The sequence below is a fragment of the Podarcis tiliguerta genome (assembly GCF_965153285.1).
Source record: "Podarcis tiliguerta genome assembly, chromosome: Z".
Classification (NCBI taxonomy): domain Eukaryota; kingdom Metazoa; phylum Chordata; class Lepidosauria; order Squamata; family Lacertidae; genus Podarcis; species Podarcis tiliguerta.
In genome coordinates this window covers 37,529,455-37,601,543 of record NC_139553.1, presented here as the reverse complement: position 1 = coordinate 37,601,543, position 72,089 = coordinate 37,529,455, and the positions used below count along the sequence as shown (strand labels likewise).

At 41.6% G+C, this 72,089-nt stretch overlaps 1 long non-coding RNA gene across 1 annotated transcript; it reads right to left on the bottom strand.

The window, feature by feature from the left end:
* Positions 1-48,920: 48,920 nt before the first annotated feature.
* Positions 48,921-62,347, bottom strand: LOC310668954. Its single transcript, XR_014506933.1, has 3 exons — positions 62,251-62,347; positions 49,957-50,050; positions 48,921-49,337 (listed from the first exon to the last, which is right to left on the bottom strand). It is a non-coding gene; the product is annotated as an uncharacterized lncRNA (long non-coding RNA).
* Between the last annotated feature and the right edge of the window lie 9,742 nt (positions 62,348-72,089).

Sequence of the window (72,089 nt, the reverse complement as noted above, 5' to 3'; positions counted from 1 at the left end):
AGGTTTCCTGGCTGATTGCTGGGATTAAAAGTACTTTAATAAATAAATCATGCATACATCTTCTGCACTGAAGAAGCCATGATTTTTCCATCACTGGATGGCGCATAGCCAAGCTTGTGAAATGACCCCATTGAAGAGCTTTGCATCTGAGATTGATGCAAGGGAAATGGAATCTTCTCATTGCAAAGTTTGATCTGCAAATGGTTCCTTCCTGCACGTAAATCCCATTCAACACTGCAGGTGTCATCAAATGATAAAGCATCCTCTAGGCTACATAGATGAAAATGGCAAAAAGAGATAGGAGATAATGAAGAATTAAGCACATAAACTTAAATAAATATTTTTGGTTTTTTGGTTTTTTTTAAATACCCCATCCTCAAATCATACAGAATCTGGCTTGAAAGCAAACAAGGCTCAGGTTTATGTTTTTCAGATGCAAAACTATTCCCGTGTTACACAATTTACGGAGGTTTTTCAGCGACAACAAAATTAGCACTAATTTATGAAAGCTGTGTTGGTGCCTGCAAACCATTGTCATAAATTATGCATGTAAGCATGAAAATGCTAATGAAAAGAGGGCTTCATTTGAAAATGATTACTGCAAATTCAGCAGTCACTACAGTTGCACTAAGCAAATTTATCTGTGGGGCTGAGGATGTTGCTTGCCAACCTTCGGCCATTTATTATGATGTCAGTGAATGCCAGGTTCTAGAGGTCCATAAGTGATAATAATACAGGTGTGGAGGTTTTCTGTTTTTGTTGCTTTTGTTCATTTTAAAAGAAAAAGAGCATTTTCCTTTGGACAGCGGAGGTTTCCAGCTGAATCAGGGTTTGTTTACTCCCAGATGGGTGCAGGGGGCTGCTGTGGGTGAATATGTCCTAAGCTGAATCAGAAGAGGGAGGTCTCTTCACCTTGTTTTGGGGACACCTGATATGTGTGCATGCATTTGAATATTGTATTTTTATAATAATTGTTGTCTCTCATTTTTGTTTTAACCTGTGTGAGCTGCTTTGTTAAAAGGGATAATAGTAGCAGTGAGTTTCCTCACTAGAGAAGTGATACTTTGAGAAAAGATGTGTAGAGGTACAGTGGTACCTCTGGTTCCATACACTTCAGGTTATGTACGCTTCAGGTTACAGACTCTGCTAACCCAGAAATAGTACCTCGGGTTAAGAACTTTGCTTCTGGATGAGAACAGAAATCGTGCCGCGGCAGCGGCATCAGGAGGCCCCAGTAGCTAAAGTGGTGCTTCAGGTTAAGAACAGTTTCAGGTTAAGAACAGACCTCCGGAACGAATTAAGTACTTAACCCAAGGTACCACTGTAATAATAATACTTTAAAAACATTTTTTTTTAAAAAAAAAAAATAATTACTTAGTGATATTAATAAGCATACAAGCCTGAATCATCATCATCATTACCATCATCATCTCTATCTGTTCCAATCATGTGGGTGGTCCAAGCAGTGACAGGCCTTGTATGAAGGGTTGCTTTTAAAGATGGTCCAGAAACTTCAGCTGCTGCAGACTGCAATGACCCCACTACCTAAACATTACCTAAGGAACAATTGCTGAACTGACACTGATTTGGTGGCTTAAGACTAGGTGGCTGAATAGAGTCCAATTGCTCAATCACCAAGGTGGAGCAGGAGAGGTGGGAAGTGATGATATGCAAACATATAAATATAGCATAATGACGTTGGCTCAGGGAAGAAGGCCAGAGAGGAAGCAAGAACCCACATTCCTGCTCCAGAATAATGTTGCTTGCCAACCTTCGGCCGTTTATTATGATGTCAGTGAATGCCAGGTTCTAGAGGTCCATAAGTGTGGTTCTAGAGGTCCATAAGAGTGGTAGTTTTATATGGGTGCAGTAGACCAGCCATCATTTCTAAGGTCAAACCTTACTGTTCTTGTGCTAGGATCAGGAGAAGAATGTGTGTAACATTTAGCTTTGCAGCAATATTCAATATCTGGCAATATGTTGCTCTTTAGCCACCTAAGGGGACTGCCTCTTCACAGAATATGGGTAGTTAATCTCTTGCTCTCCAGAGATTGCTGGACTCCAGCCTTTATCATCCTTGGCCATTGGTCATGCCAGCTGGGACTGATGGGAATTGATTCCAACAATGTCTAAAGAGCCACAAATTAGTCGCGCCAATTTAAATCCACTTTGAAACATAGTGCATTCTAATCAAATAGGTACCCTCAGACTCGAATGCATATTTTTCTAAGGCTTTCACAAGGTTTCTTTCTTCATTGACCCATGCTGCTCAAATAGGATTCTGAAAAAGTTGCTGGCATAAATTAGAAGGAAACGTTTAGCACAGTATGTGCTCCTGTGCTTTCTTAGATATCCCTCACTTTGAATTTAAACTACTTTGCAGTTTGATACACTTTCTCTATTTATACCCCTTTGAACAAATCCTCATAACAGGATTAAAAATAATAATGTTAATAATACCCATACAGCACTTAATAATTCTTAGGTCAGGCTTTTGTGTAGCTATTTATAGTGGTGGATTAGAAAATAAAATAAAATATAACACTCTTTCGTTTGCTGTCGGCTGACAGTTTGCAAGGGAATGAATGGTGTGTACTGAACTCAATAAGGGGCATGTGGCAAGAGAGGGAGAACTCAAGATTCATTCACACAGCACCTTATTCTGTTACCCTGACATTTCCCCAACTGTTAATTTCCACATTATGTTTAAGCTTTCACATGACGTAAAAGTCACTTCCAGCAGTTTAGCAGAATATGTGTGCAATTGTAGGTTGATTGATGTGCAAATGTATTGGTAGACGTGGATAATGAGTGAGTGTAACCGTATTGAGTGAGTGGAAGTCTGATATTGCATACTGTCTTATTTATGGCTTTTCCGTACCGTATTTAATTTTTATTTCTCTCTATCATTTTTCTTTTTAAACTGCTTTGTGATCTTTTCTTTCCTGATGAAAAGCAGTTTATTAATACTTGGAATATATAAAATATGAGCTAGTTTTCCTGAAGCGAAAGGAGGTGGAGCTTGTGCCTACAGGAAAACCATGTGTGTTTCAGCCATTCACAGTGAACCTTGAACAATCTCAACATAGTCAGTTTGATCCAATTTTAATTATAACATTTTGCCAGGCAGTGGGAGAAAGGCTGACCATAGAGTTCTCTCAGGGAGCAAAAACCAGCATCGTCCATAGTTGCACAGGGATTAGATGACCCTCTTGGAAGAGGCTTTCTTCTTCATTCTGCTACAAAATTCTCATTTAGTGCAAATGAAAACCTAACTATTATTGTTTTTCAAATATCCCCTATACTAGAGGTGCTTTCTTTAGACTTAGACTTTATTTTATTTGCATAGCCAACAGGCCATAGCATCAAAGGACAAACAGCAACAGGAATACATTACAAATATAGTTAAAATCTTGTGACCTATTAAAACCCTAGGTAAATTAATAATCTCAATACTTAAAACTTGGCAGAAGTAATAAAATAATAATAATAAAACATAATGATAATACTCATAAAAGCCTAGGCGAGGAATCCGGGTGACCACACTGATATCATTCAGATACCAGCTCTCAGTCTCATTGCTCTCTCGATAAATTTGGCAACCTTCTCTGTTGTCGAGCTGTTCTGGTCGGCTAGAAGTGAGAACAATTTGGCTTCGCAAGAGCGGCCGGGGATGGCAAATAGGAGCGGCGTAATGGTCTCGTCCCTGAGATCTTTATATAGGGAGCAAGACAAGAGAACGTGTGACACCGTCTCTACATAGCCAGCTCCACAGGGGCAGAGCCGGTTCTCAAATGGAATTTTTTGATATCTACCTTCAAGAACAGCTGACGGTAACATATTTAGTCTGGCCAGTGTAAAGGCCCGCCTAAGTTTTGGAATGGTTAAGGTAGACAAATAAGGTGCCCGAAAATCAAAATGGGAGGGGGGCAGATAAGCGTACCAAGCACTAAATTTCTTAATATAGGCCAGATTATTCTGCTGCTCAATATCCTTCAAGCGCTGATCGATAATGGTTTTTGCCTTGGGGAGACCCATTTTCAGGAGATGCTGTGCTTGTAGGCCACATGTAAGTAGTTTTTGATGCACTACTTTGGACCACCGACTTCTATGAGCATCTCGTGCTACTAGAGGTAATAGTCCGGATGGGTTTAAATTTAGACGAAGCCAATAGTTGAATGTTCTTATCCAGGTCCGGGTCTCGACGGAGAGGAGGCCGGTCTCCAGCCGTAGGGCCGCATTTGGTGCGCATGATGGAACGGCTAGAATCTGTCTTAAGAATTTAGACTGGACCGTTTCAAGTGTGCGGCAATGATTTCCCGTCCAGATTTGGGCCCCGTAGAGGGTTTTGCTTGAAAGACCTCCAAAGCTGCTGGAATATGTCTGCCCCCCTTCATAAAGTAAAAGCGAGACAGTATTTTGACGCTTTGAGATGCTTTTTCCCTGGCATATTTATGGTGGGCCTCCCAGGCCCCTGTTGACTGGAAAACTACTCCGAGGTATTTGAAAATTTTGACCTGTTCTATTGGCTGATTGTCCATCTCCCATCTGTGATGTCTGTGTCTCCTAGCGAAGACCATGACTTTAGTTTTTTGGTGATTAACCACCAATTGATCTCTCCTGCAGTGAGCTGAGAATTCTCTTAGTAGCCTTTTGAGGCCTACTTTAGTTCGTGATAAGAGAACCGCGTCGTCCGCATAGAGGAGCACTGAAATTGATTTTTCGGCCAGTTTGGGGGCATGAAACTCTGGGGATGATAGGTGTTTGACCATGTCATTGATATATAAGTTAAATAAGGCTGGGGCTAGAATGCAACTAGAGGTGCTTGAGGAATTTAGTCACTGAGAAGTTTTGTGCAAAATTTTATGCGCTGAATTTCATACTTCTCTGAATATTGCAACAGCAGTTCAAGCATATCAAAATATACATTTATATAATATTTGCAAGAAGCTACATTTTTAAAAACATATCACATGCATTATTTGTGCATGCTTTCATTTTGTTTTGTTTTTAAATGCATGTTAATGCAGAAATAGAATTATGGCTTAAAATGTGATAGTATAACAGACTGGGAGCAGAGTCAGTTACCCTTAACCCATACTGACATACATCTCTACACATAAACAACCCTTGGGTTGGTAAATTGCAATAAAATAACCTGTTTTCCAATTCCTTGAAAGTCCCTGCCTTTGAAAAAGAGGCTTTCATTTCTTCCCTGCATCACCCAATTACCATTTCATAATTTCTCTAGAATTTTGGACAGTGCTGACATACCTTATTGCTTTAACATGGCCAAGCATTATGGACGAGTTTTTCTTAGACTTTGCTCTGAACCTGTTGAAAAATCCCCATTTACACTTCTAACAATGCAACACTGTTCTCTCTAAAGCTTCACTGCCAGTCATGCTTCATATGCTGACCATTTGACACATGATCTGTGTAGGCAGTGCTCTCAGCAGAAAAAGCTTTTGAAACTAGAGCTCCCGTGCCACAGCATACTTTATTGTATTTTTTTTCCTCCACAGAAAGTAGACTGCTTGCCCACCTAGCACATTCAATGTGGCTAGTGGGAAGCACAGGCTTTGCAAGCACATACAATCAGCTGATAATTGGTGCCTGCAAAGATGCATCTTTACCTGCCCTATACCTGAAATGACAAAAGGTGTAAGTCATGTGGGTGTGGTTAGGGATGCCAGATAGTTCTTATGAAAATGGAAAAAGAAGCAAAAATTACTGCAATTCAAATGCTCATCTGTGGTCAGGAGTGGAAATCAGTCAAGCAAATACAACGAGTATTACTTTACAATATCACTGTTGTTTTTAAATTAAACATGATTAATTACAGTGTGTTGACATTGTTTTGACATGACCTTTCATTGAAATGAGTTTAAGTTACTTAACAGTTATGCAAATAGTTGCATAGGTTACATGACTAAACATTAAACAGTGGACTGTGAGATGAATAGTGTAGTAATTGGTGGAAACTGAACTGCAGAGAAACAGAAACAGTGCTGAATCTGATGAATGCAGATCAGTACAGGTTTGATGGGCCAAATAGGAATGCCTGGTATGGCTAATAAGGTGCACAGCCCCAAAGTTCCCCACCACTGCTCTAGATTTGCAATGTCTGCTTGAGGAAGATGCAGTTTTTGAATGGTATGGTGCTGATTGAGAGGCAATGTGCAGCTACGAAATAGTGTGAAGAGCAGCAACCAATCTAAGTTGGTGGAGGACGGTATTGGCCCTGAAAAGAATCATATTGTGTCAAAACATGCTTGATGGTGAACATTTAGCACAGACCCAAGCAGTTCTCTGTGGCACACTACTGTGTCCCGCTGCACACTTAGGGAATTACTTCTGCAGAGTGATTTTGGAGAATTATGATCATCTTTCATTCTCAGTTTGTTGCTATATTACAAACACTGATTATTCGTGTCTGCAAACAAGCCTTCTACAAAGTGAAAATTGGAGGAGTTTTGCAAAAGAACAATAGATTCTAATCATCCCTCATCACACACCTATCCCAGGTTTTAATTAGCACATGGGCTATATCAGTACTATTCATTCTTTCACACAGTTGCTAAGATACCTGTCAGAAAGTGCTGGGAGAAGTCACTTTAGAAGTGCCAGATCACTTATGGTAATCTGTGAATTTCCTTCCAGTGATTAGATTGTGTTTACATGAGCCGCATCTTCACCTAAAGGCAGAATGCAGGCATCTGAAATCAAAGTTGAGAAGATAAATGAACACGAGAGGAGTTTAAGTCATTTTTCTTCTCTCAATTTAAAGAGACAGCCTGATGGTAGTGATTTGATACTGAATCATCTACAGAGGCTGGGTAAAGATAAAATGCATACCTTCTCTTCAAAGATGGGTCTCTTCCCCACTTGTAATTGGGGTTGTTGCTTGCTTTGCTTCTATGGTGAGAACCACACCTATTGTAAATAACCCATTGCTCTCTAATATTTGCAAGTATTAAGGTATCATAATTACACCATTGTAAATGCTATCCAGCTGCTATAAGTCTATAAGAGGTAAGCAAAAAAGAAAAGAAGTTGCTACAAGGGGGGGGGGGGGAGGAATCAACATAGTAGATTCCTCTGTATTCTAGTCCATAGCTGCATTCAGACAGCACTTCATTCCATTTTCCCTAATATTCCTTTACCTGATAATATTCATATTTTATGTGATCCTTCACCCAATGTAAAACTCACTTCTGGAAATATTGCATAGTCTAGTGAAAGTTCAGTTTGCATCTCCATGTTACCTATTCCATCAAATCAGTTTGCAACCCAATTAACAAAATAAAAAACAGAATCAAGGAAAGAAAGAAACCCTGTGGGAAGAAACTGAGGTTAGAATCCCAGCACACAGTTCTCTTACACAGTTTTCACGGGTGAATCATGAGGAAACAGAAGTGCACATGCCCCCCAAAGGGTGGGTGGTGATAGTGGTGACATGCCCCATGGTATCTGATGTTGTGTCACACCACATCTACTAGTGTAAATGGAATTTAGTGAAGCATGGTAATATGGAAATCAAAAGGTCATGGTTCCATAACACAACAGGTAAGGCAGTGCAAAAGGAACTCTAGAAATGGGTACAGAAGTACATTCTGTTATTATAACCAAGGAAACTATTGCAGTAATCCCCGTATCTGAATGCAACCCATGTTACCTTTGTGTGTTTTTATCCAGAATTCCATTCTTTTCTATATCAAAATTAATATCCAGTGTGTATCCTTTCTCAAAAGACACACTTAAAATATGTCACTCTGTCAAGAACAGCACCTCAGTGTTGGAAGAAGTGTGAATTTTTGTCAACAGCAAATTCCCTGCATTGAGAACTTCAGGTAATTTCACATAATCATAGAACCATAGAATCAATGTGTTTCAAGGGACCCTGAGGGTCATCTAATACAACACCCTGCAATACAGGAATTCAACTATAGTTCTTTCTGATGTTTAATTGAATTCTCCTTTCTTGTAACTTTAACTTTGGATCCTAGCCTCTGGTGCAGGAGAAAACAAGCTTGCCCCATACTCCATGTGACAGCCCTTTATTTGAAAATGGCTTTCATATCTCTTCATAGTCGTATCTTTCTCAGGCTAAACATGCCCAACTCCCTCAATTGTTCCTCATAAGGCTTGGTTTCCAGACCCTTGATCATCTTGCTTGCCTTCCTCTGTACACATTCCAGCTTGTCAATATCCTTCTTAAACTGTGGTGCCCAGAATTGAACACAGAATTCCAGATGTGGTCTGACCAAGGCAGAATAGAATACTTCCCTTGAATTGGACACTGTACTTCTGTTGATGCAGCCTAGAATAGCATTCATCTTTTTTTGCTACTGCATCACACTGTTGATTCATACTAAGCTTGTAGTCCACCAAGACCCCTAGATCCTTTTCACATGTACTCCAAGTAAGCCAGATGCCACCAATCTTGTATTTGTGCAGCTAGTTCTTCCTGCCTAAATACAGAACCTTACATTTGTCCCCATTGAACTTCATTTTGTTAGCCTGTACCTAGCCCTCCAATCTCTTACGGTCATTTTGAATTCTGATTCTGTCTTCTGTGGCCTTAGCTACCCCTCCCAGTTTGGTGTCATCTTCTAATTTAATTAGCATCCCCTCAATTCCTTCATCCAAGCTTTTTGTAAAGACTTTGAGACCAGGACAGAACCCTATGTAGTACTGGAATTCATATAGAAATTTATACAGGAATTATAAGAAGTCAGGTTCCTGAAGCATCTATGATTCCATACAGCCTTTTGCAAGTAATGTATTCTAGCCACTTAGTTGCCTGTCTCGAAAGCTAAATTTAACAGATGCCAAATTCTGTTGTTGACAAACATGAGTGCTGCACATTGCATGATATTAACCAGAACTTCACATGCGCACACATACATATAATTTTCACTTTACAGGTGGAGCCCTTGCCATATGCTGTTCCATCAACAGTGACAGGTTCTGACACCACAGCTGGGGTGTAAATATGCACATCTTATGAATCACCTTGCACCTGTAGTCCATTTGTTAGCTTCTTAGCCCTGGATTCCACACACACGTGCCAATTCATTTCATTGTATCATTATTTTTATTTAAATATTTGTCTCTTGCCTTCATGACAAAGCATTCCAATGAGTCTCATGGTGTAAACATATGTTAAATATAACACAGCTTTTTTAAAAAAAGAACAAGACTGTAGTAAAACCCATAAAAAGGGTTTTCCTAAAGAAATAGCATATTAGCTTCAAGGGCCCTCCGAAATAAATTTGCTTGCCAGGGTGCTTCAATACAGCCATCTTTTCTGTCACACACCCCAATTGGTAGGGATGCAGCCAATTAAAGTGTTGACACCTCTGATCTCCATTTATTCAGCCCAAGGGCCACATTCCCTTCTAGAAAATCTTCCAGGGGCTACATGCAAGGGTGGATAGGGTCAGAGGCTTAAGTGGGCCAGACAACGAATAACAGCTACTTTTGTACAGTAGTCTAGTTTCTACACACACACACCTCTATCTTCCATCCATAGAATCAAGAGGCATTATCAAATTTCAAGGATGCATTACATTCAAGTAAAAAGTCTTGGCGTGCAAAGCAGAGGCAGTGGAAAAAGTGGGTTGATTCCGAAATGTTTGGAAACCAATATACAGCTTCTGATTGGTGCAGATGCTCTGGAAACAATAGCTGACAACCGCATTGGATGTTCGGCTTCCGAAAAGCCCTCAAAAACCAAAACACTTACTTCCAGGTTTTTGGCGTTTTAGAACCAAGGCGTTTGAGTACCAAGGCATTTGAAAACCAAGATACCACTGTATTTTCAGTTTTATTGTTGTATAAGATTGTAGTCTGAATCTTGAATGAATCTATTAGCAGGAGGGATTGAAATTTATTGCCTCCCCAGTCAAAAGATATCATCCACCAATTAAAATATGTGGCATCTTCTCAAACAGACCACTGCTTGAGCCCCACCTGTCCTTGATTACATGCAGGTAATGGACTATATTCAGTAGGGTTGTGCGCAAGAGTCAAGATTCATCTTTGATCTCAGACTCTCCAAGTGTCCCTTTTTCTCAGGGATAGTCCTGGATTTACAACCAGTTTCTGATTTGATCCTGCAATGTCCTGTTTTTCCTTAGGACATCCCTATTTTCATCGGAGATACGTAACTATACAACCTTTAGAAGACATCTGAAGGCCACCCTGTAGAGGGAAATTTTAAAATGTTTTATTATGTTTTTATATATGTTGGAAGCCACCTATTATTATGGAATAATATTTTCATCAGATAAATGTTGGAGGGTATGGTATCTGTGTCGGAGGCTGGCCCAAGTCATTTTGGTACTTGAGGCAAACCACAAAATGGCACCTCCCCTGTGAGTTAAGATGAGAGAGGGGAATGAAAATCAGCCTGGGAATGAAAGGGGGGAGGGAAGGTCAACCTCAGCACAAAAGTGGAAAGGGAAGATCAGCATTGAAATGAGAGGAGAAGGCAACGATGGTGGTGATGGAGGTGAGCTTTAGCAGGTAGATCTGCCAAACCTCCCAGGGGGTCTAGAATTGCTGCCTGAGGTGGCTACCTCACACTGCTTCATGGGTGGGATGGCCCTATCTGTATCTACAATTTAAAAATGAAAACTTAAAAAAACTTTGTTTCTGAGTCACTCTTTGTTCTCTTTGCTCCAGTCTATAATGTGGTTCCTTCATCACTCCATATAAAACAAAGCTCTGTTTCCCTATTCATTATATCAGGGGATCTAAACATGGCTATAACTTGTCTCTTTATTGGCCAAAGTGGGTGAAAATTCAAGGGAAAGGAGCCCCTCCAGAGCAGATTGAGGCTACCAAACTGCGTAACAATAGGTCCAGGGGTTTTAGTAAGGAAAGTAAAAGGGATACACTTTCCTCTATAATTCCTTATGGGAGGAGGAGGTTCTTTCATGCACCAACTTAATGGTAAGTGGTGTATATTCTTACTTGTACATTTTTACTGTACATTGTACCAAATAATGTAGGGTTGCTCCAAAAAGTTGTTGAGCTTTTCTGGGGCAATCAGCAGTGGCAGATGGCAGGGTGGCAAGCTGATTTCCAAAATTGCTGTCTAGGTGGAAACAAAGAACAGCAGTTCTGCTTCCAATATGGAGCAGACGAAATACCAGACATTTACAATTAAATTTAAAATTCCCCCTGTGTGCCAATTAAGCCCCCATTCCCCAGACATTACTGGAATTTTCCAGTATATATGGTGACCCTAAACTTATGGTAATTGCCAAGTGATGTGTAGTCTTGTTTGTACATTAAAAAAAATGTTTTTAGCATCACTTGCTTGGACATAGTGTCCAGTGTCCAATAAGACGTACAGGCCTTATTTTTGTTCTCTGATAGGTCACAGACCTCTGATATAGGCCTTACAACCTGAAGAGCTCTGAGGGTTTTATTTGGTTTTTCCCCAGGCTGCGGATGGGGCATAAAGCATAGCAGCTTAGGGTTGTTGTGTTTTTAAACTGAAATGGTTTTTTCAAAAGCACATTCACTGCTGTTCTGCTCAGCATCATCAACAACAAAATCCAGAGTTCTCCAGTCCTCTGCAGGTAAACATTTTGGAAAGCCTCACTTGCTAAGCCCAAAGAGCTAGAGAAAGAGAGGCTTATGAAAACATACAACTATCCTTTAGAGATAAACAGAACAGCAGTATGCTGTGGCACTGTGGGAGTCCTAATCTCCTGATCCAACTTGGTTGAGGCTTATTGACATCATGCTTTGTCTTGAGAGGGGAGAATACCCCCAATCAGTTGATGCAAGCCTCTAGTATTTAGACTAGCCATTTACATTTTGCCAAGGAAAGAAAAGAAAAGCACAGCTTGCATTAAGAAAAATGTGATCTGTTGACCGATGCGCTTGCTCAGACTGGGTGATCACATTTGATGGACAAAGTCAAGGCCCCTTGTCTCACTCCTTGTGGTTCTTTATCTTTTAACTGGACTCAGACTGGATATCCATTCAAATAGAGCCCTTCCTCAAACAGAATTCTCAATCTCTTCAAGTTAATGTCTCTGGTAATGTAGACCTCTTGGTCACGCTAGCCCTTTTCAGTCTTGCTCTGTTCTGTAGTTGTCTATTCTATCAATTCTGGTGTTCACATTCACCATTCTCAGGCAGGTCTTGGGCCCCAACAAGAACCACTCACATTATGCTGTGGTAATTCCTCTCATTCCGGGCAGCTGGATGTACTGGAGCAATGTTACATTGTGGGCGTCATAAAAATGAAATGAAATGGTGGTGTAGGTTATGGTTGGGGAGGGGGGCAATTGATGTGCTAGAGGACCCAAAAGACAATATTTTCCTGAGGGCTTCCTGGGTCCTGAAGCAAACTCTGTTCTGTGCACTGGCTGGCTGTCCACCAATATAAAAGCCAATAAGTTTCTTTGAATAAATGTGTGTGTGTGTGTGTGTGTGTGTGTGTGTGTGTGAGCACACACACACATACACACACAATCATCTGCCAATGTGTTACTTTCAATTCAAAAGACAAATTGTAAAACAGATTGGGAAGGTGCCTTCATTAACAGTATATAGGCCACTGGGCTATTTATTATTTATTATTTATATTTTTAAAAAGAACGAAAAATATGAAGGGTTTTTATTGTTCCCTGCTTTTAAAGTGTTTTGTTTTCCTTTTTCTTCAAAAAAATCTGTTCTTCCTGCCATTCATTTTACAACTGATTGACTGATTGATTTAGAATTTAATGACAGCATTTTAAAGAAATAATATTTGACTTCAGGGTTTTAGTAAGTATTGTTTTGTCACAGTTGTAGGTCACTTGGAGATGTTCGCAGAAGCCATGCAATGTTCAGATCTATAAGGGAAGGGAAGATATAACAATCACCTGCAACATCTTGCAGTTTGATAAGTAAGTGCTGAGCACAGCAGTTCCATTTCTTTTAGCTTCCAATGAGGCATCAGTGCAGCTGACACTGGGAAGAGCCAATAGTATGAGGTGTGTATCCAATGTGGAGCTGTGTGTTTTGCTGAATGTGTGAGTCACCCGTGAGGTGATGAACCTTGGCAGCCTCCAGACTGAAGAGCCCAAGAGGTAGGAACTAATAGCTTTCCTGAAAACGATGCCTGTTTTACCCCCTAAACAGTGACACACTACATTACCCAGCAGCTGGCGGTCTAACTATGTGGTTTGAAGAAGTCCATTATTTTGAGCACAGCTCTTCAGGGAATTGCTCAATCTAAAATGGAGTTAAAGAAGCCAAACTATGTGGTCCATTATTTAGAAGAAAGCCCTTCAGGGAATGGTTGTTTCTTTCTCTCTCTCTCTCTCCCCTAAATGAAATTTAAAACCATAGTGAAGAAGCTCTGACAGGAAGGGGGGCATTAGTTACTCAGAAAATCTTGTTGTCTAGGTTCCTTCTGTATGGAGAATCTTTGTCAACTCATTTACAGTCCAGACAAACACTAATATATCTCCCCTGCTATAGTTTCACACATATATCCAGTCAATGATAGACATTTGTCTTGGAAATTGGTACAGAGGAGCTGCTTATCAACAGCCGTCAACGTTGGCTTGCTTGTCCTATTTCTGTATGAATAATACAAATATTTAGCAGTGCGGATGGAGGAGGAATCCATTTTTAAATGGATGTACATATGAAATTTGATCCTTACAAACCAATTGAGCATGGCCCACGTCAGACAATTGCATTGACAGCCCACTTATGTCAGAGCTGCTCACACATCCTTTATATTCTGGATAGCTATGCTAGGTGGGCCAACCTGTTTGGAAGCATTCTCTGGCTTTGTCACTGACCAAGGCCACTTGGAGGCTGCACCCCTCGCCTTCAGGAAGATTATCATGAGGAATGGAAGGCCATCCTTGCTCCATCTTTTGGTCAGAGGATAATCATGTTCATTGGGTTACATCATGTTCTTTGGGTTGCGAGGCTGTAAGGAAGGACTTTCTTATCTGCTGATGTCCTGCTTGTGGATTTAACATAGACATCTTTTTCTTTTCCAAGTGAATTTTTATTGTTTTCCTTACATATTCTTTTCCAATAAATTGTAATAACACCATACATTCCCTTTGACTCTGCCGACCCCCCTCCCTCCCCACAACTGGTATATTTATCCTCTTTCCATCGCACACATCATTCTCATATTAGTACTATTCTACATTGGAGGTATTATGTCAATCCTGCTAGTGTCTTGACCTCTTTACAATTCAATAAATTTACTCCAGTTATTTTGGTATCTTTGATCTCCCTGGTCCCGGATCCTCCCTGACAGTTTGGCAAGTTCTGCATATTCTGTCAACTTCACCTGCCACTCCTGAATAGTTGGTATATCTTGTACTTTCCATCTTTGGGCCAGAAGGGTTCTCGCGGCAGTTGTAGCATACATGAACAAATTTTGATCTTCCATTATAATTTCTGTTCCTATGAAGCCTAATAGACACGCTTCCGGTCTTTTGGGGAAAGAATATCTCAATATTTTTTTGAGTTCATTATAAATTGATTCCCAAAATTTTTTTACCTTATCGCAGGTCCACCACATATGAAAATAGTCCCCATCTGCCTTTTTACATTTCCAGCATTTTCTTTCTTTTTTCCTATACATTTTAGCTAATTTTACTGGTGTCAAATGCCATCTATACATCATTTTTAGCAAGTTTTCCTTTAGAGCCATGCATCCTGTAAATCTCGAACCCTCCTTCCATAATCTTTTCCACGCATCCAATTCAATGTTATGCCCAATATCAATTGCCCATTTTATCATTGATTCCTTTACTTCTTCGTCTTTTGTATACCATTCTAGCAATAAACTATACATTTTTGATAAAATTTTATCTTTATCTCGATTTGGAATTTCGATTTTTTATCTTCGAACCCATTTCTCTTTTTATCTTCCTTTAATAAGTCACTGATCTGGTGGTATTGCAGCCACCCTGTTAACATCTTTTCAATTTGGTCATATGGTTTGAGCTTTATCCCTTGGTCTGTTTTCCTAGTAATATGTTACTCATATGTTACTCTTTCCCCCTCCATGTTTACTTTTTTTGTTGTCAACACCTCAATTGGTGATATCCACCATGGTGTCTTCTTTATCTTTCCTATAAAGATCTCTATAGAATCTCTGAAATACTGTTCTAATTTCTTTCGGGTCCTAAATCATTTTATCCCCATCTTTTATTTTACAAATTGTGTTCTGTTTTTGTCTTGCTTTTATTTGCCATGCCAAGAATCTTCCAACTTTGTTGGCTGACTCAAATTTTTTTTGTCTTATGGCTTTTATTTTCCATTCGATCTCCTGTCCCACCACCATGGAGAATTGAGACTGCAACATTTTCATATTTCGTTTCATTATTTCATCTTTAGGTTTTGTTATTAGCTGTTTTTCGTTCTCCATGAGCTGGGACAGGATCTCTTCTTTCTTCTTCTCTCTCCCTCTTTTCTGGAAGCTGTTTTTTTGAATCAGGAAACCCCTTATCACCGCTTTGCTCGCATCCCAGACTGTTTCAATTGGTGTTTCTTTGTTTAGATTCCATTTAAAATAGTCTGTTATTGTCTCTTTTGCAGTTTCCACTACTCTCTGATCATTAATTAAGCTCTCATTCATTCTCCATCTATGTGTAGAAGGGTCCTTTCCTTTTAATTCCATATATAGCGGATTATGATCTGACGGAGTTCTTGGGAGGATTTCAATTCTAGTTACTCTCGGTGTTAGAATCTTAGAAACCCAGATCTGATCTATTCTGCTGAAGCTTTGGTTTGGTTCAGAGTGGAATGAAAATTGTCTTACTGTTGGATTCCTTAATCTCCAGATGTCAATTACTCCCAATGTATTGGCCATATCAAAGAAGGCCTTCGGCAGTTTACCTTCATATTTGTTTCGCCTCTTTGTTAATCTGTCTAAATCCGGTACCACCACTCCATTAAAATCTCCCAGTAGTATCAATTTCTGATCTAAATACATTATTTCATTCAACTTTGTATAAAATTCAGCTTTCTTATCGTTTGGTGCATAAATCCCCACAATCAGCCAGTTTCCCCCTTGAAACCCAATTTGTACAATCAATATTCTTCCCTCATCCTCCTTAAAAATTAATTTTGGATCATGCTTCTCTTTTACATATATTACCACACCTCTCTTTTTCTTCGAGTCTGATGCAATAAACTCTTGGCCCAGTTTTTTATTACTTAAAATTCTTTTATGCTTTTTTCCTACATGTGTTTCTTACAGGCATATGATATCTAGGTTTCGTTTAATCAAAACATGGTTAACTTTTCGTCTCTTATTTAAATTGTTCATCCCATTGACATTCCAAGAAAATGCTTTCAGGTTCATTATTTCTTTTATCTAAGAGTTCTCACTCAGTTGCGCTAAGTTTACTGTTCTTTGTTGTTGTCTTCTTCTGATTCTTCTCTCTCTTCTTGTTGTTCCTCCTCTTCTTCCTGTTGTTCTTCTTCTTTCTCCTTTTCCTTTCCTTCCTCTTTCTGGTCCTGTCTTGGTTTTATTTTTCCTCTCCTCCCTAACTGTTTGTCGTATCTTCTGGAGAATTTTTCTAACTCTTGGGGGCTAGTTAGTTTGAATCTTTTATCTTTAAAGTAAAAAGAGATTCCTTCTGGGAATTCCCATCTATGCTGAATTCCATTCCTTTTCAGTAGACCCACCATTTGTTTATAAATTCCCCTTCGTTTCAGAAACCTGGCAGGGATCTCCCTAAAAATCAAGATTTTCACTCCATCTATGCATAAATTATTGTTGTAATTCAGTCTCAGTATTTCATTTCTTATGTCCAATGAGTTAAGCATGACTAGAACATCTCCAGGAAGCTTTTTTGCCCTTGCTTTCACTGATCTAACCTTTATTCTAAAGACATTCGTTATCATTGGGCCAATATCTTCTTCTCTTAGTTCCATCCACCCAGCTATGCTTTGACTTTCAAAAAGCTTTTGATAGTCCTCCACAAAAGACTCTGGAATAAATCTTGCAGTCATGGGTTAAGAGAACATACCCTCTTATATAGATCAACAATTAGTTAAAGAGCAGGGAGTCTGAATCAATGCACAGTTCTCACAATGAAGTAGTACAAAGAGTGGGGCCACCAAAAATCTCTAATGTGGTTAAACGCTTTTAGACTCATTCGTAATAGGGCTGGTGTTAGGGGTGATTTAGAACATCTGTACAGGTCTATAGGGCATGCTTGTTTGCTTGTCAATTCTTTAACTTTTTTTACAGCAAAGAAACAAGTTAATAAAACAAAGGGATAATAATGAAAAAGCAGGAACAACTCAGTCTGCAATGGAAGTGCAAAAGAATCTTTGCAAAATACAAAGTTATTCAATCCATGCCCAATGAGTACATTGTTTATTTTGGAGCTGTCTATTATATAAAAAAAAAGAAAAAAAAGATTTGTGCCTCAATAACTGGGCAAGTGTTTGCATATGAAGAGGATGGGAGAAAGCTGTAGCAGCAGTAAAAGATTTCATAGTCTGCCAAAGTCAGTCTTCCTTTTCTAAAACATTCCAGCTGAGATTCAGTGGTACTTATTACTTGTAAATAAATAGTAGAGAATTGTGCCAGGAATAATGCTTAGTTATACTACAAAAAATAAACAAAAATTAAAACAACTGTGACAATTAATTCAAAAGCCAATGTGATTAAATTCAAAAGCATTTGATTTGGCATTCAGCTTCTTTTGACAGAAGAAGCTGAATTGTGCATCATCAGGGCGGCGGGGGGGGGGGGACTTTTCAAAAGTTGAAGTCCTAGATAATGTTTGAGTTAGGATATAGGACATTAATCAGAAAAACCCACCCACATCCATATAATTAAGAACCTAAAAGAGGTACACCTTATACAGAGGGAGACATTGTACCTCTAAGTACCACAGTGCCTAGAACAAAGCCCTATGGTGATCCAGGTGACGCCCCCTCCCCCACCTGGTTGACACAGAGTCATTAATAATAATGGTACACTTGCTCAGCCACCTGTGGTTCTCAATACCACCATTTGTATACTCTTGGGCACCCTTCAAAAGCAATTGATCTTAGGGTGGTATGCATTTTTAAAATACACAAGTGATAGGTAGACCTGTGACCCATCAAACTGAAGCCTGCCAGTCAAGCATTATGGCTTGATAGGTGCTTATCACTTCCTGCATCCTCCCACAGACACAACAAAAACAGTCCCTCGTTTATTGAGTCCCTAGCAGCCCACACCCTCTGTAGCTCACAGGCTGCATTAAGCATGGAGGACAGCTGTTGTTCAGGTAGGAAAGAAAGCACTCTTCATTTTCAGCTGTTCAGCATTGCTGTGCAAATTTACTGTGGCCCTAAAAGCACATAATGCAGTGCTATTTAACTGAAATATTGTATAACGCTGCCATTTATAGAATTATGGTGATAGTTGTGAAGAAGCATAGGGCTGCAGTATGGCAATCCAACATTGCACAGAGTTATGGCTGGCTGTTAGCTTCCCAACTAATAGTGCCATTCATAAACCACAATGATGATCACGTTGCACATTGAACATCATGTTTGTAAATGTACTGGCTTAGGTTGCATTTGCTTGTCTCTGTGCTTTGAGGGTTGTTGCTCCCCCCCCCCCCTTTTAAACTAAACCAATACAGCAAAGCACAAACTTATCTATAACAAAGTGGAATTAGGTAGAAAAACATTGCTTTTGTCTCTCCAGTTCCCTGATCTTTGGACAGCCTTATACAAGGGGTCAGAATCCTTGTGTGCCAAGAACACTAGAAACTTATGACATTAAAAAAAAGCAACAACAACCCACAATGGTTTATTTTTACAATGGGCATGTTGAGCAGGCAAACAGTCTGACAGATGGTGCCAGCCTAAAGCTGCATCAGATATTAAAATGCACCATGTATATATATACTTGGAACTCCCCAAGATTCTTGCCAGCCAGCTGCTAAACTCATACTTCATTTTCTTCCTTTTCCTGGATACACTTAAATTGTTTCCTTCACTGTTATCTAAGCCAATGGGATGTGCCCCTAGCTGGTAGCCACAAGTGAACAAAGGAGCAAGCTGTGGCACAAAACAGTACAAATTTCCATTACAGTGGTACCTTGGGTTAAGTACTTAATTCGTTCCGGAGGTCCGTTCTTAACCTGAAACTGTTCTTAACCTGAAGCACCACTTTAGCTAATGGGGCCTCCTGCTGCTGCCACACAATTTCTGTTCTCATCCTGAAGCAAAGTTCTTAACCTGAAGCACTATTTCTGGGTTAGCGGAGTCTGTAACCTGAAATGTATGTAACCTGAAGCATATGTAACTCAAGGCACCACTGTACATCTATTACGTAAAGGTAAAGGGACCCCTGACCATTAGGTCCAGTCGTGGCCGACTCTGGGGTTGCGGCGCTCATCTCGATTTATTGGCCAAGGGAGGCGGCGTACAGCTTCCGGGTCATGTGGCCATCATGACTAAGCTGTTTCTGGCAAACCAGAGCAGCGCACGGAAACGCCGTTTACCTTCCCGCCGGAGCGGTACCTATTTATCTACTTGCACTTTGACGTGCTTTCAAACTGCTAGGAGTACATCTATTAGTGTTCCAGAATTAGGACACTAGAACTCGAATTTCATTGTTGTCCAGGCAGATAAACCCACCTTCCCTTAATGTACAGAGAGGATATACTTGATGAATATAACTACTCCCAAAGACCCTAATTGTTTCACAGACATGGAATGGCCAACATCAGTCTATAGCGGGGGGGGGGGGGGATTAGCATCAGTCTAAATGGTATGGTAATGATCTGTGGGCCATGTTCACTGTCTCAGTTAGTGCATTCATATTCAATGTAATGAATGACAGTCTTGCAATAAGAATATAGTCTGATGGATGGAGCAGCATCACAATAATTACTTAATTAATTGGGAAGAAAAAAATATGGCAACAAGAGGCAAGTGTATGAGCTAAAGTAATTTTTCAAGGAGCAGTCACATAAGCAAATGGACTTATCAGGAATCAACTCCCAACTGAATGAGGTATTTTGCAACGGCTGTTGTGAGTGGGAACCATTTCCCACTCGGAACTCGCAGTGCATTGCTGCCTGTCAGAGGGCGGTGGTGTAGTTGTTAATTGACTCCCCCTCTGCCTGATTCTGGTGGTAGAACGCATGGCGGGCAGCAATCTTGGACGGCTTTGGCGCATAGTGGTTGCGGAGCTTCTCTTGAATCATGTCCCATGGCACTGCCTGGACTGCTAAAGGCGCAACCAATGCTTGGGCCGTCGTGAACACCTCAGGGCCACAAGGCTGAGGAAGAAGATATATAGGTGGTGGTTGTGGTGTGTGAAAACCTCTTACGTTGGCATGCTGCAATATAGCCTGTTGTACAAAGAAAAGTGTTTCTTCTGTTGCTCAACCAACTTCTCATCCATTATTGGCATATGCCCCCCAGAAGACGTATCCAATCTCTTTATTTTATGCCAAAACTGGATACAGATTACAGGCTTGATTGCCCTGCCTGAAGGAATGAAGCCTGCCAAATTTCAGAAATATAGGTGCCACCGTTGTCCCACAAAGGTGGATGTTTTCAGTTGGTGGTTATAAAAGATAAGTTGTGTTCTATTCACTAGTTGTTTGTTTGTTGGATATCAGTTTGCAAACTGGGGGCATGAGGGGGTTTTCCCCAGGTAAGAATCCTGCCAAAGTTCATTCAAAGAGTTCTAGAGGGGTCATTGTGCTGGGAGATTTTTACCTTCGTTATAACGAAACCTGAAAACCTTGATTTTTCTCTCACGCACCCCTTCCTAGAAGTAGGAGGGAGGGGGGGAGCTCTATAGGTTATTAATTGATAGAAAAAAGAAAGACTGGGAAAGAAAGAGGCCATCAGAGGAGAATGATGGATTACATACTATAGAATCATAGAATCTCAAGAGTTGGAAGGGACCTAAGGGTCATCTAATCCAACCTCCTGCAATGCATGTGGGTTTACTTTCACATCCCTCCCCCAAATGACTTGGACTTAATAATTCACTACAATTAAAAGCTGGATTTTTCCATCAAAACAAAAAATATCTCCACACTTCCTCATGTCTCAAGCTCCAGTTATTTCCCTACCCAGCTCAGTTTCCTCTTTCAGAAAGGGTGGGTGTGGTGTTTGCCCACCTAGGTGGATCATAAGGAAAGGGTTAAATGAGTGTGAAGCGATTGGCCAGTGGGAACCCAAGGGGAGGAGTTAGAGTTGGAGTTGTTGGGAAGTCAGTTGGGAGTTGGAGAAGGAAGAGGGAGGAGAAGTCTGTGGGTTGGTCAAGTTTTGATGTGAGAGAGTGAGAGGAACTGTTAGGAGGAGTCAGATAGACAGTTGGGGTAATCAGTTAGGGGTTATTAGGAAGGTAGAGGCTGGTGTAGAAACTAAGGATAAGAAACTGACAAGAAAAATTATCTGAAACCATAAACTTGTTTATGCTTATGAAATAAACTTGATTATTTGTTTTAATGTTAACTCAGTGTGTACCCGAGAGAAACGGGTTGGTGGCAGCGAGGAAGCAATCATAGTGGTGGCACAGGAATCAATAGACCATCAAACGTCCGGGGACCCTGGGTGATCGCCACAGTGGGAGTCAGTCATGCACCTTTTTTTTCTTTTCTTTGAAAGCCAAAGTCAAAGACCTACAGTGGTACCCCACAAGATGAATGCCTCGGAAGATGAAAAACTCGCTAGACGAAAGGGTTTTTCGTTTTCTGAGGTGCTTCGCAAGACGGATTTTCCTAAGGGCATGCTTCGCTAGACGAAACGGCCCTGCCTCTCCTGTCATGGCGACGGTCACTGCACGCACGCACGCTCACTTCCCCGCTCCTCCGGCTCCCTCCCACCTTCTGGCTGACGGCTCCTCCGGCTCCCTCCCACCTTCCGGCTGATGGCCGACCTTCCGGCTGCCTCGCACCGCTGCCCACCCCCCTCGCACGCTCCCCTCAGAGAGCTGCTGCCGCCAGCAGCCAGCGTTGCAGCCAGAGTCACGCTCCTGAGCCCCGCCGCCCTCCAGCAGCCGCGTCGCGCGGTGGCCACAAGGTGCGGGTGAGTCTGAGGTACCGGCTGCGGCAGGACACTGCTTCTCCCCGCCCCTCCCCGCCGTTGTCAGTGTTTAACTGCAGTGATGCTTCGCAAGACGAAAAAACTCGCACAACGAAAAAACTCGTGGAATGAATTAATTTCGTCTTGCGAGGCACCACTGTACCTGAAAGCTGATGGATCCATATGGAAATGCCTTTTTAATGGCATAATCTGACTTTTTTAAAAGAAAGAAAGAAAGAAAGAAAGAAAGAAAGATCCTTTCACAAATCACCCTGATTCATCTTATATTTTGGAGTACACACAGAAACAGAAGAGAGCGAGGGGGGGGGGGGGAGCCATGCATACAGAAGATCCCAGGTTCAGTCCCTTGCATCTCCGGACAGGACAGGGAGAGGCTCCTGCCTGAAATCTTAGGGAGCCAATGTTTGTCAGGATACAGAATGCTGAGTTTGCTGCACTGGGAATAATGCATCTTCCAATCTTCCCGTGTTCCTATTTCACTGTTTTATTTATTTGATGCTGCACAGCATGCAGACTAAAACTGCTACTTTCATTTCCCAAACTAATAATTACCAAATAGATTTGTTGAAGCTTGCATTCGCAGAGAAGAAAAGGAAAGTTAAATAATTGATCACACACACACGCACACAAACACACACACACACAACCCCTCTTGCTAAGTATGTAAGATCAAGTTTCATTTAGGTGTTCTGAGTGTTCTTGGCAGTTCAATAATATGTTCTTTTGAGGGAAATTTTTAAAAACTGTGATGTATTCATTTCAGAGGCTAGATCAACATCCGTCCTCATGCAACATCTATGAATAACATAGAAAGGTTATTATTGAAAGAGCTCTTTAGTACAGGAAAGGTCATCCAAATGAACATAGTGCAAAACAAATACAATTCCAAAGATTATTTAAAACAGAGGGTCCTATCTTACGTTTATTGAAAGCAAAGGGTAAAGGGACCCCTAACCATTAGGTCCAGTCGTGACCGACTCTGGGGTTGCAGCACTCATCTCGCTTTATTGGCCGACGGAGCCGGCATACAGCTTCCGGGTCATGTGGCCAGCATGACTAAGCCGCTTCTGCTGAACCAGAGCAGCGCACAGAAATGCCGTTTACCTTCCCGCCGGAGAGGTACCTGTTTATCTACTTGCACTTTGTGCTTTCGAACTGCTAGGTTGGCAGGAGCAGGGACCGATCAACGGGAGCTCACCCCGTCGCAGGGATTCGAACTGCTGACCTTCTGATCGGCAAGCCCTAGGGTCTGTGGTTTAACCCACAGCGCCACCCGCGTCCCTTATTGAAAGTATTATGTGACTATTTGGGCAATAAAATGCCCAAATGATCATATCTTTGTGTTTGCTTCCCACTGGTTCTCTTTCTCCTCACATTTCAGCTCACTTCAATCTCAGCCCATCCCATACCTTTGTTCTCATCAGTCAATAACTATGACACATCCCAGATGAGCAGTCTGAAGTTCTCCTGCCATCTTCAGTTGGGAAGGGATGAGAATTTTGTTTTGCCCTAATTTTAAAGCAACCTAATTTCCACATCTTAGATTCATATATGGTTGGGCTTCTGAAAAGTTAAATAGTTAGCTTGTTGGAAATCATGGTGCAAACAGAAGTGTAGATGAGCCCAAAGGCTCAATAAAGGCTGTATACAATGTAAACTCCACATAAGCATTGTGCAAGCAATGGGGTCCCAGGGGAACAGAGTTGCTTCTTACAAGACTGACAGATGCTCCAGCAGGTAAAGGGGGAACATTAGGAAAATGCATACAGAAACATGCATTTTAGAACAAACATCCCTATATATAACACAAAAATGCATGCAGGTTTTTTTTGGGGGGGGAGGAGGGAGATTGTGCATATAAAATGCATATGAAATGTATAGATATGTGCTTATGAAAACAGGTACAATTTAAATGCCTTGCTGTGTGTGTATGTGTGAAGGACTAGACATGACTGAATGCTAGGGCTATGTACAACTCACCTATCCACCCCATCCAGTCTGGGCCAATCCAGGGAACATTTGAACCAAGCAGCACATGGGCAGCCAGTGCTGTTTTAGCAGAGGTGGAACATTCTGTCAGCTATCTACCCCCAATAACCGTCTAGGATAGAACATGTCTATCTACGTATACTACTTTCTCAAACTCGTTCCATATGCATCTCTACCAGAATTCCTGCCTTCCTTGCCAAACTGCAATTTATTCAGATTCCTTGGCATAAGACAAGATTCTCAAACTGATACAAAACCAATGCACATTTGTAATGTGGATACGGCTTAAGCGTTCAGAAGCTTACTTTCTGAATTTGTGAGTGGCGACATTTTAAGCTGAAACCAGAGGGGACTTAGTTACTTTCTGCATTCTTCCCCCCCCCTCCGCCCCTTTCTGGGAATGCAACCCGCCCCCCCCCTCTATATATGATGATGCATTAGATGTGTCTCAATAGAACAGTATGAATGATTATGTGAGCATGTGGAGAATAAACAGCATATCATAATAGAAAGTGCTATCTTTATTCCCAACAGCCACAGGAAGGGATCAGCTTCACAAGCCCCAGTAATTGAGAAAACTGAAAGCAGGAAGAATTTGCAGTGATGTATGACCAGCCAGTGCTCCTTTAAAGAAGATTCATTTTCCGTCAAGTTTAAAAGTCTAACACAGGGACATGAGACTCGAAATGTTCCCTCAGCCTTTAAGCAGATACAAGATTTTAGCTCAATGAAAACACGGCTTATCTCTGCCCTCTTTTTCCTTTCAAAATCTTGAGTTGCTTTTGGGGATCACCATAGCAGAAAGACCAATTCTAGATAACCAGGACTGTACTTACGGAATATTCTGGATGAGTAAGCATTACCAGTGTCCTTTCTACCACAGGCTTATTCAACCCCGTCTTTCATCTCACTCTAGAAAAGAAGCTTGGGAAACCATGGAATATCTCTTGACAAAGGGCTCATCCAGATTGGGGCTTCACAGTGCTTATGTTGAGTTTAGATTGTATACAGCCTTTATTGAGCCTTTGGGTTCACCTACACTACTGTTTGCCTCATGATTTCAAGTGATTTCAAGTTACAAATACAAGAGAGTTTCTTCCCTGCCCATTATCTTCCCTGTGAAAACCCACTGTTTACTGCTGAATCAGAACAAACACCAAGCAGGTTTTATGGTGACTGATGGTCCGATTCAGCAGTAAACAGCAAGTTTTCACAAGGGAAGCAGCAGGAGAAAAAATACCTTCTCATATCTCTGACTTGAAATCATTTGAAATCATGGGACAAACCATGTGCGCCATCTTGCCCCCACATTTGAGGGGGGCAGGGCCACACAATGTCAGCATTCTGTGCCCACAGGCCCATGGCCTGCACACATGACATCAGAATGTCCCACTGCATGTGCAGATGATGTCAGCATGCTCTGTGGTGTGCTCGCACCATGCATGCATGGTCTGCAGTATGCTGACATTGCTTGCGCATGCTGCAGGGTGTGCTGAGGTGTCATGCAAATGCCCCAGGGCTTGTGTGCATGATGTGAGCATGCCCTGTGGCATGTGCACACAGCTGCCAGGGAATTTTGAGTGGGCCTGGACTTCTCCTTGAATTTTTTTTGGGGGGTGGCCTGCCTGCCCCACCCTAGATGGCGTGCCTGGGACAAGTGTGGGTGGGTCCTTTGTTCTGATTTGCTAGCATAAAGCTTACATAAAGATTTGACCATGTCCAGTTTTGATTGAGCATCCATTCTAGTTTGTTTGTAGGGAGACTATCTGGCAATAAATATTCCTCTTGATTTGCTTGATGGAATGGTCCTTCCATTCCTAATCCACACACTATTTTCAACACAATTTTCCTATTACATGTATTTTTTTGTAGGTAAAAGTCACCTGGCACTTTATTGTCAGTAGTGTATGCATTTTGTCTTGCTCTTTCCCCAATATATAAATTTTTCTATGCTCCCCCTGCCCCTGCAGGAGAAATGCATTGTACAGTGGTACCTTGGGTTACATACGCTTCAGGGTACATACGCTTCAGGTTACAGACTCCGCTAACCCAGAAATAGTACCTCGGGTTCAGAACTTTGCTTCAGGGATGAAAATAGAAATCGTGCTACAGTGGCATAGCGGCAGCAGGAGGCCCCATTAGCTAAAGTGGTGCTTCAGGTTCAGAACAGTTTCAGGTTAAGAACAGACCTCTGGAACGAATTAAGTTCTTAACCCGAGGTACCACTGTAAGTGCCATTTGGTGCAGTTTCCAGTTCTTTCATTTTATTTACACTTTCCAAAACATTATGTAAACCCAAACACAGCCATTCTTCAAAATTTGCACCTCTCCAGTTTTTACAATGCAGTTATTTGGCCTGCAGTTGTTGTTGTTTGGGGTAAGTGTGCAGGTTAAGTACTCAACCTAAGGTACCACTGTATTGCAAAATTCCAAGCAGTGTGATTTTTTACACCACTAGGGACCAGTGTGCTGTAGTAGTTAGACTAGGATCTGGGAGGCCAGAGCTAAAATCCCCAGCTCATCCATGAAGCTCACTGGGTGACCTTGGGCCAATCACCATATCTCAGCCTGATGTACCTTGCAGGGTTCTTGTGAATGTGAAATGCAGAGTGGGAGAATCATGTATGCCACCTTGAGTTCCTTGGAGAAAATGTGATATTTAAGTGTAATATAAATAAATTAATTTGCAGGATGACTTTGCATTAAAATACAAACTGAGTGATTTTTGCCACCATCCTTAGGATGGGATAGAGCGCTCCCTATTATAGATAGCCCTGCTTTTGGAGGAGCAAGTTGCAACAGAGGCTGAAAATGCATTTAATTTTACACAACTGCAGCAGGTAGATCTGGCCATTATCAGTCATGGGTTGATGTCGTCCAAACTGACCATTGCAGCACATTTTGTGTAAGGCTGTCTTTGAAGACAGCTGGAAAATAAGATGCAGTCATCAGACTGTTGATACATTATTATTCCAATAAATATGTTTTACTTGTGGCCCCATGCATTAGTCAAAATGTCTTGTCTCAAAAGTTCCCAGGCCCAATCTGTGCTGTTGCCAGGTAAGGTCTACTGGGGTTGGGAGATGTCTTCACCTCAGAGAGCTTCAGATAGTCATAATACGTGGCATGGGGTTAAGCAGACTTTGTTCAGTATGAGACTTCTGATTCTGTATATGACTGCTCTCTGTATCTATTTTGCATTTATGCCTACTCCCCTGTATGTGGGCAGTCTACCCTCTGCCAAAGCCTCATGTCTTGCCAACATTTCCTCCTCCATTGGCTAATTTGTGTTTGCTGGACAAGTCTCTCCCTCTCCCTCCCCCCTCCTCTTTCTCTTTCACCCACAGTTTCCAATCTGTAAAATAGGAATGACAATGTCTTTCTTTACAGGAAGCTTTTGATGAAGAGAACATACACTTTATAACTGAACTGAAAGCAATAGTAGCTACAGTAATTATGAATCTTTTCTTTTTTCTTTTTTGCAACCCACATTCTGCAGGATGGAAAACTCAGTTCTGCGATCTGTGTAAATTAAGCAAATCTGCATGATTTATTTTACACTGCTTTTTTAAAAAAAGCAATCTTCCAGAATTTATTCTGAAAGGCCATCAGTCTCATGCATGCCAGCTGCCAGAAACACAGTCTGGCAATTCCTCTGATTTTACCCTGTAATATCCACATAATTCCAAAATACTTTTTCAATATAAGGACTAGATTTATTTTTTTAAGCAGGGATCCAGCACTCCATACAAGATCCTGCAGGGTGGGGTTTTTTTTTTTTTTTTTTTGTCATTTCCAATTTTGGCATATGCATATAGCCATTGCAGGATATATTCACCTTGCTGCTGAGAAAGAAATTAAACTGGATACTAAAATCTTCTGCTGGCAGATGTAAAGAACTCTTGCAACCCTTCCATGGTGATAAAATATTGCTATATGCAAGACTGTCCTAAGATGTCATTTCAGAATACAGGCAGATTTGAGGAAGGGAGAAAGTGGTTAGGTAGCCGTCACATTTTGCACAGAACTCTCTATCATCTGCACAAAGGCGTCGGTACAGTTTATCAATTCATTTCCTGAATCAGAGAAGAAATTCATTCCCATCTCCTCTTTCTCTTTGCTGCGAGCCCTCTAGTCATAAATAAAAATGAACCCGACCTATATGAATAATTTAGCTTGACACTACTGTCCTAGCCCATTACATTGACATCAGGGTTTTTTCGGGGCAAGCAGGATTCTTGTTCGGAGAGTGCCTGACCTCAGCAGACCTCCACACACTGCCAATATGAAATAAACTTTGCCTCATTCATGCACTTTGTACAGTACATTCAGAATACTTGCTTCTTTACTGCCCACCATAGAGCAGACAGATTATTTGGTTCCCAGCTGTGATATATATATATATATGAATGAATGAACCATGTTTTGTTGTAAGAATTCCTGATGTTGGTATGTGAAGCAATTCTGACTGATCTATATCTCATTGTTCTTTTATAACAGCTGTCATTAGCTCAGCACCATGAATGCCAGCTTGTGTTCTAATACATTATTTGGATCTTGTTTGTCTGTTGGATGATGCATAGATGTGTTTTGAATGGCAGAAAAAGAGAGGGGAAAAGTGAGTTTTCACTAGGTAGGTTTGTAGCAAGGGGCGGATATTGGGGCCTTAAAGCAGGGGCAATTGGTGGCCCTCTAGTGGAGGAGTTTCCAGATAGCTATCATGGCCATTGGCCATCTATACAGTCATACCTCAGGTTACGAAAGCTGCAGGTTGCACGTTTTCAGGTTGCAGACCACGCTGTACCTGGAAGTACCGGAACGGTTTACATCCGGGTTTCCGCGTTCGCGCATGCACAGAAATGCAAACTGACATCATGCACATGCACAGAAACGCCAAATCACATCACACAAGTGCGCAGACGTGGGGCTTCAGGCTGCGAACACTGCAGGTTATGAGTGTGCCTCCCACACAGATCACATTCGCAACCAAAGGTATGACTGTATGCCTATCCATTATGCATGTGAGAAGCTGCTTTATATACTAGGTCACAATCTTGCTTTATTTAGCACAATAGACTGACCAGCAGTGTTACCCTCCGTTTCATGCAGGGGTTTATCCCAGTCCTACCTGGAGCTGCTGGAAATTTTCATGCAACACAGATGTATTTTCACTGAGATATGATCCTTTCCCAACACAAATTTGTATGCTTGTGCTGTTGTTGTGACCCTGATTAGGTCAAGCCAGGAGGGGCCGGGGAACATTGGCAATTGTTCAAGTACTGACTGAGGATATAAGGAGGATATACCTCAGCATTCCCTAGGAGCTGTATTTATATCTCTGAACCATATGTTTCTTTTCTACTGGATCTTGATACCTACTGTTCATTGCTCAGTGCTCCAGACTGCAATCACATCAGGCAATAGTTAGTTTCTGGCAGAGTCTCAGCTTGCTCTAGAGCTCAGATGTTGTTGGTCTACAACTTCCATAATCACCAACCATCTTAGCCAATGGTCAGGGATGACGGAGATGGCCTTAATAGGTCGACAAAATCTGGTAGCCCAGGTTGGATGAGCACTGAGATAGGAAACTTAACTCAATTATATCCCCATAGCTTGGGAGCATTCTCATAGTTATGCAAAACTAAGAAGAAGCCCACAGTTAGCTATCCTAACAAAAAAGATTTATACTAGGAATTCGTATTTAAAAATTCAGAGTTTACCCCCCACACCCAGTCTCAGCATGAAGTACGTTTGAATTGCTGCAGATAACCTTATTTTCAAGAACAACTCTACCTCGGATAACTTTTGGCACAAACATTTTAGTATTCTCTGTAGTCTCGTTGCAGTTATTCTTTTCACATCAATTTAATGTTGATTCTTTTTCCTTCCTCCTCCACTTTTCATATGCTTCATTGCTATCTGCCTAATCTGTAGCACACCCAAGCTATAGTTTGGATGAGGCAAAACTTCATTACACCAGTGCAGAAACCGGCATGCCATGATGGAAGAACAGTGTGAAACACCTTCTAATGTAACAGAGAACCCAGTAAGGATCGCTTTAGTTTCTCGCTTTCTGTTTTTCCCCAGTCTTAAATGGAGTTCTCTGTATCTCTACATCCGTTTGTGATATATATATATATATTTAAGTCCTAATGCAAATACAGTAACATCTTAACATCAAGTTGTCCTAATATACATATTTTTATTGTAATTTTCCCTCATCCACACACCTTTGCAAAGCATTTCCCCCCCTACTATAATTCATGTTATGTTATTTTCACTAATATACACATTTAGATCCACACTTTCCACAAGTTCCACTGTAGAACTGCCTTGAAAAATTTCGAGAAATGCAAAATGCAAAGGGGGTGGTTGCGCTTTAATTCACATGTTGTTTTGGAACATGCAAATTAGGTAGGTTCACTACCTAAATGTGAAGTGAATAAAATTATCTCCAATCCTTAGAATCCAGTGCAAGAACCAGAGAAGGAGATAGAGGTGTCACCATGACCTTGAGGAGAGACCTCAGATCCAGAGGCTAAATACAGATTTGTGCTGCCTGTATTTTCACTGTTGGGTTGCAGAAGAAACATCTTGGGTGTCTGCTTCTGCTTTTCTTCCTGTACATTTGTCATCACTGTCCCCAAATAGATCAAATCACAGTGAAAGTCAATCTTCTAAAATAAAATGTGTCATCTGTTGTTCTGTCTGCCTCCTTCTCGCCCAACTGTTTTGCTGGCAGGGGTGAGAGAGGTGTGATTAGATAGCTGTGGGAGAGTAATGTAGTAGACAGTGCTTGGGGAGCTCAGAGGCTTTCTTTACCAGGGAGAGAGACCCCTACAAATGCCCCGTTCTGCTTTCTACTGTTTTAGGATGCTATCAATTCCTTTACAGCACCAGCAGCCATTATACTAGCAACTCTAGCAACAAGCAGACAACGTCAAGCGCGAGGTTGGGCAGTACCAAAAACCCTGCCATGCATAGCAGGCCTAGAAACATTGGTTGAGAATAAGTGTGGGTCTGCAGAAGTGGCAAAAACCAGCACCGTTTGGAAGGAGAGCACTTTTTCGAATACGGTGGTACCTCGGGTTAAATACTTAATTCGTTCCAGAGGTCCGTTCTTAATCTGAAACTGTTCTTAACCTGAAGCACCATTTTAGTTAATGAGGCCTCCTGCTGCCGCTGCACCACTGGAGAACGATTCTGTTCTTATCCTGAAGCAATGTTCTTAACCTGAAGCACTATTTCTGGGTTAGCAGAGTCTGTAACCTGAAGCGTATGTAACCTGAAGCGTATGTAACCCGAGGTACCATAATAATAATAATAATAATAATAATAATAATAATAATAATGTCCAGTAGTATGAAGCATTTTCACATGCACATACATTTTGGTGATCACCCCCTGCAATTGTTCACCCTTTCAGAGTGAGGACAATGCTAATCTATCTCCATACTGAATTAGCTTTGTTGGTTATTTCTGATATATTCACGTAGCCAAAACTGACTCACTCTGTGGTATAAGGATCTCATCACATCCAATAAATCCTCTCCACTTCACCATGGGGAGGAGTTGTGGTGGACTGTGTGGAGACCCACTTTCCTCTGGGGGGCGGGGATGAAGTCCCACATTGCCCGGGGAATCCTGGCCACGTCAGAGACCAGCCAGCCAATCTGCTGGCTGGTGGGGGCGTGGCCAGGACCATTTAAGCCCAGGTGGGAGCCAGAGGGCTTCCTCTTGGCTCACCTCTTTGATTTCCCTCCCTCCCTATTTTGCAGGTTTTCTTCTTAGCCTTTCTATGGACCCCGGTTGGTCGCTATTAAGGGACCTGGTAGGAATTTTTCCACTTGGCAAAACTGACATGGGGCCATTTGGTTTTCGCCTACCTCATAGCAATCACCACAACTTTGTAAGGTTTTGCGGTTAGGCATTGTTTGACCTTTTGATGGGGGGAGGGGAGGTGTGGCCATCACCTACCCCTCCAAGCTTAACGGTATTCTGTTAAAGGAATCCAGGGGTGTGGATCTTGTCCGAAGCCCAGGGTAAGGCTAGGCCCATGGCACAACCCCGACGGGAACACCTGAGGGAGTTCGAGTTGGTCTGCATCGACGGGTCTCCCTCTTGTGGTTTACCCTTACTGGACTCTCTGCGCAACAGGCAGGAGTCAGATATAGTTGGGTCCATTCAGTGCCTAAGCCAATACCACTCACATTCTGTAATCAATAAAGTTGTGGCCAAAATTTGCCCAATAACATTAACCTAATAATGGTGTCCTGTGTGTTTCATTTCAATGAGGGGGTGGTTACGGGGTCTTGACACACAAATGATCTGAAACTTGCTAGGTAGGATTGCCGATGCAATTATTGCTAGGAGGAAACACCCACCCACCCAAATAAAAGCATCAAAGCAACAGAGTAAGGAATGACTACAAAAAGAAATGGAAGAGGGAAAGTAATTTACCTTATGTAGGTGAGGGTTTGTGGGGTGGGGGTGATATGAGCTCATCAAAAATTACCAAATATAAAGGCACCTCTGCAATTTGACGTATAGTGGTTAAGAGCGGTAGTCTCGTAATCTGGGGAACTGGGTTCGCGTCTTCGCTCCTCCACATGCAGCTGCTGGGTGACCTTGGGCCAGTCACACTTCTCTGAAGTCTCTCAGCCTCACTCACCTCACAGAGTGTTTGTTATGGGGGAGGAAGGGAAAAGGAGATTGTTAGCCGCTTTGAGACTCCTTAGGGTAGTGATAAAACGGGATATCAAATCCAAACTCTTCCTCCTCCTACTTCAGTTCAAGTTGCTTCAGGTTGAGCACTTTCAGGTTGCGCTCCACGGCGACCTGGAAGTAACAGAACATGTTATTCCGGGTTTCCTGCTCACACATGCGGAGACGGTCAAAATGACATCATGTGCATGCACGGAAGCGGTGGATCACAACCCGCGCACGTGCAGACGCGGTTGTGTTCACTTCAGGGTGTGAACGGGGCTCCAGAATGGATCCCGTTCATATCCAGAGGTACCACTGTATTATACCAGTGTCCAGACACTCTTCCTTTTCTCTCGCTAACAGACTCTTCCTCTCCACTCACTAAAGATACACTGAACCCCTTCTTATATGGGGTGGGATGTAGGAAAACCTTATTAATAATGTAGAGGGGCATGGAGATAGTGGAGATTCCCCAGAAAAAAATAATTGCCATTTTGTCACTATCTAAGGGTCTTGAATGTGGTTTTACATTGCCTTGCTAAATGATATCAAAGGTCCATCCAGGGATCACCAAGGTCCAGCTCTCACACCTGTTTTGAATACCAGTTCTTTAGCAATGCTGATGGACTACCAGATTGACATTAAATGGGTGAACCTTATGAAAAGTCAGAAGTTTAACCAGATGACAGCCTGAGCCCCAGCGGCAGCTAAAGATCTGCCAAGAGCTATCTGCAGACTCTGCCAAGGAGACAGCTGCTCATGCCAACAGTGCATAGATTGGCAACACTCATCTCACATCATGAGCGATGCTGTCATAAAGTCACATGCAGAGCACCGTGTTGGACAACCAATGCTCAGTCGAGGGATGTCAGAGTCTTTTATATTTAGACCATGTTTGTTCTCGCCCTCTGCTTGCTCTCTTCCACAGTTGGGAAAAATGGCACGTGGCACGTGGCAGTACAAAAAGGATCAGACTCAGTGCTATATGATATAAGACACAGAGGCTGTGCCTGTAAGGATTTTCTATCTGAAAGCTATGCTGCAAGGTTTGCTGAATTTAATGCTTTATATTAGGAATAAGGTACCTTTTTTCAGCCCGAGAGCCACATTTTCTCATACACAACCTTTTGAGGGCTGTGCGCTTATAGTGTTCATGGCCAGAGGAAGAAAGGAAATGGAGCAATGGATGCAACTCTGATTTTGGGACAGTAGGCAACATTCAAGCCAGGCAAATTCCAGATCGTTTCTGTGTATGTGTAACTTCATCCAGAACACATTCCACTAAGGAAAAGCCCTTGAGGAGAGGGTGGGCAGGGCCAGTGTGAGGTGTGGCCTGGGAAGGATCCATTTGGGTGGCTGAGGGCAATAGAGCTGGAAGAGCAAAGAACACAGGAAAGGATGTGCTAGAAAATACAGACCAATATGGAGGCGCTAAGGCATAAAGCATTTTGGGGAAGCTTGTGCAGGGTCCAGGAGTATTGACAAAAAGCCAGCAAAGGGATTTAAGGTGGGTAGTCATATGGCCAGAGCAATGAGAAAGGTATATACTTTTGGGAGCAAGGGAGGAAAAGGAAGTTCTTTTTATGATGTGAGGCTTTCTTGTTCTTTCGTAATGCTGTAAAGTGGAAAGCTATGTAACTTAGGAATGAACTGAGATTGGAGGCAAAGGACAGCAAAGACAAAGAGAACCCAGTGCCTTGCATGTGATCAACATTGCAGATAGTGATATTGCTAATGGACATATTGGGAGGAAATATGAGAACTTCAGTCTTTGAGATACCGGGCTATGCAATATACTGTCAAAATCTCAAAACCCTATTTGGTTCATGAGACCAACTCTATTGCATACCCAACAACTAGTGAGAGGGTCACTTTACTAGACACTGGGGGCTCTCTGGAGAAGGGTGACAATTTCAAGAAACAATCCCACATCACCTTCTTTGCCACCACTACCTGTTTGTAGTCCAGGAGGCAGTGATGATCATGACCCTGGTTTGCTGGCAAGTCCCCTCCCCATCCTCCAAAAGTTCAGATTGAAAGCAAAAGGAATTGCTTTCACTCTTATTTGGCTACAGTCATACCTCATGTCACGGACGCTTCAGGTTACGGGTTTTTGGGTTGTGGACTGCAGGAAACCTGGAAGTACTGGAACGGGTTACTTCCAGGTTTCACCACTCGTGCATGCGCATAAGTGGTAAATCGCGCCGGTGCCTGCGCAGACGCGGAGCTTCAAGATGCGAACACTGGGGGTTGCAGATGTGCCTCCATCATTGATTACATCCGCAACCCGAGGTTCCACTGTACTTGACAAAGACATGTGGTACTATCATCAAGCCCAATAAGAGTGAGGGTACCTTTACCTTTAATACCTTCAGGAGAAGGGGGGCAAAGCCTGCCAGCAGTTGGGAACATCATCATAGCTGCTGATAAATTTCATAAAATCATAGAATTGTAGGGTTGGAAGGGACCCTACAGATCTATTCCAATGCCCTGCAATTCAGGAATATACAGCTGTCCCATATGGGGATCGAACCTGCAACCTATGAAAAGTGTGGCTGGGAGGGGTATTTCATCCCAGCCAGTCAATTTTTACAGCAAAATCTAGTCTCTAGGTAGTCATTTCAAGAAAACAGAAGCCTTGGAGAATTCAGGTGTTGGCTATCTACAGTTTATAGGATCACTTAGCATCAATTCAAACATTACATCTGCTATGAGCCTGGATAGCTCAGTTGGTTAGACCATGGTGCTGATAACGCCAAGGTTGCAGGTTCGATCCCTGTATGGACCAGCTGCATATTCCTGCATTGCAGGGGGTTGGACTAGATGATCCTCAGGGTCCCTTCCAACTCTACAGTGCTATGATTCTGCTAATGTGTTGCCTCTGAAACAGTGTTCCCCGGTGTCCCACACCACTGTGGGTAACATTTTTGCATCATGTAGCAAAAGGGGGAAAAAAAGAAAATAATTGTGTTGCACCTAAACAAACAGAAAAAAGAAACAAAACAAAACACCAAAAATATTATTGTGGCAAAAGTTTTCATGGACTGCAGCTCACTTCATCAGATGCATGATGTGTTATCTTCAGTTGTCAGAAAGAGAAGGGGAAGGGTGTGTGTGTAAACAGTGGGGTCAATAGGCCATGAATTGCAATAGAAACAGCCTGTGACATTTGTTACAGAAATTTCATTCTACAGGTAGGCAAGCACAATCCTATGAGTAATTCCGAAACTGGCATCCACCTTCCTACTGGATCACTGATGCTAGCATGGGAATTATTATCAACATAATTTGGGCTAGTCATGAGATGCAAGTATGATAACCATCCAAAGGAGGGCAATATTGCAGTGGAAGATGTACAGAAAAGGTAATTTGAATGTATGTGTGTATGTATTATTTAATAAAGTGTTGGTAGCATCAAGAGAGGATTACTGCAATGCACTCTACATGGGGCTTCTCTTGTGCTTGGTCCAGAACCACAGTAAAGAATGCAGCAGCACAAATGCTGACGGCTGTGAGATCCTGGCAGCTTATTACCCCCCTGCTCAGAGATCTAAACAGGCTGCCAAATTAAAGGTGTTACCAACAGTTTAGGGGCAGTTTACTTGAAGGATTGATTTTCCCAATATGTGCCTACTTGACCACTTCAGTCTCCATAACCGGCACCTTTATAAGTGCCGTGTAATTCTTGTTCTGTACTTGCAAGGAATCTATCCGTCAGTGTGGCAGCACCTATTCTCTAGAACTCCCTGCCCATTAATTTTATGCAGACATCTTCACTATATTCTTTTCCAATGCTTGTGCTCTCTCTCTCTCTCTCTCCATTGTTTAGGCAAGCATGCCAAGACATGTAATTTTAATGTGCACTTTTATATATATCTTGAAAAATATTATGAAAACTTGCTTTTAACATTTGAATAATTTAAATTATTATTATTATTATTATTATTATTATTATTATTATTATTAACCACAACAGAAAAATACAAAATGACAACACAAAATACATGATAAAACAGAAACAAACCAAGAACGCTCCCTCCCACATGCCATATAAGGTGAATAAGTCAAATGCCTGGTTGAAGAGAAACGTTTTTGCCTGGCAGCTAAAAATATGTAATGAAGATGCCAGGTGAGTCTCCCTGGGGAGAGCATTGTGTTAAGCAGTTAAGGACCCCTGACAGTTAAGTCCAGTCGCAGACGACTCTGGGGTTGTGGCGCTCATTTTGCTTTACTGGCCAAGGGAGCTGGCATTGGTCTGCAGACAGTTTTTCTGGATCATGTGGCCAGCATGACTAAGCCGCTTCTGGCGAAACCAGAGCAGCACACAGAAATGCCATTTACCTTCCTGCCGAAGCGGTACCTATTTATCTACTTGCACTTTGATGTGCTTTCGAACTGCTGGGTGGGCAGGAACCAGGACCAAACAATGGGAGCTCACCCCATTGCGGGGATTCGAACCACCGACCTTCTGATTGGCAAGCCCAAGAGGCTCAGTGGTTTAGACCACAGTGCCATCCACGTCCCAAGCAGTATGTAGGCTCTTGCTAATCAATCAATAGTTTTAGTTGTTATAGTTCAGTTTAGTTCATTTCTTGTATCATGGAATATATGGTAATTATACCCTTGCTAATTATACATACCTACAGGACTGCATTCACTGGCTTGAGGATGTGTGATCTATAAGTGTGCAGCATAAGAGCTTGTGGTCCAGCTGTCCACCAGCTTTCTGTAACTTCCACCTGAATGGACACTGTGGAATCAGAGGCGCCTGATATCCAGAGTCCATGTCCATCAAGGTATCAGATTCAAGAGAAGCTGCATACTGGTTCGGGAATCTCCAGCGCCCGTGATTCCAGCCCTTCACTTCATCAAATCTGGCCCTCTTTGAAAAAGGTTTGGACATCACTGGTCTAGACTTTTCACCTCTGGGGGCCAGCTAAGTTTATCCACACTTCCTCTTGCCCCCGCTGCTTTCCCTGGAGAAAACCACTCTTCAGCATTCAATTCAAGCAAATGGAAATTTGGGTTTACTTCTGATTGATGTTCGATTTTAAGCTAAATAGGAGGTTTTCCCTGTGAAAAGAGCAGGGCAAGGGGAGAACCACTTGGAACTGCGCTTAGAAAGAGTGGATCAAGTGGAAAAACCACTTGGACTTGTGCTTTCTAGACACATGACAAGCATAAGTGTGGATGAGCCCTCTGAGTCCTGGCTATTGCTTGTCATGGGGGTCATTACAGAATACACCAAGAAATGCCAGGTGATACTTCCAGACCATTCTGTGTTAGAGATCTCCTCTTCCTAAGCACACACAGGCTGGATCTAGACACATCAAAGAAACGTTTCAGTTAAACATGTTGTAAATTTAAACATGGGAAATTTGGTAGGGAAAAACGGGGCTCCACAGTGCTGCCATCTGTTGGCACAGTGTTATATTGCATATACAACACATATAAATCACTTTTTCTTTACCAATTTAGCTGAGGCCACAGATTTTATTCTTTGTGCACACCTTACTTCACTCTCTTGTTTCCTTGTTACCGCACAAGCGTGTTTTCTCCTGCTCTGGAAGGTAGGACTCAAAGTATTGGCTTCAGGTTATAAGAAAGGAGATTCTGACTAAATATACAGAAAAACTTTCTGACAGTAAGAGCTGTTCGACAGTGGAACAGTCTCCCTCAGGAGGGTGTGGACTCTCCTTCCTTGGAGGTTTTTTAAGCAGATGATGGATGGCCTTCTGTCATGGATGCTTTACTTGAGAGTCCTGTATTGCAGGGGTTGGACTAGATGACCATTGGGTCCCTTCCACCTCTAAGATTCTATGATTCTAACTGGGTTTGTGATTCCATTATTCTGGCAGCTGGGTCAGCAATATAACCCTCCGAATAACAAAATGAATGGGAGATTTAAGTGAATTTGAGAGCTGCTTCTCCCATGGTAGTTTTCTCATATATGAACTACACATTATTATATTTTACGTATTGGTAGGATTGCATTAATCCACAGATCCTAGTCTTTAAGTTACGTTGCTAATGGCCACCATTTTGTACATGCCTGCTTTCCCTCAGTTCATCCAGAAGCTTTCTATTCATAGGGATTTCTTATTTAAATTCTCTTTTATTTCTCATGCACACACATTCCATTGTGAAGGAAATTATTTGAACCAATATAGTTCTTATGGTTGCAAAGAAGTGTTAGAGGTGTTGGGAATGTGTTTTAAAATTGATAAGTGCTATAACACTCTATTATTCATTTGAAGGAGAAAAAAAGAATTCCACAATTCATCTTATTTATTTCATCCAATTTGCATACATTCTGTTTTCTGTGCCATCACACAAAATGTAATTGAGTGGACTTGATATTTACAGAGTTAATCGTTTCTTTTTCTCTCAACAGTGCAGTTTAATAGGATGTGACCTTCGTTACTTCTGCTGTGAGGTAATCGTAGTATTATTAGTGGGTGGGGAGTCAAATACATTAATATTTTTGCTTGTTAGCAAGACTATTCTGGCTAATCTGAGTTGTGTGCCAGTGGAATGCCAATAAACGTTCACCTCCCATGAGCCATTGCAGTAAATCAGCAGCTCTTGTCTGGCATTGATGAAGGGGGACAAAATGAAGACACTCACCAGCAGGAGATTCTAATTCCACTTCCCCCAATCCCTATTTCTTTCTCAACCCCATTGGGATATTATATCATAAACAGAAGGTGGATGAAGGACTGGTTTGTATGGGAACGTCCAGGCTTGGAAGTTATTTTTTCTTCCTAGAAGGAGCCATTTACTTATGGGAAATATCAGATGGAGGTGCAGATCTAATAATGGATAGATCCAAATTCAATATTGAGTTGCACCAGAGTCGAAAGTGGCCAGAGTCTGCTAAACTGCACGATTGAATAGCATCCTTTGGGAGGTATTCAACTACTAAAATTAGTAGATCTTAGTAATGTTCATTAATTTAAATTGGTTGACTCTGAGTAAGCACTTACACGCGCTTCCTGTTTTCCCTTTGCTTTCCACCAGGGACAGCCATTCTTTAACACTCAATTGGTTCAAATGGCAATTCAGGCTTACCCCACATTGTCATTTGTTCCAATCTATCACTAAAGACTGGGTTTTCCCTTGTGAGGGAGCACACCGATGCCTAGAAGGTGTGCTCAAGCGAAAAACCACTCGCATATGTGCTTTCTAGCCACAACACAAGCGGAATTGTGGATGGGCCCTAAAACTTAGTTGAATTCCACCCTTTCTTCATCTGTCACCCCTACTTACAGTTTGCAAAGGGCAAAAATAAATGAGGTTGATGCTCACCTAAGCCCAATTGTATACAGGGAGAGCACAGATCAGTGATAAAAGCACATGCTTTACACATACAAAATTCTTGGTCCATCTTTGGTGAAAGCATCTCAAGGCCTGGGAAATAACCTAGAGAAGCACCATCAGCCAGACAAGACAAAATGGGTTAGATGGACAAGACTCTGTATTACACAGATGGGGGACCTCTGTACCTTTAGTCAAGGCTTCACTTCCCACCATCCCTAACCATTGGACATGCTGGCTGGGACTGAAGAGAACTGAAGAACATCTGGAAGAACACCCTTAGCATATAACACAGCTTTTTAAATTTCTGATACCAGCAATGATCAATTTCTGAACAAAAACTCTCCAGTCATGGTCAGATTCCATCACCATTTTTTTAATTTTTTGCCATCTCTCAGTAAGGGCGTAGCAGTTACAAACCTATACACTCATGCATAGCCTTACATGTGAACAAGAATGACCCACTTACCTTGCCTGCCCCACAAAACCAAACCAATCAAATTGCATGTTTATCCAGCCTGCTTTTAAAAACAGCCAGTGATGGGCATATGAACTGAATCGCACTCTTGATCTATGTAGCCCTTTATTCTGTGCTCTCACTCAGTGGTTTTTCAAGGTCTTAGGCAAGGCCTTTTCCAGAGCGAACAAACTGAGCACTTGCAAACAGGGGGTGCCCATGATCAGTCTTGGGACTGTATGCATGCAAATAATGTGCTCTGTCCTTGAATTTATGGCAAATTTTGGGGGAATCAACAACAACCTCACCTCCTCCTGAAGTAGGGCTATCCAAATATATTTTGTTGCTGAGGCAAAATTGCACCTCGCTTATTACATAAGCAGAAGACAATCAGAGTGGCACTTTACTTTTACTTCAGCCTTAGTGAGGGGACAGGATCCTTCACCACACTTGAGGACAGCAAGATAATTTATGGAGCTTTGGGCAGGCTGTGTAACACAGAAAATATTGTCCTGCAACATATTGCCACTGCCCCCCATCTTTCCACCTGAGGCACCTACCTCACTCTGCCTAAGGGTAGGGCCAGATATGCCAAAAGAGATAGTTTCTGTCAGTGCTTGCTGAATGCAGTTTAGAAATTGAAATTGAAATACCTATTTGATTACATTAGTTGTGCCTGAGCAAGCAACAGAGCCAGTTGCCGTCAACTGTCACAGTGGTCCCTTGCTTGTAAGGTTTCCAACAGAAGAAATACAAGAACTTTCAGATCAGATATGTGACAGATTGTGAGAGTTCACATCCATATGGTTCTCCAGACAGCCCTCTGAATGCGATGAAAGTTATACGAGGCTTTAAAGTACAGCATGCAATTGTGTGAAGCTTGCTTTGCTCATCCCCCTACCCTGAAACCCAGTACTAAGGGAGTGTTCTTCAAAGTAGTCAGTGATGTAAAATGTCCCAGCAAGTGGTCTGTCATTATTAAACATAAGATTGATATGTTAATATGGATTATTTTTCTCCAGAATGCTGTAGGCTTTTGGGCTTTGACTTAAATACAGTTTTATAACAAGAGTTGCTACTGAATTTGCTACCTAAAGCAAAATTCAAGGTAAATTTGTATGTTCCTACTTAAGAAAGCGGGAGGGGATTATGAGAATTTCAGAGGAAACAAAACCAATCTTGATATTTTCTTAGGATGAAGAAGAGGTTTACATATTGTCGACATGTTTTGCTTTCAGTAAAAATTAAAGGCAGATGTAGAAAGTCCTGCAGACAGAAAATGTTGGAGGAATTCTTCAAAAAAATCAAACAAAACCTATTCCATTTCTGCTTTAATCTGCTTTTTTTAAAAAAAGTTGGGGGGTGTTGTTTAAAAGGGGGGAGTCTCAACAATGCAGATTTTAATGCATGTTTAAATTTTACTTTGCTAATATGCCAAAATCTGCATCACAACGCCCAGGGAAGTGTGAACTCTCTTAGATAAGTATGTTCTGATCCACCCAACAGTTGTGCAGAGCATATATTAATTCCTCTGCATACATGTACCTTTTCATGTGTTTCTAAGGTCACTGTACTTTTGCTTATTTATTTACTGGTGTGGTTACATTTATTTACTGCTTATTACATCCATTGATTCTTTATCTGTCGCAGTATTTCATCCATCACCCAGAGATCTGCTGTTACTGGGTGACTAATAAATTATATCATCTATCTAGCTATATATCTATCTATTTATCTATCTATCTATCATCTATCTATCTATCTATCTATCATCTATCATATATTTATCATCTATCTATCTATCTATCTATCTAATCTATCTATCTATCTATCTATCATCTATCTATCTATCTATCATCTATCTATCATCTATCTATATCTATCTATCATCTATCTATCTATCTATCTATCTATCTATCATCTATCATCTATCTATCTATCTATCTATTATCTATCTATCTATCTATCTATCTATCTATCTATCATCATCTATCTATCTATCTATCTATCTATCTATCTATCTATCATCTATCTATCATCTATCTATCTATCTATCTATCATCTATCTATCTATCTATCATCTATCTATCTACTTACCTATCTATCTATCTATCTCTACCTATATCTATCTAGGGTAGGCACAAGTCAGAGAGGCTGGAGCCAGAAGAGAGGGGGAGTCAGAAGAATGGTGAGGCAAAACCAATATTTTATTTTATTTTTATTTAAAGTTTTTGTGACAGAAAGAGAAGTAAAAACTAGGGGGGAAACTTACAACCACAATCATTCAAAATAATTCAAATTACAAACACAATCATTTTACTTTTATATCACATTCTCAATAATTTTTCAAATACCACCCCTCCCCTCCCACCCGACTTCCCCTCACCCATGTGAGATCTTATTGGCATTTGTATTATTGTTTCTTGTTGTGTTAGTTGTTATTTATGCTTAATAGTCATATCCTTTATAATATCATCTTGTATCCTTGCGAGTCTTTCCTTTTACGTTTATGTTAAACTTAATTTCCATAACCATATTTTTTCATATATATCTCTACACACTCCCACTCTCTCTTAATTTTTTGCTTGGGGCAGCCTCTAATTGATGCTGTTAATTTTTTCATCTCCATAAATTCACAGATCTTAATTCTCCATTCTGATAATTCTTGTATTTTTCCTGTTTTCAATTTTTTTTGCCACTAGTAATCTAGCCGCTGCTGTCACATAGAGAAATATATTATTTTTATCTTTGGGGATATCGTTGGTTATTAAGCCTAATAGATATGCTTCTGGCTTTTTGAGAATTGTGCTCTTAAATATTCTTTTCAACTCTTCATGTATCTTGGTCCAAAATTGTTTGATCACCTTACACCCCCACCACATATAGTGCATTGTTCCCACCCCCGCTTTACATCTCCAACAAAGGTTTGAATATTTTTTTATAGATCTTTGCCAATTTTACTGGTGTGAGGTCCCAATGATAACACATTTTCATTATATTTCCCCTTATCAAATAACAAGCAGTGAAATTTATGTCAACTCTTTATTGTCTTTACTGTTGTTTCTTTATCCATGGGTGGACTTTTGGTCAGCTCCATTTTTCTAGCTCAAACAGACCCCAATTGTATGGGGATATTTTTATGCACATGAGATAAAATAGTAACACATCCTTATACTGAGTCAGACCATTGGTCCAGCTAGCTAAGTATTGGCTACATTGACTAGCTGTGGCTCTCTAATATTTCAAAATAGTTACATTCCCAGACCTACCTGGAGATTTGGCGTACTGCACCTGGGACCTTCTGCATGAGAATCACTGCATGGTTGATCACTGAGCAACAGCTGTTCCCCAGAGGGATTGGCAGCTTATTGTCATTTTCTTGGTGTGTGTGTCATTTTTCATACCATGTTTTCACTCAAGAAGAACCTATCAAATGGAACTATTGATTCGTCTTTCTTTTTCTGTTTTTTCTTTTTCTTTTTTGCAAAAGGGAAAATCTAATTATTTTTGTTAGTTACAAATCCAATTTGTGTATTAATCTCTCAAATATGTCAAATGGGTTTTTAATTGGGAATTAATTGCTTTTTGCCTTCCATAGCCCTTGCTGATTTTTATAAGCTTACTATCAAAATCCTTTGGTGATTTTTCACCTGATAGAGAAATAACATATCTAATTAATCAAGTTGTGTATTAACAAATCTCCTATTTAGAGGTACAATAATTAGATTGGGAAAATGTTAGGAAAACAAGAAAATTATTCCCCAAGGTGGCAGGATTGTGAGTTCGACTTGAAAGAAGGCTCTGTGTTTTGCAAAAGCTGGTTAATTAGTTTTAAGGAGGTCTCGGAAGGCTTTGGTATTTTTTTTTTGAAGTGTGCAATCAGTTTGCAAAAAGCATTTTTCTGAGCCGCAAAGATACTTGCAACCAACTTTCAAAATATTATCTGTGACAAAACACAACATTTGCTTTTCTTTATGGAAAAACCTGTTTTCACTTTTAGAGGCACAGTATGATAAATTCTGGCAAGCTCAGTGATTTTCTATCTTCTATCCACTTGGCAGAGACCAAATGCTAAATAAAAAGTTTTCCTCATTTTTTTTTTACAAGCCCCATCCACACTTGAGCTAAGATTGGAGAGGATATTGATTCAAGTGAGAAAGAAGCATTTTGACTCACAGATTAACAATGCATTCACCACTTCTGGGTTGAGCTTTAAATCTGGATGCTAAATCCAAGATGTGGCCCTTCAGATGTTGAACTGCAGTGCTAATCATCCTCAGACAGCCTGGGCAGTGGTCAACAACATCTAGAGAACCATACCTGTCCTAAATCTTGGAGGGCAGATACCAGAGAGAGGTGACTTCCAAAGTGTAAAGCAGAGGTAGTCAAATCTTTTTATACCTACCCCCCACTAATGCATCTTACTTGATGGTAAAATTTCCTTACTGCCCACCAGTGCTCAGTGGAAGGAGGATTTAGCTTGTGCTGTAGAACCCCCTACCGCCCACCTAGAATCCTGAAACGCCCACTAGTGGGTGGTAGGGACCAGGCTGACAACCCCTGGTGTAAAGTGACCAAAATGTTGTTTGGTGCCTTGAACCAGCCATGCTGGTTGGGAATTGGAGTTAATGACTGTGCCATAATGCAGGGGTCAGACCAGATTGGATTGGGCCCATCCTGCTATGAACCTGGCCAGTTTCGGAAGCATGGTTGGGATGTGAGATAGGATGTGAGATGGGATGTTTCTTTTGGAACACCCAGGTCTTGTAACTCCCTCCCTAGACATGTGCATCTCTCTCTCTCTCTATCTCTAATCTCTCTCTCTCTCTCTCTCTCTCTCTCTCTCTATCTCTATCTCTATCTCTATCATCTCTATCATCTCTATCATCTCTATCTCTATCTCTATCATCTCTATCTCTATCTCTATCTCTCTATCTCATTCTCTCTCCCTCCCTCTTGTGGTGATACGCCAAGAACATTTTATTTTGTTCAACTTTTTACCATGGGTTAAAGTTTTATCTCCCTCTTTTTATGCTGCTTGTTAGTAGGGTTCGGACAACTTTCCCCTAGCTACAGATTTGAGTGTAGAAGGGACCATTTAGTGTCACGCTTGGATGGAGAAGTTCTACACCTACTGCCCCATGTGATGTGCTCCAATGGAATTGGAGCATGGCCACTGAATGGGCACATTGGCTGCTGAGAGCGCTAGCACATGGGGCTAGCTAGTGATGCCTTGTAACCTCCCTTGCATGTTCTTTGAATGCATTTGTGGTGCTGTCTGAATGTTCCTATTTACTTTATCTTGCTCTTTTGAAAAGGGCCACAGTTCAGTGTTAGAGAATCTGCTTCTCATGCCCAGCATCTGAGGCTAATTCTCCAGGTAGAAGAGGGAATGTCCCCAATCTGAGGCCCAGCAGAGTGGTTGGCAGGCAGTGTCTATAGCACTGAGTCAGATGGACCAATGGTCTGACTCAGTGTAAGACATTTTCCTACATGGAACTCATTTCAGTCATTTGACTTTGACTTTGTGTTATGTATTTCAGGAGCTATTTGTAAGCTACTTTGAATTTTTGTTATAAAAAAGCAGGTCATACATTTTTAAATAAATTGTGTGAATGGGCAGCTGCCCCCTCCTATACAAGATCAAACCCCAGAGGCAAATATTATCATATCAAGTCAAACGTAACATTTCCTGTAGAATCGCATTGCACAGCCAGTCATCAGGGGTAGTGAAATCATGTGATTGATACTCCTGTGTGATACAGTACCAAGTGGTGCAAAATTCAGATATGCAATACTACCTGAGCCTTCTGCCAAATTAAAGCCTGATTGGAGCTCACATTTTACTCTTCTTTTCACCCTTCCAGGCCATTTTCTCATTTGCTCTTCCTGTTGAAATGATACCAATTTAAGCAAAGCATGCTTGAATGAGACATACCCTCATATCACAGTTGGACCATCTGTGTGCCTTATCGTACTGCAATGGTCCCAAGTAATTCCTACATTTCCCGCTAATACCAAAATGAAAATCACTGCTGTTTATCAGATTGCAGTGCTGAAGAACGAGGCTTATTTTACACATATGCTTACAGGCAGATTAAGATATACAGGGTGGGGAGCACACTGTGGAACAGAAATCTGTTCTGCTAACAGATCTAATCATTTAGTGTACTATAAAGGCTCCAAATTTCATCTGTTAACCTATATGCACTTCCTAATTACCATTCATCAACCTGGCATTTTAAAGCATTCCCCTGTGTTACCAATGCGCTCTTCAATGGCTGCCTGTAGTAGTTCTAGCAGCTTTTCATCCTGGAGGCATTTAAAGCCTTCCTCTGAGCTCAATTCTTTTGCACTGCTTCTTACCCACACACATGTAATAACGGAATAGGTTGAATGCAATATACCCAGTGGTGGCTGGTGCTCATTGGGACTCATGCAATGTAAAGCAGGGAAACCAAGAGTAGTCAAAGCTTGAGCCAACATCAAGGGGAAACCTCTTCTACAAGGGGCAGGCCTGAGACTAAGAAGAATTATAGAACAAATTACAGAGTTGAAGGGAACACAAGGGTAATCCGGTCCAACCCTTGCAACGCAGGAATCTTTTGCCCAACGTGGGGCTCAAACCCACGACTCTGAGATTACAAGTCTCATTTGCAACCAACTGAGCTATCAGGCTGAAAGGAAGAATACAGCCAGGACCACTGCCTGGGCTGGTTTTAAGAAAGAAGGCAGGGTGTTTGGTGGGACCAAGATAGAGGTTGATGGGACAGGGAACAATTTGCCCTAATGAAGAGTGGTATTCAAATTATTATTATTATTATTAATTATTATTATTATTATTATTATTATACTATCCTCTACCACATACACCTGAAACAATGATTTTAGAGTCCTGTGACTGAAAGCTTCACTTTGTGTATGTCTGTATTCAGAAAATAAGAACTGGGCACTCTAGAGACACATTTTAAACTTGAAAAAAACAAGCAAAACTTTGATAGACATCTGGACTCTTGACTATTCAGCTATTAATGCCACTATTAATGTGTACATTTCTGTTACTAAACTAGTTCCCAGATTTTAAGTGTGATGCTATAGCTTTTGCTGTCAAACGAAACTCTTTTCCCTTTAAGCAGAGGCTTGACAACCATATGTCAGGAGTGCTCTGATGGTGTTTCCTGCTTGGCAGGGGGTTGGACTCGATGGCCCTTGTGGTCTCTTCCAACTCTATGATTCTATAATTCTATGATTCCAGATGGAATGAATGCATACTTGGATCAGACCCACTAAAGCCTAATCATAGCCAGGAGTGGGGAAGAAACCTGATTCAGGTCACATTTAAAAGTGAAGCTACCAAGTGCCGTTCGGTGGCTCCCCCAAAATTCCTTCTCAGTCCCTGAAATAGTTGCTAAGCAAAGGAACTATAGTGGGAGGGCTGGCATTGCAAAAGGCACAAGGAGGGAGTGGAGAAGCCTTAAATACTAGGCTAGTCCATTCCTTCCCATTGGAGAATTAGTCTCATTTGGCTACCAAATCCCATCCCAGAGAAAGGGACCACTTTCAATCTCTCACTCTCTCTGTTTTGTGTGTGTGTGTGTGTGTGTGAGAGAGAGAGAGAGAGAGAGAGAGAAAGAGAGAGAGAGATCTGCCCTCACTCTGAGAAGGAACATAATTTTGAGGGGATATTTATAAAGACCTTTCACACAGAATGCACTCTCAGGCACACTCCCACTCAGAGACGCCAGGTTGATGACACTAATATCTTAAATGAGAGCATCCTTTGCATGTTCTCACCATACGAGGTGAGCCAGACATCTGAAAGAAAGAGGGCCTTTTCACCCTTTTTTGGCTCTATTGTCCGTCATTGATAGATGATCTTGTCTGAAATATGGACAACAACAAAAATGTCCTTGATTGGACCTGATTAATAAGTTTCTTCCTGCAATCTCTGATCCTCTCTCTCCTGCTGTTTTTGTTCTGTTATTAACATATGCTTATACTCTTTTTAAAAGTCCAATAAAAAGATGGGGTTGGGTTTTTTTCCCCAGCAGTGGGTGTGGCAGCATCATAGCATGGGTTGCTGGTACCTGTAATGGGGCAAGTGTTACACCCCCCCCCACCGGTGGACTGGGCAGGTGGGCTACTGGCGCACACCCAGGGGTCTTACACAGGCTCTTCACCTGCTGCCTCCGTGCACCTGCCCACTAGTCCAAGCTGCCCGCTGCCATTCCTCAGCTGCCAGGGCTATGTGTCTGTTTTGAGGGGCGCCTGATTGTGCCACCTCAAAAGTGTGTGCCTGGGGCCACGCCCCCCTCCCCCCATGCTACGCCTCTGAGTGTGGCATCTACAATATTGTCCTTTCAGTAGCAGACATAGCCCACTTTTATTTTCTCAAGCTTTTCAGATGTAATTCTAATGTGTGCCATTAAAAAAAAAATGATTACCAAGCTATGGAATGTGTTCATACCTTACCTTTCCTTTCAGCAGCTCAGCAATATACAGCTATTACTTGGCGTTGTCATTGCAGATCCTGGAATGCTAATCCAGCACTAATATAGATGTGTCTCGCACATATGGCCTACGCTACATCGATTTAGACAAGCATTCATCATGAACTAATTAAAACTCTCTTTTCTGCTTAATTATTGGTCTCCAATGATATTAGATGAAGACAATGTATATCTCAAGAAGTTGACAGGCGTGTGCACTCTGGAAACAGTGATAGCTGTCATACACTTGGTGATTTCAATTTTCTTTCAAAATTATGCAGGAGGAAGCACTTCTGTAATGCCTTGAGAGAAAAAAAATTAAATAAGAGAGAGAGAGAGAGAGAGAGAGTAGAGAACAGCTGCTGATATTGATTCTATGAATCTGAAACTTTATGAAACCATAGATGGATACATTTGACAGAAGCATATTTCTGGAAGACTTTCAGACTTAAGCAAACAACATCTGTTAATATTGACTTTTGGAGTGGGGTGGGGAATTACATCGGAATTTTTCAGAAGAATTACAATCAGCAATTGATTGAAAAATATGTTCCAGTGCTGTAGAAAAGAGAGTATAAAATACAAAACAGAAGGTTAGAGGGTCTGATTTCTTTTCAGTGTATAAGATTACACAGCAGTTGTATTTCACTCTAAATGGGCCATTGAAATAAACAATGACTCACAGCAGAAGTCGAACCATATCTACTTAGAAGTAAATCCTGTTGAATTTAGTGCGGCTTTCTCCCAGGTAAGTAGGGTGGGGATTGTAGCTTGACTATCTCTTGTTAGGGACGTTTCAGGAACTCTCAACTGGATTTCTAATATTTTGGAATTGCTTGATCTTGTTTCCAAAGCATTGTTAATGGATCAGGAATCATCCATTATTCCAATTTTCTTTAATAAATAAATAAATAAATAAACCTGGTATTTGTAAGAAATTCTGTGCATTGGGAAACTTGCTATAGTTTTCTTCCCCTTCCTCTGATGGCCTCAGACCAGATATTCCCCCTTAAAGCTGCAGAAGGGGAAAACATGCTGGTTGTTGTTGTTGTTGACGACATTATTGTTGCTGTCATTGTCATCTTGCTAAAGTGGCTATTCTTACAAAAAAAGAAAGAAAAAGATTATTATTACTTCTTTAAATTGCTGAATTTACCTTGCTTCCCATCCACATATGTTCACAAATCATAGTACAAAGGCTAAAGGCAAATGCAGTGAGGTTTGAACCTGGTACTCTCTGGTCAAAACTCCTGGCATCAAAACCTAGTACCCTTGGAAAGCTTTTGGAAGTTTAGCATCCCAGCAAGGGCCACCTGCACTGTTGCCTATCCTGGACCCCTGGCTGTAGGTTTCCCTACACCTGAGTGACTCCCAATTGATGGATACCCCATTGGTCTGACTGAATTTAAGGCCGCTCTCTGTATTTCATATTAGGTATCTTAACAACAATTCAAAATACAAAATGTTTGGCAAAATGAGACTTCTCTCGGGGAAGAGAACCCTCTCTTTGAGAACTGCACCTAGCACAATAATAGAGCTCCACTGAATTTGACAGTTCCTTTTAGGTGTGTTACCTACTCAACCATCTGGATGAAGTAGGTTAAAAAATATGGGGCTAGGATATGAAAAAATAAGCACATAATACATACACTATGCATCTCCTGTCTGTGCCCATTTTGGTCTATGTTGCCAGCTACACATTCCTTATGAAGTCCACAGCGCTTCTGTCACCACTTGATATATGCTGCCTCACCATGTCTAACATTTGTCCCTTTCTGCTGACTGAGAAATGTTCGTTTTGGTGGCAGATCGTTTAAAGAGCCTTGACACTGATCACTTGTTTTGAAACATTTCCTACTTCCTGCAAATCTGGGATAACTGTCAGGACAACATTGATGGAAATCTGTCTATGGTGTGATGACTCTTGGGAGCTTTGCCTTACAGCTACAGCAGTTTATTCTGCTTCCACAACACACACACACACACACACACACACACAACTATTGGATACAAGGAGTTGAGCCAATGATCACATTTAATCTAGATGAGCATTAAGATCATTTGCAGATCACTTACATGGCAATGGAGGATGGCTAAGAAAACTGAGCAGCTGGGGTGCATGTTTTGTACATTTTCATTCTAAACATAGGAAGCTGCCTTCTTCTGAGTTAGGTCTTTAGCCATTTGTGTACTACTTACAGTAATTGGCAGTAGCTCTCCAGGAGTTCAGCCAAGGTTCCCTGCCAGTCCTACTGTAAAGGGCTGGGGATTCAACCAGGGTATATTTGTAGCCCTGCCTGGATACACTAGGAATTGGACTTTAGGCCTTCTGCATGCAAATCAGATGCTCAATAACATACCCTCCAACATTTCTCCCATGAAAATAGGAATGTCTCATTCCATGATGATGATTTTACTATTTATACCCCACACATCTTACTGAATTGCCACAGCCACTCTGGGCAGCTTCCAACATATATAAAAACATAACAAAACATTAAACATTTTAAAAACTTCCCTATACTTGATTGCCTTCAGGTGGTTTGGGAGTCAAATAATTCCATACCCTCCAACATTTCTCCAATGAAAATAGGGACATCCTACCATCCCCTCCAACATTCTCCAATGTCCTAAGGAAAAGTTGGACTTTCCGGGATCAAATCAGAAACTGGGACGGCTTCTCTAAATCGGGGACGTCCCTGTAAAATAGGGGCAGTTGGAGAGTCTGCAATAAATGGAACAGTTGCATCTTCATGTGAACCTGTTGAGTTAATATTAAAGCATTTTGATGGGGCTAAATGAAAAATTGGCAGGTTGTTTCCACTATCATGTTCAGGATCAGCCAAAAAAAAAAAAAAAGAAAGAAAGAAAGAAAGAAAGAAAGAAAGAAAGAAAAGAAAAGAAAAGAGAAAAACACCTTTGCCTTTGAGTGATATTTTAGGAGTGAAACTGAAAGGGAACAGGCATGCAAATACTAGGCCTTGTAACCCTGATAACAGGTTTGACTGCAATGAGGGTGAGTCCCAATACAAACCAAGAGACACTGGCCATTTCTCAGGGGAGTTTCTCAGGGGTGGCACCTACCTGGTATAATGTCCCTGCAAGTGTGACCTATCAATCCCAAACACTATGTTTTATGGAAGGTTCAGGTCAGGGGGGTGAGATGCAGTGAGGCCCTCAGGCTGAGAAAAAGTTCATCACCAATGATTTAGATACGCTTTATTCAGGAAGAGTTTTAGTGGAGCATTTCTCCCATTTTATGTGCTGTTAAAGCATGTTCTCCTTCATACAGAGCACATGTTGCAGTGGGGTCTGACAGGCCACCACTCTGTTGCTGGGCGGGTTAGTATGGATGACCATCCACAGTGATTGGGTGGTTGGGTTACTGGGCAAATTTTGGTGTTGCCATTTAGGGGGACGGACCAAAGGTTATAAAATCAAGTCACGCATCACTGACTGGGCTCTTTTGCTGCATGCATCAGATGACCCGCCCACCCACCCTATTCTAGGACTATTGTGTTGACCTTGCTGTGCCTGTCATGGGGTCATCTGCCGTTGGGGCAGGGGCCTGGTAGGAATTTTGTCCATTTGGCTTATTGGCTGGTGCCATTTGGTTTTTGCCTACTGCGTAGCAAATCGTCACAACTTGTAAGGTTGCGGTTTGGCATTGGTTAAAAAATTGGTTGGTGGAGGGGTAACGATTGGCGGTGCCTGCCCCTCCAAAGCTGCTGTTGTGAGGGAATTTCATTAAAGGAATCCAGGGGCTTGCCATTCTTTCGTCCATACCCCTGAATGGGGCTTAGGGCCGCGCAAGCCCCCCGGAGCATACGGGGGGGGGGTGAGGGTCTGGTGCCTGGCTCCATGCTCTCCCCAATATTGTTTTCCCTTACTGGCTTTCACTCGAATCCAGAAGTCAGTTCTGTCCCTGGGCGTGGGGATCGATAGTCATAACCAATGCCTAAGCAATCACTCACATTTTAATAACATTGTGGCCAAAATTATGCCAAAAACCTTAAACCAAAATTATGTGTGAATTGTGAATTATAACACTGGTCCTGAGAGATCTGCATTGGCTCCCAGTACGTTTCCGAGCACAATTCAAAGTGTTTGTGCTGACCTTTAAAGCCCTAAACGGCCTCGGTCCTGTATACCTGAAGGAGCATCTCCACCCACATCGTTCAGCCCAGACACTGAGATCCAGCGCCGAGGGCCTTCTGGCAGTTCCCTCACTGCGAGAAGTGAGGTCACAGGGAACCAGGCAGAGGGCCTTCTTGGTAGTGGCACCTGCCCTGTGGAACAAACGCCCTCCCATCAGATGTCAAGGAAATAAACAACTATCTGACTTTTAGAAACCATCTGAAGGCAGCCCTGTTTAGGGAAGTTTTTAATATTTAATGCTGTATTGTTTTTAACACTCGATTGGGAGCCACCCAGAGTGGCTGGGGAGGCTCAGCCAGATGGGCGGGGTATAAATAATAGATTATTATTATTTAATCACTGTTAGCCATTATTATTATTATTATTATTATTATTATGAGCTTCTTCTCCTTTATTTCTTTGCCGGGTGGGTTCCAGCTCCCCGGCTGGGGATAAAGGCCATTTCAGAGTGATGGTTTCATTTGCCCTTCTTGATGTTGTCACATAGCAAACATCCAAGACTGGAAGGATCAGGTAATAATGAGTGGTCAGCAACATCCCATCTAGTGTGTTCATAAGTATACTTACTGTGCAACAACCTTGGAGCCAGCCAAAAGGCCTTTGAAAAAAGCCTGGTTGTTTCAAATCATTCTTACTGTCTTAAAATCCTGTAGCCACTTATTTGGGAGTAAATAATAACTTTGAACTCAACTGGATTTACTTATGGGTATATGTGCAAAAGATTTTGCTGTGGGCATTTTAAATGCTCTAGCTTTTAATTGTGCTTTTCTCTGCTGTTTGTGTGCATGTGCCTATATACACATCAACCATTAAATAAAAGCACAATAAAAAGTCAGACATTTTAAAACAATTTGTCTTGTTCTAACCTTGTTAACCACCTAAAAATCATTGACAAAAGACGCTGTGTGTTGTGTGTGTGTGTGTGTGTGTTTCTTTAAGCAAATAAACAATTTGCTATCAATGATTGAGTCCAGCCACTAGGTGCCAAAGAAGCTTTTTATTATTTATAATATTATTATTAATATTATAAATCTATTGCTACCCACCTTCACACAGAACTTTACTTGCATGTTAATTTACATCTATGTCATACATTTATAACATATTTAAAGCATATTGCTTTCCAGAAAGAAATGCTGGTAAATGTCATTTACCCCTTACAAAACTACAATTCCCGGCATCCTTTTTTAAAAAAACTACAGTTCCCAGAATTCAGAGAAGTCATTTTCTTTGAATGTTCTTAACTGTATAGTATGGAATGTGGGTTTCTTTGGGGTTTTTTCCCCTTTGCGGCTACAATGGTTTTTGAAGAAAAAAAGAATAGGCACATTTTATCTTTCAAAGCAACTATTCAGAATGCAGGCTCATATATATACATTGCAGGTTTCAAAAAAGAAAAAAAAGGCAGCAAAAGAAACAATAGCTCAACAACAAACCAGCCAATGTATTTTAGCCCTGTAGAGAACTTGATCCAAGTCCAATTGAAAAAGGCAAGATTAATCCTGTTTAGTGGGCGTAAAAGTATTTCATTGCATTTAATTACGTTTGTCTAGACATTTATGGGATGTAACTAAGTTGTCGAAAACGTACGACATCAAACTGCTGTGTGTGCTTCGTATTAAAGGACCTCCTTTTGGCTCAAGAACAGTGAAAAGTTATTTTTCTGAAAACAACTTCTGAGGCTACAATGAAAAACATGATTTCCATTGTCAAAGGCTTTTTTTTTTCTGGACAAACTCTTTTTTAAACTTAAACAGATGCTTTAAAAAATATACGCGCTGAGAAGCTGGTTGAGATCTATGGAGGGATCACAACACATATGTGTTAAATGAGTCTTGCTTAATATGAACAAAGCAATTCATTATGTTTTACCCTGTTTTCCTAAGGGAAACAGAAGGAAATACGGTCACATAGAAATGCCAAATTAATCTGCTTCCTTTTTAAGACTCAGCTAAACAAGGTTTGAAATTCTGAACGGGGGGTTGTTAGGCAAACAGGACTCAAATCATTAATAAAATGCAATTTTCTGGCATCTTGAATATTTTCCTGTAGCTATCATAAGCAATGTCCTCCTCTACATGTGTGCACACATAGGAATCCAAACTAGCGGCACCTAGATTGAGGATTCTTTAGGAATCCACTTCAAGGGCCATATCTCATGATTTGTAGACGAAAAGTCCTATAAATGCTACATAAGGCTGGAAAAGACCCTTTTATGAAACCCTGCTAGACAGTGTAGAGCAGGAATAGCCAACATAATGGCCTTCAGTCATTGTGGAACTCCTGTTCCCATCATGTCTCATCACTGCCCATGATGGTTGTTGAGGCTTAAGGGAATCAGAATCCAGCAAGATCTGAAGGGTAGCATGTTGACTACTCCTGTTGTAAGCAGTACAGAGCAAAATGGGCCAATGATCTGACTCAGAACAACAACAACAACAACAACAACAACAACAACAACAACAACAACTATTATTATTATTATTATTATTATTATTATTATTATTATTATTATTATTTTCTATTCCTCCCTTTGGGGTATAAACAAACAAACAAATAAATTATACAAGTTGTTTTTTGTTTTTATACTGTGACTTTGTAGGTTATATCCAGCAGACAATTCGGATCCACTGACCAAGTAGGCATAAAAAGCCAGGCTGCAGGTATTTATATAACAAGTCTGGCCAATCTTGAAGCTTAATTGTGCCTGCCTGTTACTAGGCACAGTAACAACCAACCATATATTCTTCCCATGCCTTAACTTGTGCCTTAATTGAGAGGTTCAGACTTATGTCACAAAAACCTGAGTAGGTTCCATAAGTTTCCTAATTCAAAAACTGGATAATCAACATCCTGTTCAGTTAACATCTCTGTGAATCAGAGTTCAACATGAAAGGCATGCGCTCTTTCTAACTTAATGGCAGAGCAGATTTCATTCCACGAGGCTGCTGAACAGAGGAAAGATAAGAAGCACTTCTATCGCCTCTAGTAAAAGACCATTTGTCTTTGGTTTCCCACAAAACTGTCACCTAGCAGCAGCCCCCACCCCTGCTTCCTTACACATCCATTTTTCTTTGCATGGCATGTCTCTTGCACTGTAAGCCTCAGGACAGGTAAGTCTCTGGCTACAGATTTTTGTAAGCCACTTTGGGAGCCATTTCAGCTAAAAATCAGAGTTAAAACATTTTAAATAAAATGCATTTTGGGAATGATCTAGGACTTTGCCTGGCCAGTGGATTCCAGATTGTTTATCTAGTTTCAAAAATACTGTGATATGAACCATACCTAGATAATGTTAGGGACTAGACAATCTGTTTCACCTGGGTTGTGAAGAAGGGCAAATTGAAAATGCAGAGGTGAGAGGCTAGCTGGCTGATTGATGTTCAGATGATTCAAATTACAAAGTAAAAAAGCAAAAGATGAAGGCTTCATAAACAAGGCAAGTTGGGGGAGGATATGGGGAGTGTCAAATGAACATCAAAGAATGCATGCTTGTCAGTAGTGGGGAAGCATCCCAAAGCTTTGACAAGTCCAGCCATTTGAACATTTTAAAACAAAAAGCCAAATTATCTCTCAAATCCTAATCAAAAGAGTATTTTGGACTGAATGGTAAGGAGGATATATGAATTATGTATTAGGTAATTATAATTAATGCTATATATAGTATCTTCAATGTGCAACTTTCTTTAAAAAACCCACCCCTTTTCATCCTCCCACAAATCTTGTAAGATAGGTCATTTTCTATTTTACAAACAGGGAAATGGAGGCTAAGAAACCCTGAATTACCCAAGGCTAGCCAGTGAATCAGTCTGAGGCTTGAATCCAAGATGTTTAATATGTGTGTGATAGATTGTTTCCTACCACATGCAAGTAATCTCTATGTCTCAAGCTAATGGCTAAGAAAGAGTATGATCTCATGGAAGGTTGATGCACATTCTCAGGAGGAAGCGACAGACATAGATTATTGATCAATACATCTACATTGAGAAAAATATCAGTAGCTGGTAAAATATTTGCATTTATAAAATCACATTCTTCCATCTCCATTTCTAAAGAAACAGGGGCTGAGAAGATCATTGTCTGAGTTCCTAAAGAAATGTAGACATTATATAGGCAGAGGATTGGTTTGTTGAAGGTGGAGATGGGGAGACTCCCACATTGTTTATGTCAGGGGGAGCTGCAGAGAGATAGAGAGGCAATTATTAAAGTCCAGGAGCTCCCATCATTTCTGACTATTCTGACTAAAGTCCAGCTCCCATCATTTCTGACTATTCCCATGCTGGCTGGGACTGATGGGAAGTTGGCATAGCTCCATTGGAAGAGCATGAGACTCTTAACCTGAGGGTCATGGGTTTGACCCCCATTTTGGGCAAAGGTTTCCTGCATTGCAGGGGGTTGGAGTAGATGACCCTCGTGATCTCTTCCAACTCTACAATTCTACAATTCTATTTATTGCTATCAATATTTGACCTTTTAGGCTTGTGAATATGGCTTACATCTATATCTAATCAGGGCTGGGGAACCTCAGTCCTGAGGGCCAAATGCAACCTTTGGAATGCACTTTGGCCATGTCATCTTCTTAGGCCACATTACTCACCAGCCCTTGTTATCTGTGCTTAGTGTTTTTGCCTGGCTGGAATGTGTCCTAAAGTGGGTTCCCTAAATGAAGATATGTAGATGAACCTTTGGCCTCTGTGTAGCTAGTATAATGATTACTGTAGAAAGGAAAGAAACCCTGGAAGGTTTCTAGGAGAGAATGCAGTCCTTCTGGCTTCCTGTCTTTGAATGAGGGCTCATTCAAACTCCCTTTTGCACCACACAATCTGTGGAAAATCTGGTGGCTGTTTGTGGTAAAACAGGTTTTTTCAGGGGAAATTCTGGGACCAAAAAAATAAAAATGAAAAACACCCACATTTGGACAAAGAGCTTTAACACTCAGAACTGTGTCTAGAAATGCAACACCAAAGAAAGTCTGGCTGAGCCTTCATAGCTATCATATTTGCTTCACCTATAGGGATTTCTGGCTCAGGTGAACTTTGGGTTAGGCACAATAATTTCTTCGATGTTTCAGTCATTGGTTTAGGACACACATTTACTTCTTAACTTCTCAGTTCTCTGTTTCTTTCCCCTTGCTGCCTGGAGTAGCAGTAGACTGCCTTTGAAGGTCTCCACATGTACTGTCGGTAAATCTTAGTGCTTTAATTGCATTCATCTGGGGACTTGTTATTGTAAGATTTAATAGACTTTGGGGTGTTCTCTACTGCTGCTTTAAACGCGTTGGTGCCATCCTGCTTGTAGTGAGATTGAGGAGAAAAATGGGACCTATGGGAATGACGCCAACAGTCTGGTGACTAAAGAGATTCAAGATTTTTGCCTTTAAGTGCCCCCTCAATGACCAGCAGGCTCTACAGGGGGTGGTATGACTCACTCAAAGCCTTGGAGACAAAATATCCAGCGATAGCGAATTATCTTGGCAGAGGGGATATTCATCACTATCTTTGCATAGACCCCCTAAACCAAACAAGCTTTATTTTCTCCTGTACCCTACCAAGAAAACAGCTGTTGTTATTTGCAATCTAGCTGGTCCAGTAATGCTATTTACCGAGTGCTCGTTAAATGCTTCCATAATTATTCACAGGGACATAATGAACAGAACGACACATTGAAAGTTTATGGGCCGTGATAACTGCCCAAGCATATTCTGCTTTTGTTGTAAGCTGGTGACTCATTCTTCTGTTTATGACACAGAGCATTGGGGATATCTGAGCAGCTTTGACTCAGTCTGTGGAGTCGCATTGTGGTTCCTGTCAGTTCACCCACTGCCCTTCGTGGGGTCAGAAAGTGCGGCTGAATCATGACACAATATCTGAGCTGAGCTAAAGTTCCTCAGATAACATTTTTTTTTCCTGAAAGAAAAAAAAAATCCCTTTTTCATTCCCCACACCCCAGAAAAAGGAGAGCACCTCATAGAATCTCCTTTGTATGTGTGGTGGGCTCCATTCTCTTCCCTGACCCCCCCCCCAAATCAGGGATATTTTTCAGATTCAGATAAAACCCAAACCAAATTGGACAATTTGAGTGTCCTTGGGCGTGGGTCAACCCATTAGGAGCTACCCAAGGCTGCCAAAAGTACAGCCAGTCAGGCAGCAGAGGGAAGTAGGAGAGGACGGTAGCCTCTGGAACTCTTGCTTTGCCGGTGCAGCCAGAAAATCTCTGAGAACTGTCTGGAAATCCATTGGATCCATCAGCCTCTGAGGGTGGACCATCCTCATAGGTCCCCCGCCTCTGCAGAGGACAAAAGATGTTATAAGTATAAATCTTATCAGGAAGTGATGTGACAAAGAACTTATGTCAATATCCCCCACTTGCGTGTCAAGGTCCCCAAGCCACCCCTCAATAACTCACAACACACACGTATTTTTTGTTTAAGGTTTTTGGCCACAACTTTATTGAAATACATAAAATGTGAGTGGCTATTTAGGCATTCGTTAAGAATATCTGTCCCCCCACCCGGGGACAGAACTGATTTCCGGACACCACCAAAAGTCAGTAAAGGAAAACAATCTTGGGGAGAAATGGAGCTGAGGCACAGACCCCCACCTCTCCCCACATGCTCCCCAGGACTTGCCGGCCCTAGGCCCATTCCAGGGATTCGGACGAAAAGATGGCAAGCCCCCTGGATTTCTTTAATGGAATTTCCCTTTCTGCAGCAACCTTGGAGGGGCAGGCCCAGCCAATCCTAACCCCTCCACCAACCAATTGATAACCAATGCCTAACCGCAACCTTACAAGTTGTGACAATTTGCTACGCAGTAGGCAAAAACCAAATGGCCCCAGCCAATCAGCCAGATGGACAAAATTCCTACCAGACCCCTGCCCCAATGGCAGACGACCCCATGACAGGCATAGCAAGGTCAGAGCAACCTAAATTTAGGGTGGGTGGGTGGGTGATCCGTTGCATGCAGCGAAAGAGACCGCCCAAGCTGTGAGCATGAGATTTAAAACCTCTGATCCCTCCCACCAAATTGCAACATAGAATTTGCCCCAGCAACCCAGCCATCCATTCGTTGTCCCAGGATTCCATAGTAATCCTGCCTGGCAACAGAGGGGTGGCCTGGTAGTCCCCACCACAACATGTGCTCTCCATGAGGGAGAACACGCTTTTAAGATCACTTTCTTCCTGCCCAGTTGATGACATAGAGCGTGCATGCCAGGGAGCATGTCCCCAGTGGGGGCAAGCCGGTGCTACTGCGGTCAGTTCAGGATGGGAGATGGCTGGGCAGCAAGGTGGGTGGTAAACCAGCGGAATCCCCAATCTGTCCCCATTTCCCAGTGCCAGGAACACACACTCTAGATACTCCTGACTGGACAGAGAGGCTGGAGACAAAGATGGAATCTCTATAGACTACAGCAACTCCCCCTCTCCAACCCTCAAGTCTGCCCTAATGCTGCACTGAGTACCACAGTGGGCACAGCTGGAAGGGACCAGATCACTCACCCAAGTCTCTGTGATACAGACCAGATCTGTAGCACTCTGCATCTGATACAATCAGATCATGAATGAGGGGCGTCTTACTCTGAGCTGATCTAGCATTCAGCAACAGCAACCACAGACCCAAGGGCCAGCTGATAGGACAACTAAGATCCCCCAAGTTACCTGTCTGTGTACCACTTACCTGGCCTGCCCCACATTCCACACCATGCCTCTCCCTACCCTGAACCACAGCAACTGTTCCCACCCTGCTTTCCCCCAATGCTGCTATGCTAGGATAGCCATATTTCAAAAAGTGAAAATGCGACCACAAAAGTTGTTGAGCTATTTAATGAAGCTTTCTTGGGGGGGGGGCAAAGTTGTTGACTTTCCCCCACCTCCAAAGTTGCTGAGCTATTTTTAAGAGGGGGAAATTACACTTTTTTGCAAAAAAAAAAAAATTACACTTTTGACATGGGTGCCATGCATCCGGACATTTCAGCAATTGCTACCCAGACACTGTTCCCAACAGTCGAATCTGGGCTATGTCTAGGAAATTTCGGATATATGGCAACCCTATGCTATGCTCCTCAATGGCCATGCATGAGTTGCCTCATCACTCACTACCCTACTGTCTAAGAGCAGTCAGTCACTCGTGGTCCGAGTAGGAATTTGCTTTTTTAGTTCTTTGGCTGTTGACTGGATTGGCAGGAAGGATATAGTTCTCCATCCCATCCTATCTCTTTATCTCAGGAGGACTGGCAGCTGGTATAAGGTGGTGCCTAAATAGTTTGGTTGGTCCTGACAGCAAGGCATTGTGTGAAAGTCTGTTATTAATTCAGCTGATTTCCCCCGCACACACACACACATTTGGTCACAAGGGGCAAACACAAGGCTCATCTGTCCATTCCTAATATAAACAGTGTTTTAGTGTAACTGTGTGATTAACCTTCACTGCTGTCCTTAATACTTTTTGCCTTTGTACATGCAGAAAACCTGCAACATGTTTGTGTGCCATAATAAATGTGTGGCCTGTACTTTTACCTATAATTGGGTGGGTTTTTTTTTAAAGACATCCGAAGCTTCTTGTGCCATCTACCCCAAAGGAAACTTATTTTTATGAGAGTTCCTTTGAGTCTCGAGCCACTTGGGGAACAGGAAGAAGAAGACATAATTAATATTTTGAAGGAAAGATAAATGAATGCAGAAAAAGAGATGTTTTCAGAGAAGAGCACAGAGCAGATGGAGAGTTGATGAGGCAAGAAGATGCCATCTTGAACCTCTATCAAGTCAGACAGGTGGCAAGCTGCAGTGTTAGGACCTGATCCTGTAAAGTGCTGAGAGGGAAGTCTTCTGTTAACTGGGGCATCTTGAGGTAAGTTGGGAGATTTAGGCATAGTTTCAGCGGCTGCTCAGCACCTTACTCATTGTGCACCAGCAAAATGGGTTTCTGTGTACATGTGAGGACATGATATTATTTCTGCACATCGGCATCCATCATGAACTGTTACAGAGATTTGCTGCAGTTGTGCATCCAGCAGGATTTGAAAGGATGCAAGAATCCCCCCTGACCTATAATACCCTACCTTGTTCTGTTTGGGGTGAGATTTCCTCAGCTCATCAATCTCTGATCTGCTTTGACCTCCTCTCACCTCAGCCTTTTTCCTGAAACATCTGAATTGGGAACCTATAAACATATGACAGGGTGAATGTGGATCCACTTTTAATATTAGCACAGGAAGCAACCATATACAGGATCAGAGCACAGGTCCATCAGTCTGCTGTCTACACTGGCTGGTAGCAAATCTCCAGTGTTTCAGGCACAGAGCTATGGCCCTTCTCCAAAGATGCAGACCTACCTGAAGACACCAGGGACTGAACTACAGACTTCCTGCATGCAAAGTAGATGCTCTACCACTGAGCTAAATGTGACTGCAGCTGCAATGAGGCCAGAAGAGTTCAGTTCCCTTTAGCTATGTTCATTTTTATGTGTTTCTGAAAACTCTGTAAAGATTTGTGTGGTGCTATTGTACCTGGAAAAGACCCTGATGTTGGGAAAGATGGAGGGCACAAGGAGAAGGGGACAACAGAGGACGAGGAGGTTGGACGGTGTTCTTGAAGCTACAAACATGAATCTGACCAAACTGCGGGAGGCAGTGGAAGACAGGAGTGCCTGGTGTGCTCTGGTCCATGGGGTCACGAAGAGTCGGACACGACTAAACGACTAAACAACAACAACAACTGTAACATACTCGGAGGGACACAGGTGGTGCTGTGGGTTAAACCACAGAGCCTAGGGCTTGCTGATCAGAAGGTCGGAGGTTCAAATCCTCACAACGGGGGGAGCTCCTGTTGCTCGGTCCCTGCTCCTGCCAACCTAGCAGTTCGAAAGCATGTCAAAGTACAAGTAGATAAATAGATACCACTCCAATGGGAAGGTAAACGGTGTTTCCATGCGCTGCTCTGGTTCACCAGAAGCGGCTTAATCATGCTGGCCAAAAGACCCGGAAGCTGTACACTGGCTCCCTCAGCCAATAGAGCGATATGGGAGCCGCTACCCCAGAGATGTCCACGACTGGACCTAATGGTCAGGGGTCCCTTTACCTTTACCTTTATTGTAACATACTGGCACCATAAGGTGTGGTTTATGGCCTTCATGGAAAAACTGACACAAAAAATGAGAGTTCTGCATGGGACTCTGTTTCAACATGGTGTTCTTTTATTGTTTATGTCAATAATAAAAACAGCAGTCAACATCTTCCTACAGATTACACAAAAATTGGAACACTTAACTTTATAATTTTATGATCCTATGTTTACTCAAGTCTGTATTCTCTATATCGAAAACATTTTTCCTCATTCTTAACTGTAAATGGCTGTCTCCTTTTATTTTGTCTCCCATTAAGTCTTCTCTTTAAATTGTTTCAACTGACAGAACATTGATAGTTTCCTCAGCATTTTAGCTTTGATGTTCCCCTGCTGCATCTTTTTTCAGACCCGAAAAAAACAAATCAAATATATGGTTTGCTCAGGGCAGGGGTGCGGAGGAAATTGGCCTGAACTAAGGATGGGAGAGAAATTAGGTTCAGGTCTCATTTAAATCCAAAGCTATCAGATTTGCACACTTTCCTCTAACATATTCTTTTAAAAAGGTAAACATTGGTTGGCGGATTGCATAGAAAAAATTGAGCTCCACTTCAAAATTTGCACTTTTTAAAAAAATTCCTATGTAATCCACAGCCAATGTTTACAAAAAAAAATGCATATGTTAGGAGAAAGTGTGCCTTAAAAAGTATGTATTGGTGGGAATTACACACAATGCATATTAGGGAATAACTCTTACCAGAATATATAAACATTAGTTAAAACTGTATATAAACATGTGCCTGTTAGGAGAAACTCACAGTAAAATGCTGGTGATTTTACACACAGACTTTTTCTAAAAAGAAAGAAGCATATTGATGCAAAATGTGGAGAACTGCATTTAAGACTGGGAAAATTAGAAAAAAGGGGGCACTGAAATTGCCAGATCCTTCCATCCCTAGTTTGACTGGCTAGAGCTTTGTAACTGAAATTTACATCTGCTAGAAAGATGAAACCATCATCTAAGTACAATTCAAATGGACTCTTTTGACATCGCATCTTAGAGATATGGGTTATTTCACCATTGGTTCACACTGTACTTCATCTAAGGAAGAAGTTTGGTTTGGGTTTTGTTTTTTTGGTAGTCTCAGATTGCCAGAAAAACATGGGGCATCAGCCCCCAACCAATTGTCTCCCTTAAAACCATGCTAATGACCACATTTCCTCTACAGGGCAATCTTAATATGTTATGAAGCCCACGACTCTTCTCAGTAAGATAGACCGACTATTAATTTTTTTTTAAAATAAACCTCTGCTTGTGATTTATTGACAACTCTTTTAAATCTTGCTTTCCACCCCCCCCCCCCCCGAGACATTTGTAATATATTTTGGCAACAGGATTCATTGGTTTTCTCTGGAATTTCTCACTAAAATATTATCCATCTGTCAAGACTGCATGGTATTAAGCTACCCATTGTGTTGTAAGGATATTTTAACAAGGTTCCACTGTGTCCTGTGTCCTCTGGGCTTTGGAGAAGTATATTTAAAACTGCCTTTTATTTATCCCCCCCACCACACACACACTGCAAGAGAAGGCTAATGGCTTTTGTTGTTGTTGTTGTCGTCAGTAAGGCTTAAAACTCCACCCACTCATACATACAGATACACTAGTCAGATGCTAACAGACACTCACCTCTGGTGGCATCCTATCAGGATTCATATCTGGGGAGAAATTACCCAAAAGACAAAGTTGGGAAAATATTGTTTAAAAAGGTGTCGTCATAGGTATATCACTGTATTCAAATCTGAATCGTCAAATTGTGTTATTATTGTTATTATGGTTTTTGTTGTATGTGTCTTTTGCAGTTGATGTTTGTATTGAAAAAATGATTAAACAATTTTTTTTTTTTAAAAAAAAAAGACATGCTATCCACCAGGAGTAAAAGACTCCCATGATCCATCTCTGAAAAACTGAATACAAAAATGGGGAGGCTGACAATTCGAAATCAAGGTTTTGAAGTGATATTCAGTGTTCTGAAATAACACAGTATCTCCTGCGGCAGCCAGACTCTCAAACAGTTTTATTTGTAAAACAGGGCATTTGCTGACTTTTTTTAAGAGTTGGGGTGGCACCAATTTTTCTCTTATTCCTGTCCCTTTCCCTCAGATCTAAACTGATGTCTCCAGGGAAACATTCACTCATTAATATTGCAACTGCAATACCAGCATAATGCAATCAGATGCATCTCAATTCTCTCCTGAGTAGGATGAAATTGTGTTGCTTTTAGTCCCAGGAGACCAAGAAAGTACAAACACACACACACACACACACAATTGAAGGTTTACTAGATAAAAACTTCCTCATATATTATGGCAACATTACAGATGAAAACAAACACTGATACATACATGCACACACATCTATATAGTCCTCCTGCTCATTCTATCTGGCTGAACCTACTTAAAAACATAACTTGAGTTGCCAGCAAATTGCACCTGCAGTGAAATGTGAGGTGAATCTGAAAGGTGTTCCTACTTGGCAAAACATCTGTGGAGATTTCCAAGAGTCCTGTGTGTATAGAGAGTAAACTGGGGGGAAGACATGACAGCTCGATTCAAATACCTTCCCAGCTGACACAAAGACAAGGATGCTACAGGGGTGTCCAACATGGTGCCCACCAGCTTGCTTGCTGCAGCCGATGTGAGTTGAACTTCAACAACATCTGGAGGCCATCATGTTTGCTATCAGTGAGGTAAAGGCTTTCTGCTCCTCCAGATGGCAGATGCAGATGTAAAATATTTCCAGGAAGGTATGTTTCAGTTCAGGCTCAGCCCATGACAGTAATGAAGGATAATGCTATCAATGGGTACTAGTCACATAACTATGCTCTTCCTCCACGGTGCCTCAGTGAGAGGCTGTATGCTTCTGAACACCAATTGCTGGAAAATGCAAGAGGGCATAGTGCGCTTGCATTCAGGTTCAAAGAATCATAGAATTATAGAACTCTAGAGATGGAAGGGACCCCAAGGGTAATCTTGTTCAACTCCTCCAATGCAGGCATCTCAACACATTGTCTCTCATCCAATTTGAAAACATACCGGACCCTGCTTAACTTAGCCAATATGTTAGCTGTATTATTGAAGCCCACCTCAGCTCTTACTTGTGGGCAAGCATCTAGTTGTTAACTACGAGAACGGAATGTTGGACCCAATGAGCCATAGGCCCCAGCAGGCTCTTCTTCTGTTTTTATTTGGCCCCCCAAGACAAAGAGCAAGTTGATGCTTTTCCCCACTCCGTTTGCAGAAGCTTCAACTGGAGTGGTTGAAGGGACGTGGGTGGTGCTGTGGGTTAAACCACAGAGCCTAGGATTTGCTGATCAGAAGGTCGCCAATCGAAAGCACGTCAAAGTGCAAGTAGATAAATAGGTACTGCTCTGGTGGGAAGGTAAACGGCGTTTCCGTGTGCAGCTCTGGTTCACCAGAAGTGGCTTAGTCATGCTGGCCACATGACCCGGAAGCTGTACGCCGGCTCCCTCGGCCAGTAAAGCAAGATGAGCGCCGCAACCCCAGAGTCGCCTACGACTGGACCTAACGGTCAGGGGTCCCTTTGCCTTTACCTTTACTGGAGTGGTAGTTGAATGCAACTTTGATGCTGGCAACAGGATAGCACTCTCCACGGCAATTGATTGAGGTGATTGCTACATTCCACCTGATGGTAGGGCTGGTCCTGTTTTCACTGAACATGGTCAGAACAGTGCAATAGAGAAACTAATCAAAATACCTGGGGTGGGGTGCTTTCCCTCATTGTAAGTGCAGGCTACATAGCCACCTGTCGAGAATATTCTACCTCTGGCTTAGTGAATCAGATAAGGAAAGTCAGTAGCTCAATGGTACAGCATGTGTCTCACATGCAGAAGATCCCAGGTTCAACCCCAAACAAGTCCAGATAGGTCTGGCAATTAAGAGTAAACCAAAGTGAGTCACATGAACCAGTGGTTTGAGTCAGTATAAAGTAACTTCCCATGTTCCTATGGCATACAGGACCTGATCCAAGTCCAATGTGTGTGTGTGTGTGTGTGTGTGTGTGAGAGAGAGAGAGAGAGAGACAGAACCCCTTGGGTCAAATCTGCATTTCTATCATCAAACCCTACAACATAGTCTGCCTGTCTGCTCTTTAGACCTGAGTGTGACAAACGAAAGGAAATGATCAAAGGACTTCAAAGTGTCAGAGAACTTCACAAGATACATGGGAGCCAAGGTGTTTGGTTTCATTTTGCAAGTCAAAAAAGGTATTAAAGATGCATTTGTCAAAAGGCAAATCTTCCCATTTTTCTCTCTGTAAATACAGTTTTTTCCAAGGGAAGGGGGAGAAAAGGTTTGACAAGTTTAGCCAACGTGAGTAGGATATGGATTTATTGATTTTCAGTAGAAAAACGAAGCACTTTGGGGAACCTTTCTTTGAAATTCTAGGATAAAATGTAGAACTTTCTTTAGAAGTTATTTTTAATTGTGGCAAATGTAGCTTGAGCTATGTCTAAAGTTTTGTTTTGTGTTAACCATTCAACAAAATGATTTAAAAACAAATTGAAAGCCTGTTTGGTGCTTGAGTAGAACCTATGAGATAGGGGATTACATCCTCACTCAGTCATGAAACTCAGTAGGTGACCTTGGGCCACTGACAATTTCTCACCTTACACAGTTGTTGTGAGGATAACTTAGAAAGATGCTGGAGACACCTCTGTGGGGAGGGAATTTCTTAGCTGCCACAGAGAATGTCCTCTCCTGGGCTAACACCACCCAAACTTCTTAGGACAGTGGAGTTATCAAGAGGGCTATCTCCATTGATCTTCACACTCAAGAGGGTCTGCAAGGAAGGAGATATCATTCAGATATTTAGAACTGAAGTCACTGAGGGCTTTAAACACTAATACCTTAAATTGGAGTCTGGAACAAATTAGCAGCAAATTCAGCTGATTGAAAACAGGAATTTTGTGAGCTCTAAATAGAATTCTAGTCTAGACAATAACCTAGCTGCTGTGTTTTGGATCAGTCAAGATTTCTGGTTTGTCTTCAAGGGCTGCCCTACACAAAGTACATTACAATAATCCAGTTTAAGGAAGCTTTCCAAAAACACGTTTATCATAATGTGTACTTTGTCCTTGGATGCCTTGAAAATCTTTTACAAGGGTTTTCTCTCCTGTCAGTAAGTGCAACAGGGCTCCATCGCAATATGATTGTTCCCCCAGAGAGCTCGAGAGAGTCAGAATTATTTTGGCTATTATTTTTCATAAAAGAAATAATATTGTTCAAAACGATCGACTTTCAAAAAAAAATGTCAAACTAAGTCATTGTATTCTACTTCCCACTACATCCCAATAACAATAACCAATAGCAATACCAATTAAGAACCTGCAATTATGTTCTCTCCCCACTTTTAATAACTCTTTCTATTTTGGGAATAATACAACTCCTGTGAATAGATTATTCTGTGATTTAATGAAACAGAATGAGCAGGTGGGCTCATTACAAATGAGTTTGATCGAAAGGCATTGTGCAAGCACAAGGTGTATTTTGGATGGAGGGGTTGAAGTAGAATGGAAGTCTCTCCCCCCCCCCACCCCAGTTATTCAAAGGAGAACTCAGAAGAAAGTTTTTGGGTTTTTTTAAAAGAAAAATAATAATAGTTCAGATATTTATTTTCATTTCTCGAGGACACCTGCAAAGTATGCAGAGTCTTCGAAAATAATTAGTTGCATGCAAACATGCAATCAGATCTATTTAGCTATCTCCTACCTGCCTATATCTAAGAACCTGATAATAAGACAATGATGGCATAGACTATTATTTTCCAAAAGATGCCAAACAAATAAATGGAAACATAGAAGCAATTAATTGAGAAACCAATGTGGGATGGGGCCTGGCAATCTCAGGCAGCAGCTCTGTGGGTGGCTGTCTTACCCCTGCCAAAGCTGCATGCAGCTGGAAGCAACATCATGAAAGCCTTGCCCTGGTTTGCTCCTCTTTGGGGGCAGGATGAGGAGAGGGAGTAAGGAAAGAGGAGGAAAAGAAAGGAAAGAAGCAAGAGGCAAGTTTCTCCAGCCAAGCCAGCCTTCCCTGTAGGAATGGGGGGTGGGTATTTGGAGAGGATCCCTAACCTGGCAGAGAGGAGGGTGCAGAGAAGCAGCAAAAGCAGCAGAGCAGAAATACAGGACAAACTGCATCCTGTATTGAGTATAGCATTTTACAATGGGACAATCTTGTATTGTACAGGACAGTTAGCAACTCTACCTGTTCTCCAAAAATTCTCAAAGATTATAGACAGGGGTACTGAGACTACATCCGCAAGCTCCTTTAGTACTCTTGAGTGCAGCTCATTAGAACCTGGAGATTTGAATGCATTTAAAGTAGCTAGGTGTTCCCTTACCACCTCTTTTCTTAGTTTGGAATATAATTCCCTCCTTGCATCTCTCCCCCCACCCCACCATTATCATCAGTTGTGCACTGCTTTTCTTTTGGGTGAAGACAAGAGGCAGCCACACCAGTTTCTTTAGATGCCTCTCACTTTTCTTTCTTTCTTTCTTTCTTTCTTTCTTTCTTTCTTTCTTTCTTTCTTTCTTTCTTGTTGGGAGTTGTCTTCCTTTGTGCCTTCAGTAGTTCACCTTTTAAAAAAACTCCCATCCATCCTGGGCTCTCTTCTCTTTAAGTATTTCTGAGTATGTGATGATATTGCCATCATGGACAAGATAGTCTAATGTGATCTGGACCCTGCCACGCTGACTGCCCCTGAAGTAAAAGTACTGCAATATGATTGGGAAGTCCAGAGTTCACAATCTCACTCCACAATGAACTTGGACCAGACACCATTTCTTAAGCTAACCTAAGCATTGTTTTGAATATAAAGCATGGGTGGCATATATTGCCTTTCACTCCTTGAAGGAAAGGTGGAATATAAATGCAATTAAGAAATCATGATCATATTTTGTCACTGAGAAACAACACAACAACATCTTTTCCATGGTGAACAAATACCCTTGCTTTGCACCAATTTCAGCTGTTCATTTAGCAGTGGAGTAGAGGAAAGATAGCTTTAACCTTTTCTTCTTGGGACTTAGAGCAAGTAATTCCTTTTCAACAGTGGAAATAAACTTCTGGGGTTTTTTTTAAACTGCTGTTTCTCCATTATTGCTTGCCACGTATTATTTCTTTCTCCCTAATTACTGTAGCCATACTGCTGTATTGGATGACATTGAATGTTGAGCGACACTGACATAAATATAATGGGCTTTTAAAAGTTTACAACCCAACAACTATGTAAGCCAAAGTGCCAGCCTCTGGAGTCTTTTAGTCACACAGACCTTTTAATCTGGGGCTAAACCTCAAGGAAAAGGCAGGTGGAAAGGTTAGAATGTCTAAAAGGTCTTCACCAGTGTGGGCAGGTTTAACCATATGAAGCAGCCTATGAACACAGGAATTAAGGAAGTCATTGGTTTATCTAGGCCAGCATTGTCTGAACTGACTGACAGTAACTTCCCAAGGTTTCAGATACAACATTTTCTGAGCCTTAGCTGGAGATGAAGGGATTGAATTTGGGACCTTTGGCATTAACAGCATGCATTCTGCCACCAAACGATGTCCCTTCCCCAAGAAGCGGGGAGCTGTTACCTTCATATCTTGCTTGTAAGCTTTCCAGAAGAACCTGGCTGGACAAGACACAGCTTTCCCCAAAACAACTTCATCCTTCTTACAGGCAATGGCTGTTTTCTGTTCCAATTCTCTCTATATGGTGATTAGCAATGGACTTAAAGGTAAAGGTAAAGGTACCCCTGCCCGTACGGGCCAGTCTTGACAGACTCTAGGGTTGTGCGCCCATCTCACTCAAGAGGCCGAGGGCCAGCGCTGTCCGAAGACACTTCCGGGTCACGTGGCCAGCGTGACATCGCTGCTCTGGCAAGCCAGAGCCGCACACGGAAACGCCGTTTACCTTCCCGCTAGTAAGCGGTCCCTATTTATCTACTTGCACCCAGGAGTGCTTTCGAACTGCTAGGTTGGCAGGCGCTGGGACCGAGCAACAGGAGCGCACCCCGCCGCGGGGATTCGAACTGCCGACCTTTCGATCGGCAAGCCCTAGGCGTTGAGGCTTTAACCCACAGCGCCACCCGTGTCCCCACAATGGACTTACTTGGCTTTAAAAAGTGAGGGATTGTTAATTTCTATCAGTGGTTATTATTGTGTTATGGAGATAGATGGAACCATAGAATTGAAGAGTTGGAAGGGACCTCAAGTTTCATCTAGCGCCTGCAATGCAGGAACCTCTGCGATTTGGTGATGGTTTATTTTTGTGGAAACAATGAAAAAAGAAGTGCAATTTCAAGAGTATCATGTCCTTCTCTCTCCTGACTTCCATCTCCACCCTCATTGTCCTCCACATGTTCAAATTGTCTGCCTGCAATGGGGAAGACATCAGTACCCATGGATTTTCCTCACATAATTTGGAACCCTGTATAATTTGGAACACCAGTATACCAGGCTCTCCACCACAAATAATCACCTCGGGACACCTTTTAGGATTCAGAACAGCCTTTTCACAAGTATTCGTCTTTTTAAAAAAGAATAAACTTTTATTGAATATAAACAACAGAAAATACAAACCACCACTCACTACAATATGCATTGTAGGCTCTGATTTGGTAGATCTTGAGTTTCCAGTTAGTACTGGTTTTTTTAAAAAAACATCTTCTGCAAACTTGCTCTTTAAAACTGTTTTTTAAAAATCAAAAACAAAAAAACAAACCCTGTTTTTATTATATGTGCCTTGTCCTTTCATTATACATCTTCCGGTGTG